Source organism: Sinohyriopsis cumingii, chromosome 1 (genome assembly GCF_028554795.1).
Source record: "Sinohyriopsis cumingii isolate HCF-2022 chromosome 1, ASM2855479v2, whole genome shotgun sequence".
NCBI classification, from domain to species: Eukaryota; Metazoa; Mollusca; class Bivalvia; order Unionida; family Unionidae; genus Sinohyriopsis; species Sinohyriopsis cumingii.
The window spans coordinates 189,109,466-189,181,554 of record NC_142961.1 but is presented as its reverse complement, the minus strand read 5'-3'; the positions used below and the strand labels follow the sequence as shown (position 1 = coordinate 189,181,554).

General features: G+C 36.4%; 1 protein-coding gene across 1 annotated transcript; it reads left to right on the top strand.

Moving 5' to 3' along the window:
* Positions 1 to 11,898: 11,898 nt before the first annotated feature.
* LOC149808560 (C-type lectin lectoxin-Lio3-like) lies at positions 11,899 to 67,093 on the top strand. Its single transcript, XM_089950895.1, has 3 exons — positions 11,899 to 12,162; positions 22,967 to 23,149; positions 66,716 to 67,093. The coding sequence occupies exons 1-3, from the start codon at positions 12,000 to 12,002 to the stop codon at positions 66,943 to 66,945; spliced, it is 576 nt and encodes a 191-aa protein (XP_089807021.1). The 5' UTR covers positions 11,899 to 11,999; the 3' UTR covers positions 66,946 to 67,093.
* Positions 67,094 to 72,089: the final 4,996 nt, after the last annotated feature.

Sequence of the window (72,089 nt, the reverse complement as noted above, 5' to 3'; positions counted from 1 at the left end):
TACATTTGCTTGTTAGCGTTGTGTCAATATACACTTGGTTGTTTTGCTGTCAACCTCTACGTTATTTTGTTTCGATCAATTATACAAAAGAACAAAAAACATAATCTCCTATTATAATGTATTCCATGATGGACCAAACGAAAAAGTAAAGATATTTCAAATGTATCGATATTTTTGTTCAATTTTATGTATCCGTTATACTACAGACGTTTCTAAAAGTTATGTGTTTTAATAAATCATCATCCAACAAATCTGTTTGTCTCAGATTCCTTTTCATCAGATATCTCGTCCCCTCGTGTTAAAATCTGAAATGAATAGTTATACAGGACCTCATCAGTCTAAATTTATTTGTGTATATTTTATCACCCAAAGTCAGTTGACAAAAGCAAACAAGAAACAAACAACAATAACAAAGCGAAGCAAGATGGGCTGTACATGCCGGCCAGTATAACTAGGTGGGGAGGGGGTAAGAACCCGGGAAAACCCGGAAAGAATCAAAGACCCACAGGAAGCTGCAGGCAGGTTTTCTCACCTTCCCACATCAACCAAGCTCGAGACTCGAACCCACGCAGACAGAGGTGACGGACAGTGATCCGTAACAGTGAGCGCTTTGGACAATGGTAAGAATATATTTAACAGATGAAAGGTACATACATTTTTACTATTAACTACCAGAATACGTCCTTAAAATATCCCGTCATTCTTAATTATTTAGACGAAGTTAATGAGTCATTTGCAGTCAGAACTATAGGTATACTAGGTTAATTGCCCGTCATAGGATGGAAGTTAAAACAATATTTTTTCTTTTTAAAATTTGGATGGGCAAGTTAAAAAGAAAGTTTGACCACAAAAATACCACAAAAAGGTATTTATAAAAGAAATGGGATGTCACCAAGAGTTTCAAAACCCACGAACTCTTAATTGACAGCCGTCACACACAGACAGACAAATGTGGGTGTTTATATATAAGATATTTCAAAAACGCGAAATTACTCTCATAGTGCCCTGGTTCTTTAACCTTCCATGGTGATCCGATTTCGAGGCCAGGCACGCACCAATGAAAGGCCGATACCAGAGGAGAAATTCAAGATTTTGGAAGTAACACAAAATTGCTTTGGCAATAAAGAAATTTATTCCATACCCATTTAACATGGCTGATCTGGTGTTGGATACAGCTGTTCGGTCTGTGATTCCATATCGCACGCCTAAAATTTCCGTATCGCACACCCGATCTGGAATTACTTTTGCAAATTTAAATATTAAATAATAGTATGCTTATAAAATATCCGTAATGATTTATTACAATACATTTTTTAAATAATTAACAAATGCCAACATACGTTTGAAATGCTTAGTAAAAATGGGCCATTTTGACGCTGAGATAATGGGAAAGTACCGTAAATAGCGACGGCCATTGTATGTGCATGTCACGGTATGTAGGTCGAGAAAGTAGAGTTAGTTGAAGTGGACAACAATATCTTAGATAAAATGTTGACAATGAATTTTCCGATGGAGCTGGTGTGCAAAGTGAATCAAAGAAATGAGAGATAGGCAGACTACTTTGTCGCTGAAATCTTGCATTGAAATTTTTAAAAAACCAAAGTATGAAAGACTCATGGAATCATGCCTAGATTCAAGGCATGATTAGAAATGACCCACGTTTAGATAACCATTACCCTATGTTTCATTCCCAAGAGACATTCCACAATGTAAATCACTGAAATAAAATCAATTTCAGCTTCAGAAGTTCCAAAATATGGTCTGCGGAATTATACCTTTATAAGAGCAAGTTTAAGTGGAGGACTTACAATTTACATATTAAAATTACATAGGAATCGAATGTGTTTGGTAAATGTGAGGATCGAACTGGCAACACAAAGGTAGACACAGAGATCTGCATCTGTTTTTCTAGTGACACAAATAGAAACAAATATTACATTTTGTAACAATGGGTTGAAACGTTTTCATTACTGAGTCACATGGAGCGAACCGTGTGTTTCTATTTTAAATTCTTGCGATTGTTCTAAGTAGAAAATAAAGAGAAAAAAGCAGAACAACATTCCAGTATTGTTCAGAATTTACTTGTAAATTATATCCCAAAACTGAATTTTAAAACAAATTCTTAAAGTATCACTTTTCAGTTAAGTGCTTCAAAAACAACTTCTTGTATTAAATGAAGAAAAAAGGTTTTAATTCAAAAGCTTTCTGTATAAACTTGAATGTATTTAATTACTGTTAGCCTGTAAAAGTTTCCCTGAAATTTGCTAGAATGTAGTGTCAATTTAGGAAGTAGAGTGTGAGAAAAGGGTCCTTACTGGTCCAAAAACTACGTTCCATTTGAGAAGTAAGGATAATATCGATTTGTCTCTGACTGCAAATTAAATCCATCCATGTCCCATACAACATTATTAAAACTTAAATCCCTCCATATGTCCCATACAACATTAGTAAAAATTCAAAACCAATCACCATATTTCCAATGCAGACAGACCGATGACCAGAGGCAGCGTTAGGAGTACGCCTGGCCTAGGGCTGACCAGGACCGCGCGGGGCCTAGGGCTGACCAGGACCGCGCGGGGCCAGAGTATTGGTATCTCGATTGGCATGCTACTGCAAACACTGATTATGTCTAGACCAGATCAACTTTCGCTATTTGGCGCACGAATTTAGTTTTTTCATTATTCATAAACAAAACTCCTGTTTGTGAACAACGTTTTTTTTAAAATCGAAATAATAACATGAGACCTTAGACCTGAAGCGCTGGGCCCCCTCAAGAGCGGGGCCTGGAACGTTCGCCCTACATGCCACCCCCAAACGCCGTTCATGCCGATGACGCAGCTCCACAATAGATATTTAGGCCTTAACACGGTTCTGTACATGGGAATGGGTTGTACAATATCTTTCATAAAACGCCTTATGCTTAATTCATTTTTTAAAGTATAAATTCTTTTTTAAATGTGTGAATTACAAGGGGATATGTAATAAATACAAAACCACATACGTTTTTGTTCCGAATCGGGGGAAAGAACTAGTTTGATATGGCGTAATAACATAGTCTCGGCCTGAACTAGTTTAGTTTTTTTGCCCACTCGAAACAAAACACATATTAAGTTGTCTTTACCAGTAAGTCAGTTATTTCCAGTTGTGACGCGGCCGGTATTTTAATTGTATTAGTCGAAGCTCCGTCAATTGAAGATGTACTGAGTGTTAATTAAAGCGTAACTATGCAGTATTATCATTTTCAGCCAGTTTTGTGTGAGCTGGGCACGCAGATAAGGTGAGAAATATCGAAATTATATGGTAGTGGGGGATTTGGCGTGTGTCAAATATGGATTATTTTAAGGAAAGTTTTATACATTGTGTTTCATCGTTACTTAACATCAAGGTGCAACACTTTATAATAAACTGATTCTCCTGACACTGAACAAACTAAAACTTGTATTTTAGAATGAATTAATAGAACAGACACCGGGGTCAGGGGTGGGGGTAGATTTAGCAGCAGTTTCATGAAGACAGGCTACAAGTATATTAAATAACAAGCAATATCCAAGCAAGTGAACTGAGCGTTAGACGCTTAGTTGCACGTCTTTGAAAACTCTCAGAGCTACATGAGTGTGATGTACTCTTTTAATGTCACAGGATAAGCAGCAGTTCCAATGGGTCATAGATGACCTGGATTCCTGCACATTTAGACAGTTATAGTTTCACGTTTTAAATAAACAGAAGGTTGAAATCTGGACACTTCTTTAAAGAATGCGCTCTAAATCGCTTATTGCTGAGTTCCATCAGTCGATACATTTATTTTGTAACTTATTTGATAGTACTTTATACATTTGCACTACAAGGAGTATACATATATTCATTCCTGTTTCAGAAAGCTGTGTTATATTAGTACACTCTTCACATTGGTGGTTTGTCTGCACCAACAATATTCCCCTAATACACATCGGGAATAAACTGTTAATATTCCTCTAATACACATCGGGAATAAACTGTTCATATTCCCGTAATACACATCGGGAATAAACTGTTAATATTGCTTTACATTAAGTAATATCTATCCCGAAGTTAAATTACCAGCAATGTCCGATTAAATTAAAAAGAATAAAATATTATTAAGTTTGAAAATGAGGTATGTTTAAGAAAATCAAATCTTAGATAGTCGTTGTTTTACAGCGGCCGGTAAACCTAGAATCTACCTTAAATCAGAGCAGTTTTGCATTTTTTCATTGCTCTTTTAGTACCTACATGTATATAAAAATGTCTATGTAAAAACGAATCAGTGATTTAAGATATATATATATATATATATATATATATATATATATTATTTTTCTAAACATAATTGATAAACGGCAAAAAATTAAAGATACATAATTTGCATTGCATAAATAGATATCTATTACCAACCTAACCTAATGGCCTAGTGGTCTAAAGCGGTCGCCTTTACCGATCACTGCCATCGCTTCTCTGTATGCGTGGGTTCGAGTCTCAGTTAGTGAAGGCAATACTGGATCTAAGCACTCAAGCAGCAGTGATGTTGGAATTGGATCAAGTTCACATGACTCGACAAAGCTGTCAGTAGATTTCTGATGGTTGGTGATTCTTACCGTTGGTTTTCCCGGGTTTTTTCTCCAGCAATTATACTGTTCGCCACGTATAGCCTATCTTGTGCTGAGAAATGGCATTAAACAAGAATTATTCTAACCTCACCTACCCCGATCATTATCTGTTCCATTAATGCATTTAGAAATATAAGTATGCTGCATGGTAGAAAAGTGAGTATCTTCGAAAATATTGATATTTAACGTAAAATAAAAATTAAATTCGAGTACAATCATACAATTGCGCAGTCTCTCACCGCACCCCTACCTCCACTCTCAGGTCATATATAATGGCTGAAAATGACAGTACGGCATAGTGACGCTTTAAACAAGCACATGGTTGTGCAACAAAAAAGCCGCTAATCACATAGCTGGAAATAACTCATTTACTGACAATGCATCATGTATAGTATCCAACACCATCTTCTATCCATCATGGAATGCTAGGGTACGAGGCTATGAAAATCAAAGACTCACCTTTTAACCATCACTATAGCTTCATTGCAGTCGTACACCTACCAATCAAGCGTTATAACTCATTTCCAGTAGGCGCTGGTCAGCGGAATATGGCCCGTGGAAGTTTGATTGTAAAGTTTGCCATATTATTTATATACACATTTACAGGTAAGTTGACAAAAACCTAGCCTGCATATCATGAAGCAGGTAGGTCATTTATTTATATAAACATTTACAGGTAAGTTGACAAAAATCTAGCCTGCATATCATGAAGCAGGTAAGACATTTATTTATATACACATTTACAGGTAAGCTGACAAAAATCTAGCCTGCATATCATGAAGTAGTTAAGTCATTTACATGCGGCATAATAGCCAGTACAACCAAAATCAAATGACAAGTGCGATACCTACCAAGATGAGCCTGACTTTGGGGTGGGGGGTGGGGTGGGTAATTTCCGTCTAGAAAAATATATTGCTGTGATTTATAGTAAATTAACACCATCTTCTATCCATTATATTATCTAACACCATCTTATATCCATTATATTATAAATTAACACCATCTTATATCCATAATATATAAATTAACACCATCTTGTATCCATTATATTATAAATTAACACCATCTTATATCCATAATATTATAAATTAACACCATCTTATATCCATTATATTATAAATTAACACCATCTTATATCCATAATATTATAAATTAACACCATCTTATATCCATTATATTATAAATTAACACGATCTTATATCCATAATATTATAAATTAACACGATCTTATATCCATTATATTATAAATTAACACGATCTTATATCCATAATATTATAAATTAACACGATCTTATATCCATTATATTATAAATTAACACAGTCTTATATCCATTATATTACAAATTAACACGATCTTATATCCATTATATTATAAATTAACACCATCTTATATCCATAATATTATCAATTAACACGATCCTATATCCATTATATTATAAATTAACACGATCTTATATCCATTATATTATAAATTAACACCATCTTATATAATAATAATAATAATAATAATAATCAGGACTTTGTATAGCGCCTAATCTTTAGAAGCTCTAAGCGCTTTACAACATTAGACAACACCTATAAGATAAAAAAAAACATATATAATGATATGATTACAAAACAAAACACCATGAAATTAGAAAACATAAAAACATGCTGAGAATATTTAAGGTAGGAAACATTATTAGGTCTTTAAGTTTGTTCTTGCAGTCGAAATAAGTGCGTTTTGAGAGCACTCTTGAATGAGATCACTGTGTCTTTGTGTCTAAGTTCAGTGGGCAATTCATTCCACGTTGCTTGGCCCTGGTATGCAAAAGAACGCTGTCCATATGACTTTGTTTTCATAGTGGAAATAATGAGTATACGATTGTCAGAAGAGGGGCGTAAGTATCTTGCTGGTGTGTACACATGGGTGAGGTCGGATACGTATGTTGGACTAGAAACGTAGCACAGAGAACAAATTTTGTGTTTGATTCTGGATCGAATGGATAGCCAGTGTAGGTACAGAGCGGCGGGGAGATGTGCAATGATTGTGGTACTCTAAGTATGATCCGAGCAGATGTGTTTTGAACTTTTAGAAATTTCTGGAGTAGATATTGAGATGAACTAGACAGAAATGAGTTACAATAGTCCAGTCTTGAAAGTACTAATGAACACACAAGTGTTCTAGTGGCATCAACTGAAAGATATTTGCGAATGGAGCTGATGCGTCTCAGCTCAAGATATGCAGTATTACATATGTTCATGACATGTTGGTGCAATGTGAGAGTACTGTCCAGAGTAACACCTAGGTTTCGTACTGACTACGTGAATTTAATGTTGGTGTTGCTGATATTTATTGTTTCACGTAAGGATGTGAATGAGAAAGTCTTTGTGTTGTGATCAGAATGGCCTCAGTTTTATCATCATTCTTCTGCAGCTTGTTACATGTCATCCATGATTTCACATCAGAAATGCACCTCTCTACACCTTGGATGGTAGCATCAACTTCAGTTGGGTGGCTAGATTGGTATATGTGGGTGTCATCAACGTACAATTGGTGAGACACAGGATGATGATCTAGGACACTTGAGAGCGGCTGAGTGTATAGAATGCAGAGAACAGGTCCAACAACAGACCCCTGTGGAACACCACAACATAGATCAACTGGGCTGGAGTGTATTCCATTTACAGACACAATTTGTGTCCTGTTGACCAAGTAGGACTTGAACCACAGTAAGGCAGTATCATGAATGCCAAACACATGCTGGAGACGGTGAAGTTATATATCATGGTCTATTGTGTCAAATGCTGCAGACAAATCAAGGAGGGTGAGGACTGTAATCTTTCCGCTATCCAACGCAGATAGAATGTCATTAACTACTTTTAAAAGAGTAGTTTCAGTACTGTGGCAAGGGCGATATGCAGATTGTACATTGCTAAAAGGACTGTTTGAATTCAGATGAGATACAAGCTGGGATATAACAACCTTTTCTAAGACTTTTTATATAAATGGGAGATTAGAAACTGGGCGGTAGTTCTTTAAATCGTTATAGTCTAGTGTTGGCTTCTTCAGCAGAGGCTTTAGAATGGCATTTTGAAAAATGATGGGAATTCCCCTGATAAGAGAGAGGTATTAATAACATTAGTTAGTAAAGGCAATATTGGATCTAAGCACTCAAGCAGCAGTGATCTTGGAATTGGATCAAGCTCACATGACTTTGGTGCACTCTTTGTCACGATTGTACGTACAAAATCCATAGAGACAGGTTCAAATGCTGCTAATGGTTGCCGCTCAAATTCTGTATCCCAACTGTATGGTGACGACGAGTCAATTGAAATTGTTGTGTCAAGCTTATCTCTAATGGTTTGTACTTTGTCACTGAGGAAATCTGCAAACATGTCCGGAAGGTCGACTGGAGAGAAGGTAGTTGGAAGTGGTGTACATTTGTTCCTTGACATTAGCTTGTTAGTAATCTCGAAGAGCTCTTTGCAGCTGGAACTTTCCATGATCTTAGTAGTGTAGTGGGCTGATTTCGCTGCATGGACTATATCTGTGACATTCTTCTTAGCGGCTTCATAGATTTGCTTCTGAATAGTGAGTCTGGTGGAAAGCCAAAGCCTCTCAGCTTTACGGCGGTCTCTTATAGCAGTGCGAAGCTGGTCCATAACACTGCTATACCCTGGAGAACACTTTTGAATTGATACTCTGCACTTGGTAGCTGGGGCATGTTTGTCGAGCAATGAACGCAGGCAGTTATCGAGTTGTTCTGCTGTAGGAGGTAAGCAAGTTGTTAGATTTGCTTGGATGTCATGCATTAGTTTGGTTATATTTATCATAAGGAAGTTTCTCTTAGTAGCAGATAAAGGTGGAGGGTTAGGGACTGATACGTCAAGATGGTATATAATGCAGTGGTGATCTGATGCAAGTTCATGGGATACCAGGGAGGACCGTAGAATGTTATCATCAGGTCTATGAAGAATCCAGTCTAAAATGTGACCATGTTTATGGGTGGGTTGGTTAACTGACTGTTTGAGGTTGAAAACAATAATAGAATCTATGAATTTTGATGTGTTTGGGTTTCCGGGACAGTCAAAGTGAAAGTTTAAAATCTCCAAGAATAATCAGGTTGCCACCTATCGAATTTCTATACTCCAGGAGATTCGAAAACTACTCCAAAAAGAGAGATTCAGTCAGCTTGTTTTTTCTACTAGGAGGAGGGCGGTATAGGCAGAAAAAATTGGACTGACCTTTGCTCCGGTGTGAGTGTGGCTTGGACTAGTTCAAACGATGTGTGGTCGAAAATGATTGTTGTGGTGTGGTTAAGACGTTTGATCATATATCCATAATATTATAAATTAACACGATCCTATATCCATTATATTATAAATTAACACCATCTTATATCCATAATATTATAAATTAACACCATCTTATATCCATTATATTATAAATTAACACCATCTTATATCCATAATATTATAAATTAACACCATCTTATATCCATAATATTATAAATTAACACCATCTTATATGCATTACATTATCTGGTAAAAACACAAATGATCATTAAAAGGCCAGTACTTTATAGAAGATGAATTTATTATACGTTTGTTAATTGTTATATAAGCTGTAATCTAAGAACCATAACTAAAGTGGGGTGATCAAGCTTACACTTTAGCTGATACTGAAAGACATCATGCCGACGATTAAGCTTACACTTTAGCTGATACTGAAAGACATCATGCCGACATCAGATAACCTGTTATTAAAAGTAGGAAGTGTTGATACTGAAACCTACAATTTTCTATCTACATTATTGATATACTAAGACAGGAAAGCTTCGAGTCGGACGGCAACATCAGGTCAAGATATTTATGAGAGGCTGCCAGTAAACCTAAAACACACTTATTTAACAAATGAGAAAATATTTTGCGTTTAGTGGGCTTGAGAAATTACGTAATGTTCAGATAGAAGACAAGTGCGTTCATGAAAATCGTAGGATGATTCGCAGTCTTACGAAAAAATCCATATATTGAACACATTCAAATACGCTAGTAAATTACTATGATAAAAAAACTGACATTTCTTGTTGTTGTTTCTTTTGCTTTTATAATCAGAATTTTTGTCTGAAAGTTGGATTTGACCCGAATATGTTTCACAACATTCAATTTGGCCACCGTGTTGGCATACATGACACGTGTCATGCATGTGATTCAAGGATCATAAATATAATTATACTTGTAATAGTCACCGGTAATTTGTGACAGATGTAGACCTTTTGTTAAGAAAGATAACGCTTGAACTATTTTATAATGAATGACGTAACAAGAGTTCTTGGTCATTTCTATACATTCCTTACTGATGGAAACTTCGGACACGCCTGTGCATTGAAATATAGTTGTTGTTGTAGGGTTTAACGCCATTTTTCAGCACACGATAGGCTATACATGGCGGCCAGTATTAATGGTGGAGGAAGAACCCGGGAAAACCCAGGAAAGAACCACAGACCCACGAGAAGCTACTGGCAAGCTTTCTCACATACCCACATTGGCCGAATCGGAGACTCGAACCCACGCAGACAGAGGTGAGATGGCAGTGATCCGTAACGGAAAGCGCTTTAGACCACTCGGCCACTCGGGGCCCCTTTGAACAAAAGTACCGTGGTACGTACTATTGGAAATATCGCGCACCTCTATATACTTGTACAGTTTAGTGTAGATAAATGGAACATGGTCCATGTGTATGGTACTGAAGGGTAGTGAGTGCAACTTTAACTTTAACCCTTTTTCATTTTAAAAATAAATAAATATGTTCTTTTTCAAATACAATGCGAATTTCATCCGCCGCTCGGACAATATACTAGTATAAGCAACTCATTCCTAGTAGGGATTCGGAGAAGGATGGGGTTGCACTACATGCTTTCTGTTAATAATATCTTCGCGAAATTATATGCTTGGGTACATGGTATTGTTACACGCACACGGGTATTTACTTGACCGAGCGGTTGTCAAACCCTGGCGCGATTCTCGTTTGAAGTCATAAGTTTACCCCGACTTTCCAAAGACTTCCATACAACCTCAGTTGTAAATCAGAAAGCCCGAGGTGTCCATTCTATACCTAAATTTTCCTCTAATTAATGCAAGACCACAGATAAACCAAACTGCCAACTATCTATCAACCGTACATCTGCGTGTTTTGGCTTCATTATGTTTCCGTACCACCAACCGTTCACGCCTTAGAACATATATGAGTACTCCCTAACAATGGGAACTATTTTAACTCCGCCACCTTAGGCCAGTCAATGTATGCTTTCCAGGCACATTTCGCCGATATAACTGCACCATATTCGCCCACATGGCGACATAAACGGTGTCTGTCAAGTCCCTTTTTATGTATGCCCTTGTGTAATTTACTGGTTTAATACCGTAAGTACTGTCCTTGCAGTCACGCTACCAATGTATACCACTAGATTTTAATATGTACTATTTTACGACAGGGACATTCATTCGGTTTTGGTCGGAATTCACTACTAGTGAACCAGGACATCATGGAAACACACTAACACTTCACTCCGTGACGTTTGCTCCTATTAATTAGCTCATTAGTTCGGGCCAGGAATATTTCCATGGCGCCGAATTCCAATAATCAAACAAGTAATCACACAAATCTAAGAATTGCTTAAAACAGGGCACTACAACCAAGTGCACATACTCTAAATTTACTACAGTATTACACATATCCATCCATCAAGTCGCGTCACGTTCCTCGAAAATGTCAGAAAGATTGAAAGGAGTTGGCACATGTTTACTGTCACGTTTAAAGGATTCTGGCCCCTGTTTAACTTAAAAATTTGTCATTCCACTGCATTATATTACTGGATTCACCTGCTTCGAATGGATATCTAGTTTTTCCTTCTTTGTTTCTTCTTTTCTATTTAAATTTTACCTCCTGAAAGCTTTGTCAAATAGAAATTTCAAATATTATGGAATAAAGGTAAGCTACCGTTATGTAAAAATTGGAAAAACTGGAAAAAGGCAAACTAAATCTGTTGCATGCCATTTGACTTTTTGTCCTTTTGTCAGACATGTGCAATTGCGTCAGCTTCGTATACATGAAACTCAAGGTAATCTTCAGACGCAAACAATCAGACCTGTTGCTCCTTATAAAGTATATCACATCAATTGTGTTCTCAGTTATATTCATATCGCGAGTGTAAACTTTCGTAAAGATCATTACGGCAAGGTGTGTGACGATAATTGTCGATTTTGATTTATTTAGTTCCAATATTCGCAGATTATGGGTCTAAATCTTCATTAACACTGGCCAGTAATGCTGTAACATTTGTGTACGAGTCGTCAGCAAGCGACAAGCTGCCACTGTCCGGCTTTATCACCACCATGGTAAAGGAGGATGTCAACCAGTGCGGTCTGGAGTGTCATATCAACTTATCGTGTACCGGCTTCTCCTTCACCGACGGCAGTAATGCATGCAGTATCTTAAAGATGGACATGACGGACTTTACCAAGATACAAGTACAACCCTCAACCAAGTATTACAGAGGTACGCTATTACGCTTAAAAACACCAGTTCCATCCTTCCAAAGTTCCCCAAATATATATACCTAAATAAATGTATTATAACTTCAACTGATATTGAATTTACTGTTTATTATTATTTAAGTTGTGCATATTCAACAATATTCATAGAATACATTGAACGCTAACAGCGCATTAATTTATGTATTTATTAGCTGTTACTATATTGATCCTCATACGTTTAAGTGTGCGCCTATCTTGAAGTTGGGTGAATTCGAGGTCGCGTGAGTGTCAGCAAAGTTTTGTACGTCATGTTTGAGAAATTGTTTTTAAAACAGAATGTTGGTAGGAATTAACAAATTAATGTTCATCTCAGATGAAAGGCGATGTTATAAATTTTATGCCCGATACAAAATATCCCACAAAAATTAAATATAGCAGGTTATTGTGTTATCTTTGTTCTGCAGGTTTCAGATAATGCCAATGTGATGTCATTATCACCAATAATATCTAGGAACACTGAATTTCCAAATTTTTAACCAAACTAAAATAATTTTGCACCGATAAACCAAATAAATTTAGATTTTAAGCGAATAGAAAATGCATAATAGACTATGCGAGCAATGCGTCATTCTCCAAAAGATCAGCAAAAGATTGTACTTTTCTGTGCACCACACATTCCCCAGTACCCTGCAGAAGATCAACTATCATGAAAATTGTTAGATACTGTGATTTCACTTTGGCTTTGCCAAAATACACGTTTTTGTCAGTATTAAATTTATTGTCATTACTAAATATTTGCCAGTACTAATTAAATTCCAATGTTGTATTAAACAGAAATGATATTTGTAGCGAATCTTTTTGGGGATATTAAAATTTGGTTTGTAACAAATACGAAATCCCCACAGAAATAAGTACACAAGAAATAATGTAAATTCATCCTGTTATTCCACAACAAGCTAAAGGTGAAAACTGTATCATAATATGGATGCATCAATTTTTTATAGATCGAATACTGAAAAAATAGACTGATTCACTCAAATTATTTGCATAATAGATAAGACAACTCATTCTATAATAACTACAATTTACAGCCACAAATAAATACTGCAAAAATTATACAAAGTCAGTGTCAGAGTTTACACAAAAAAATAGATATACATAACAGGCTATATTGATTATGGTAGAGATTGGGTGGGAATAATATATTACAAAATGACAGCGATATATTATATCAATGGTGAGAAATTCACAGATTGATTCACATAGTATTTTGAAATAAGTTATAGGTATAATAACCAATTCTGGGATTAGTTTACCAGAACAATGGAGTGTTTCAAACGTTAAAGAAAAGATTACAACACTGTTTCACTTAAATGCATCATACCGGTTTATCAAAGAGGTTATAAGGATGTTACCGAATACGTTTACCGAATATACTGATAAATTAATTGACTGAGGTATTATCTTGGAAGCTAAATGACTTAGATATGGCCAATCGCATGAGAAAAAAACTTGGAAAGCAATTATTTAATATTGTACAGGAAAATATGAAGATTAGACAACCCCATGTGGATAATGAAGTGAGCAACTAATAATTAAATGATAATAATTACGAGGTTGCAATTAGCAAATATAGTACATGTAGTAGCAGTGAAGACCATCAAGGATAATTCAGATAGAAAAATGTTTCAGCATATTATATCGAAATACCAATGTCACTCAGATGTATGCAGAACAATGAATTTACTTGTAATGAAAAAGAATATGAAGAAATTATGCATGATCCCGTGAAATGTTGACATTTCTATGGAGAATTATTTCGATGTAAAGATATAGTAACCACTCAGTCAATAATCAAAGACGGTACAATAACTATGAATAATACATTTGAAATTCTTGCGTGTGAGTGCACATCGGATGGGTAGTTGGGAGTTAGTTTGATGCGTTATCGCAACGGTAAACGTGCAGTGATTTCACCAAAGACCCGGTTTAAGAACATTTTATTTACGTATAACAGTCGTTTTGATATCAAACTTTGGAGGTTGCTACGTGGTAAAATATTGCTTGTGAGACACTAACTTATCTTGTAACATTACCATTTCTGGTGCAGCATCATTGATGATAGTTGAATTGGCTAATGTTAACTACCATGTAATAAAGAATAATGTAATGTTGTAAAACGTCGATTTATGTTAACAAACATTATAAGATATGTTTACACGTAAATATTATTTCATATTCATTCCGAATAATGTAGTCCACATTTGCTTACAATGAATGTTGGTCCTGGTACTCGACCATAACTTAAATGTGATATTGGAGCAATGTCTTATAATCAGCTTTGCCGATCATGCGGATCTGTTATTGTAGGCGCCTTCCAAGATTCGTAGGATTTATCATTGTAGAAACACACAACGATGAAGAAACACTAGACGATATGATTGTAGAAACACTCGACAATGTCCATCATAGGATACATAAGTCAATGAAATAATAGCTAGGATTGAAGCTGTTGCACTTTCTGATCCTAGTAAAATAAAAATGCCATAAACGTTTCCTGATGGCATTTACAATTCAGCAACGAGGAAAATCACACAACATCGTGGAATACCAAGCTTTAAGCGAAAAGTTGACGTCCTTCAGTTATTAAGAACCGTAAATGATCAGCAGCTTGTTGTGCAACAACTTTCCCCGGAAGAGCTTTGGCCGGTTACACCGACAACATTGACAGTACAACTGAAATAATTCGCGCGTGGGACCAAGATACCAAGAGACTCAATAAACTGACATACTTGCATTTTATTATGTCTTACAGTTCCACCGCGTTTGACAGTGAGAGAGCTTCGTGCAACAGGAGTTAAAGAAGATATGGTTCTTTGTGTACATTTGACCATGACATTTAATCGTAAATCATCAGACAGAGATGCATTAAACATTGCAACCCAGTATATTCGTAGTGGTCATTTATCATCCTAAACAGTAAAGACGCCAAGGCTATCAATGTTGAAATTGACAACGGTATTGAAAATATTCTCGAGATGTTGAGAAAAAATATACTAATGCAGATTCAGGATGGACCCTTGATAATTTAACTGCATACTTCTGGAAATCCACCGACAACCGATGTTTGCATAAGCGCTCGTGTCCGAGTTACTTCCCGGGAGAACTGCACATACCAGCCGCACAAATAGCAGTAATATCTCAATTTTGGTGACATAGAATTTCCGGTGCAGGTTACTAACTCGATGCTCAAAATGTTTGAACAACTTAACCCCAGTATTGACGTTAATGTTTTCACTTGAAACATTGACTTTTATGCGCTTACACTATCACCACATATAGAAAAATAATTTTAAAAAATCGCACAGACGGACCCAGATAAGTCTGTTGTTGCTGAGTGATATGAATAGTTCGTAGTCGCGATCTCAATATGCATGGATAAAGAATCTTTCCAGGTAACTTAACCAAGGTAGCAAGCACTACTGTAAAGTCGTTTCGTTCAGAAGTTGCCTGCATTTATTTACCACACGACATCTTCTTGACGACCATGACTTCTACTGTGGTGGAATCAGTGAAAAACCGCAGCGTACAATTATGCCTAAACTGGGTAAGAACATATTGAAATTAACCGCGGTGCAACGTAAGATGAATGTTCCGTATGTTATGATGTTATTTATGCAGACTTTGGATGTTTGAATGTTCCCGTTGGAGGTTCTAAATGCCAAAATTGCTTTTTCGGTAAGTGGATTGAAAATTTATGAAAGCGAATTCGTTTCTACCTTGTCCATGATTAGTGACCAATACAAACTTCGCAGCCTTGTTGCTGACCCGGTATTTCTTTCACCCAAAGTATTCGACGGCAGACTCGTGGCTGTTCACAGCAGGAAAGTCAAGCTGGTGTTAGCAAAGCCAGTCTATCTGGGGCTTCCGAGCTGTATTTGTCACACCTCTTTGCCAGGATCATGCTCTGCACAGACACCAATTAACTTCGTAAGCAATTTACCACTGACGATATTTATTTGGATATGGCATAGGACACACTTGTAATCAAATCTGACACAAGTAATTATTTAAAAAAGATCGTTCGCTCTTTAGCTAAACCAACGTAAAAGTTGTTGACAAGGTTAAAGATGAATGTGCTGGCAAGCCAGTTGATGAATACGTGGCACTGCGTTTCAAAATTTACTCGACTATGGAGCAGTAAGAACATTACAAAGATCTCAAGCATGACATGTATAAGAATGTTTGTGAGAGCGACGCGAATTTGAACAAACAGCAAAGAAACATCGTATAGATGTGTTTATATTTGCACCAAGTAAGTTGGTCAACGCTTGCATCAAGCGCAGAGCGGGTTTCTGCCCTGAGTGGTCCCGGAGTTCTAGCACTCCAAAGTCTTCTGCAGGCACCAAATGATACCGTGTTGGTTGTCCTGGGAAATCAACCAGGTCTGATATTGTAACATCGTTAATGGACCCTTCCTGGTCAGTATAATTATGGTGTGTGCCTTTCGGATCACTTGGTACATACGGCTATCGAATAAATTGTGCGGCTGTGCTTGTGAAATCATGTATATGAGTATGAGTTGGTGCTGCCGACTACTCATGGGGTGAGTTTTGTAATGTTTCATTAGGTTACCCAGGAACCGTATAATTTCTCCCCAAACATTTGCACCGCTAATCAAACCAACAAAGAAAAGTGTTGCATAGACCAAGGAAACTTTGGAACAATCAAAGCAAATCGAGGAAGCCACTGCCGCGATGATGGTAAAAGAAAGACAACCTAGTCAATCAGGCGCGCGCCGTCACAATTAGCACAAATTTTCTAAAAAGTAAAATGGTAGAGGACAAGTTGATTTTGGAAAGGCACCTGTAAATCTTCCACAACAAGAACCATCAGAGTACAAATCAAAGTAAAACATTCCAGTTCAAAAATTTAATTAACAGGCACGGCACCAATTTGTTTTTGGAATCCTGTACCGTTCGTTTTCCTACCTGGCATCAGTTAATAGATTATATGTTAGAGCTGGAAATATCCGCCGATACGAAACCGGGTTTCGTCAGCAAGGAATGGGATCTATGGGTATTCAAGAAGTGGACTGGATTTAAAAGTCTTTACAGTAACAATCCTATGTGAAATGATTTTCATAAAATTGCTGTTTTTTTTTTTTTTTTAGAATAATGGGTGAAGAAAAGACCAAAACATACTGGGATCAATTTAAGCGTACATATAAATATACTTTTATAGCATCTGTGAGTTTATTTTTACAAGTGAGCCTCAGCACTCAACACAAGGATGTGCCTTCGAGAAGAAAAACAATATTTTCCCCAAACATTGAAAAGACTTTGGTGGCCGTGCACACAAACGTGAACGACGTGGTGCGACAACAAATTCCATGACAAAAAAAAAACGGCAGGGATCAGATGTTTTTTGTTTTTTTAAACCAACACCGGGTAAATTAATTCGTGGATCGGTTGAAAACACTCGTGGGATCAGTTCCCACGGGCAACAACGCATCAGAAATCATCAATGAAGCCGCATCGATTTATCAGAGACTGCTCACCAGCGATATCGTGGACACGGGAGCGTTTCGCACGTTGATGCGAGAACTCATTGAAGACATTTATGATGCATACGACGAATGAAGTTCACACACCGATAAGTTCTAAGTTCTAAGCAATTTCCATTGAAATACTTTGTGTTTTATACAAAATCTACGTCGCCATGCAGCAGTCGTTGTAAATACAGCACAGAGGTTACCTTAATGGTTACACCCTCATCAACGACACCATAATGTTATATATATTTCTCTACACATATCATACAAGGGAATCACGCACACCTGAAATTGCTTGGCGTTGTGCGTGTGCATTATTGTTGGCCTAATATCCAGTCATGACAGCTTGGTGATCTTCCCGCGAATAACTCGTTCGTGGTTTCGTCGAATAGTGTTGCCACCAGGAAGAATAGTAACCTTTCTGCGCGTACGATATGGAATCTATAATTGTAGAGATTCAACGATGAATTTCGTTATACACAGATAGAGACTCTAGAATTTTTATACGCGCACATTAACCCTCCCTCATATCTCCCATTTCAATCGAGTCTGCACCGTATAAGGTTGACATCACACGGTCGCCGATAAGAAAAATTCTCGGCTCGCATAAAGAGATTCCCGTGGGCAAACGCATTTTAGGCAGGGGATACGATATCGCGTACGACACTGTCAGAATTGATTCAATGATTAAAAACAATTGAACCTGTTATAAAAGCGGATCTTCTGCAAACAGCATCCCACGCGTACATATTGTTTTGGGTTTTCACCTATTGAGTAACCATGTGATTTTTTATCGATCACTCCTGCGGCGTTTTTTTTTTCATGCATATTCTCAGGATGAGTACATTATCGATCTCCTTGGAGTGAACTTGTTGATATAAATGTACATCAGAGATTTACCAAATATTTAATATAATGGCAATTGTACGTGGACTTGTGATACACTTGCGTGTTGTTAACGCACGAAAACCTGTTTACATGACATATTACGGAACTGGTGTTGGTAATATTTTCGAGGGATTGCTTACAATTGCACCAAAATGCTTTCGGCCTTGTCTTTGCGCGCTGCACCGATGTAAAACACGTTGTCATGAGAATTGTTGTTAGCATTGAAAACGTAACTGTGAACCAGTTCAAAAGTTAGAATTGCGAGCCGTTCAATCGATTGAACATCGACTAAGACTATTGGTGATTCGACAACCAAAGGTTGAACCAAAGTCTATTGCACATCCATCAACAGAGGCAATACCAGAAACCGCTCAACAACGTCTGGCTGATTTAATGCTTGTAAATCGTCAGCAGATTACAATTAAGTATGGACTAGTACTGGACTTAATCGGCGAAAAAAATATTAGACGATTTCGGATATGTATAAATAATGAACGAATTTGAAGAAGTATCGGATCCCGCGTTGAACATGGAAGTGGATTTTAAGATTGATCGAAGCAAGACAAGATTTTCAGTATCATTCGTACCCGGCCAAGGAGCCTGATCAACAAACAAAAAACAAAGAATTACAAGTAAATGAAACATCTCGGCATTTTCTCCAGCGTGAAGCTTTCGTGGAAATCGATGGACAAACGGTAAGAAAAAGTTATTGCTTTTCCTAATTTCGACCCGGTAATAAGATTGGATTTGTTAACAATGGCATCAAAGCATATATAGTGATGATTATGCGAGATCAGCTGGCCCGTCTAAGATGTTTCACAAGGATGTAAACGAATATGGAAATCATTTCGTGTGTTTTCGGTGTCAACTTGCATATGTTAATTTCGTAGACCCATAACGCGATAGTTTTACTTACAGACTTGATTGTGGTAGCGCCGCTGTGTCACGTCAAGCTTAAATTACAACACTGGATTTGAAGCTTGTCGATGACAACTTAATGAGGGTTCATTATCATTTTCGTGTGCAATTCCTGTCAGTCAAATATTTAGGTTTTGCAGATATGTTCGCAAGTTTATTTTCGGAGCTAAACGCTACATCATATTAATACTAAAAACCTAACGATAATAATGCAATTTGGCTTGATGGTGATCTCGTTGATGTCACATGTATATTGTTGAAATTAACATTGTGGATTCCTTTGTTAATATCTTTAATAGCTGCAAAAGCACGTTTGTTGGCGTTTATGAGTTTCTTTAGGCAATCACCGCTGTCGTTTCACTTGCTCTTGTAGACTTGATAGAAAGCAGTGTTCAACAGTTCCATGGAGAATAACTACCCAATGCACCATGACGTGTTTGTGGCAATTCAAGCTATGGAACGAGATAATGGTGGGCAGCTAATTATTATAATAGCTTTCGACAATTTAAGAGTAGTTGAAGTTTATCTGCGGTTAACTGGTCATCATGAACCCACAGAAAAAAATTGTGTTTGAATTCAAACTCAATTATGTAACAAGTTCATATCACAAGCTGTTGTTATCTATTGACATGGCTCAAAACGTTGACATGGGTCTGCAGGTTTATCGCAAAGACGTCACTGGGTTGAATTCGATTTATTACTTTTTGTTGAACACCTGGACCTGTTTAAACAGTCTGTCGCTGACATACACTTTCATGTAAGTGTTACTCGTCCGCCTGTTGCTCCAATCCACACAATTACAATTTCAATTGCCGTGATTCTCTCAGATAAGCTGCTTTTATTAGAGGGCATAGGCGGAAAACTAGTAAAGTTCTCGCATACTAATAATCGATCCTGCTGCATGCTAAATTAATAATGTTCTATAACGAAGTTAAGGTTAATTTTAATCCAAAGCAGATTGTGACAGTAAAGAGCGCAATACAAAACCATTGCGTGAAAACGTTGAGGCCTTCTCCTACACAGTTAACTGGAATTGTCCACGTGTGATGGACCCAACTTGATCAGGTTAATACAACCAAACAAAACAAAGTTTCGATGACATGAAAGTTCTCCAAATCAGAGTTGAAGCAGCTGATAAAACCTGGCGTTCTTTGTTTCTCCGGTTCCTGCGGTTGCAAAAGCGGATGAGTTTGGGGCCATTGAAACATCGTCTGGAATGGCTTTGATAATGGCTGTTGGTGGAGGAAAACAACTAGAGGCCGCATGGCATCTCTTAAAGAATAAAGAAAGAAAACGCCTTCAATTACCAGGGACAAGTCGCAAAATACCATCAGGCCAAAGTCTTCGCTACTCGGTAGAAATCGCAAAAGGCCATTTGTCTATTGACCAGTCTTGATTTACTCGCAATGACAAAGTCAATAAAACATTTCCGATACATGTTCGTTTACGTCCTTGTGAAACATTTCAAAGTCACCTACCACTGTTTTATTCGACTCACTAAGTTGCAAACTCAGCTGAACGGGCCATTAAGTGGACATCTTAATGTTAAAACGCTGATTGCACTTGCAAGCGGGAGAGCTTGTGATCTTCCAGGATGAAACGGGAAAACTTAAAATGTCTAAACGTGGACAATCAGGATGTTTTTACAAATATGCGAGGCGTCATCGCAAAGAACCTGGTAGAAATCAATGAAATCATCAGGAATAAAAGACTATAGTGTATCGGTTGCGTCTATCAACGACTAGATCAATGTAAATACAAAACGGTATGTTAAAAAAAATCCTGCCAGAGAATGAACGGAGACTTTATTATGAATTCCAATTTCATTCCACTTGTTGGTGAATATTTGCGTCAGAATGATGTTTCGAGACCCTCATATACTGACAACTACAATCTTGCTAAGAGTAAATAATGTACCAACACCAACTCGATGCCAGGTTGGAATCGTTGCATTAGCACGCGAATATACTCATTAGGTGACTGCACAGCTTAGTATAAAAACGCCAAGAGATTGTTTCTACAACGAGGAAATCGAATTTATTGCTGAATCTACCACAGTTACGTTCCCCAACGAATATGTTAAATCATAATTGTCTGAACTGAGAAAAATAGACTGTTATTTAAAAAGAAGGCAGTTGCATGGGTAATAGGGTCTGAATGAAGACGAGAACGATTGTTTCAGATACCATTCAGTTGCATAATTCGTTTGCTTCTACGGGAACGCGGTGTTACGCTCCCAGAACTCACTCTAGCTGGTGATTTAAATCCTCGTTTGTTTGTAATTACATGACGGTTGTACTAGTTTTTAAAAAAAATAGTATTTGGTTAGATGATTTTGTATGTTTCATCGAATTAAGGCCAGCCTGTCAAGCAATTATTTTACGCGATTTCATTATTAATAGAAATATGATAGAACCTGAGTCTCATTAAAACTCCTACCGATGCAAGAAAATAATTGAATCGGAACAATAGCTGCGGGTTGAATCACATAGATAAATGAGCTACTCGTGAAATACGAACGTGTATGTCTTGTCGCCGATGCAGTTGTGGAATCTCCGCAGCAACAACCGATGGCCTTGGTGTGGCGGTAATAAAAACTACTACATTGACTAATACAGGTACGCAAATCGGAATTGTTGTTAGAGTCATGTCAGTAAACGGTGTGACTGGTGACGCTGTTAACATCATTTCAATACAATTACATTACGAATAAGTGTCAATTCGAAACTTCTCGTGGCAGCATAAAGTAGTCTCCGTACAATTAATAAACTCTACTCAATGCTTATCGAGGATACAATAATTAGCATTGCTGGCTTCGAAATGGTGCTGGTGGATATTGAAAACCAACTGTTTACTGATTTGCAGACAGTAAAAACCGAGTAAATGTTGTTACTATTCCATGGCTGTCGGATACTTAGTACCACTGATACGCTGTGAAATATTTACTTCGTAATACTTACTCAGGATATGCTCTAATTTGACTATTCCTTGGTGCCCCACTGGTAAACTATAAAATGTTTACTTCACAGAAAAAAAGATCATTAAAGTAAAGTGCATCTCACCAGGGCCCACCTTAGTCAACCAATGCCAATCACAGCAGCTAGCCTCAGTTCGCTGCAACGCACGTGGCAGCGTGTTGATATAGCAGATATTGGCTTGTTGTTGACATAATTATTTCTTATGTTTGTTTAATTCACTCACGTTTGACGATCAAGGTAAAAGTAGTAAAATCATGGGGTATAGAAAGAGTTGGCTTATCCCAGTTCTCAAAATCTAAAACGCTCAGAAAAACACTACTAGTTTTGATCCCAGATTGTGTAATGGGGTGTTTTGAGGTAGAGCATACTTGAGAAACATGAACAACAATAGTAACAACAACAACAACAACAAGAATAATAATGATAATAATAATAATAATAATAATAGCTTTTACTGTTGATCAACTTTCACCTTTTTCTTTCTGCAGCGGCATGCGACAGGCGTGACTATTCGTATGTGCGCTCTTTGCAGTTGTGCATTAAAGTCCATTTAGACCACATGAACATCTCTGACGCCAATAACACATGTGCTAATGAAGGTGGCTATTTAATGATGGTCGACACACAGCAGAAGAGAGCCTATCTACAAGAACTGCTCTTTGGAATCACCGGTAAAGATTACGCATTAAACTCATTTGAACAATAATGAAATGTAAGCGGCCGCCTTCCCCAACCCAAACAATGTCACACGATAAGCATAATGAAAAGAAGTTCATAAGAGAGACCTGTGTCTAATTAGTGTTATATAGCATGAAGCTACCTCCATATTTGAGACCCAGTATCACAAAATGAATACGGATATGTTCAGTAAAAAGACAAAGGCTTGGATTCAAACCGACAAAATTTATTTCCAAAAGAAAAGACAAAAAGAAAAACTACTTTGATACAATATGTCATGCTACAGTAGCTGAGCACGACTGTATCGCTCGTTTACTCTCTTCCTGACATTAGGACCAAAATTTAGCTATATCAACTTTGATATGCGTAGTAAATTATATACTGTCTCTATCCAATAATAGAATGTATCACAATTTTGGAGCCACGGTAGCTCAGCTGGGAGAGTGTCGGATTCATAATACAAAAATTCGAAGATTCGATACCCGTCAAGGCCAGCCAGGGTCGGGTGCCTTGGTATATCCTTGTGAAAAAATATAGCTCCCATCTGATCGACATGAAATAGCCAGTGATGTTTTAAAAGTGGCGAAGAAGCCTTCAAACAAACAACATATCAATGATTATCAATTTGGTCAATCGTGCGTTATTATCAACCGTAGATTTGAACGAATTGCTATCCACACGCCCAAAAGGCTGTTAGATTTGAACGAATTGCTATCCACATGCACAAAGGCTGTTTGATTTGAACGAATTGCTATCCACATGCACAAAGGCTGTTTGATTTGAACGAATTGCTATCCACACGCACAAAGGCTGTTTGATTTGAACCAATTGATATCCACACGCTGTTTGATTACATACTTTACTATTGAACTGTAATCTATCTAGAGCTATGTTTCATATTACATATTTACTATTTAACTGTAAGATATCTAAAAGTCATGTTTGATTACATTAACGTATCATCATCCGGCAGTCACAGTCACCAACCAGCACTAATATCACCACGTAAGCGAAACATCATGAATCGCTATTCATGGGAAATTTGAACATTTGACGTTTTAATTTCTCAAGAATGATCGTTCATGAAATGTTTCATAATGTAACCTTTATGGAAAAAAACCCACAAAAGCCAACGAACTACATTGTTGCATAACTATTGGTCCAAGCAATCTCAAAACACTAAAAATTTATTTTTAAAAAGGTCTCTGTGCATTTTCTTGTGCAACTTTTAGTTTAATATCTAACCCCATGTATGGGTCAACAAGTATGGGAAAAAGTAACCTTTCACCAATTGTCTAAAGTAACATTTCACCAATTGTCTAAAGTAACCTCTCACCAATTGTTTACAGTAACCTCTCACCAATTGTCTAAAGTAGCTTCTCACCAATTGTCTAAAGTAACCTCACACCAATTGTCTAAAGTAACTCCTCACCAATTGTCTAAAGTAACCTCTCACCAATTGTCTAAAGTAACCTCTCACCACTTGTCTAAAGTAACCTTTCACCAATTGTCTAAAGTAACCTTTCACCAATTTTCTAAAGTAACCTTTCACCAATTGTCTAAAGTAACATCTCACCAATTGTCTAAAGTAGCTTCTCACCAATTGTCCAAAGTAACCTCGCACCAATTGTCTAAAGTAACCTTTCACCAATTGTCTAAAGTAACCTCTCACCAATTGTCTAAAGTAACCTCTCACCAGTTGTCTAAAGTAACCTTTCACCAATTGTCTAAAGTAACCTTTCACCACTTGTCTAAAGTAACCTTTCACCAATTGTCTAAAGTAACCTATCACCAATTGTCTAAAGTAACCTCTCACCAATTATCTAAAGTAACCTCTCACCAATTGTCTAAAGTAACCTATCACCAATTGTCTAAAGTAGCTTCTCACCAATTGTCTAAAGTAACCTCGCACCAATTGTCTAAAGTAACCTTTCACCAATTGTCTAAAGTAACCTTTCACCAAATGTCTAAAGTAACATCCCACCAATTGTCTAAGGAACCTCTCACCAATTGTCTAAATTAACCTCTCACCAATTGTCTAAAGTAACCTCTCACCAGTTGTCTAAAGTAACCTTTCATCAATTGTCTAAAGTAACCTATCACCAATTGTCTAAAGTAACCTCTCACCAATTGTCTAAAGTAACCTTGCACCAATTGTCTAAAGTAACCTCTCACTAGTTGTCTAAAGTAACCTTTCACCAATTTTCTAAAGTAACCTTTCACCACTTGTCTAAAGTAACCTTTCAGCAATTTTCTAAAGTAACCTTTCACCACTTGTCTAATGTAACCTTTCACCAATTGTCTAAAGTAACCTTTCACCAATTGTCTAAAGTAACCTCTCACCAATTGTCTAAAGTAACCTTTCACCAATTGTCTAAAGTAACCTTTCACCACTTGTCTAAAGTAACCTTTCACCAATTGTCTAAAGTAACCTCTCACTAATTGTCTAAAGTAACCTTACACCAATTGTCTAAAGTAACCTCTCACCAATTGTCTAAAGTAACATCTCACCAATTGTCTAAAGTAACCTCTCACCAGTTGTCTAAAGTAACCTTTCACCAATTTTCTAAAGTAACCTTTCACCACTTGTCTAAAGTAACCTTTCAGCAATTGTCTAAAGTAACCTTTCACCACTTGTCTAAAGTAACCTTTCACCAATTGTCTAAAGTAACCTATCACCAATTGTCTAAAGTAACCTCTCACCAATTGTCTAAAGTAACCTTTCACCAATTGTCTAAAGTAACCTATCACCAATTGTCTAAAGTAACCTCTCACCAATTGTATAAAGTAACCTTTCACCAATTGTCTCAAGTAGCTTCTCACCAATCGTCTAAAGTAACCTCGCACCAATTGTATAAAGTAACCTTTCACCAATTGTCTAAAGTAACCTTTCACCACTTGTCTAAAGTAACCTCTCACCAATTGTCTAAAGTAACCTCTCACCAATTGTCTAAAGTAGCTTCTCATAATTGTCTAAAGTAACCTCGCACCAATTGTCTAAAGTAACCTTTCAGCAATTGTCTAAAGTAACCTTTCAGCAATTGTCTAAAGTAACCTTTCAGCAATTGTCTAAAGTAACCTTTCACCACTTGTCTAATGTAACCTTTCACCAATTGTCTAAAGTAACCTATCACCAATTGTCTAAAGTAACCTTTCACCACTTGTCTAAAGTAACCTCTCACCAATTGTCTAAAGTAACCTTTCACCGATTGTCTAAAGTAGCTTCTCACCAATTGTCTAAAGTAACCTCGCACCAATTGTCTAAAGTAACCTTTCACCAATTGTCTAAAGTAACCTTTCACCAATTGTCTAAAGTAACCTCTCACCAATTGTCTAAGTAACCTCTCACCAATTGTCTAAATTAATATCTCACCAATTGTCTAAAGTAACCTCTCACCAGTTGTCTAAAGTAACCTTTCGTCAATTGTCTAAAGTAACCTATCACCAATTGTCTAAAGTAACCTCTCACCAATTGTCTAAAGTAACCTCTCACCAATTGTCTAAAGTAACCTTGCTGCAATTGTCTAAAGTAACCTCTCACTAGTTGTCTAAAGTAACCTTTCACCAATTTTCTAAAGTAACCTTTCACCACTTGTCTAAAGTAACCTTTCAGCAATTGTCTAAAGTAACCTCTCACCAATTGTCTAAAGTAACCTTTCACCAATTGTCTAAAGTAACCTCTCACCAGTTGTCTAAAGTAAAACTTTCACCAATTGTCTAAAGTAACCTTTCACCAATTGTCTAAAGTAACCTATCACCAATTGTCTAAAGTAACCTCTCACCAATTGTCTAAAGTAACCTCTCACCAATTGTCTAAAGTAACCTCTCACCAATTGTCTAAAGTAACCTTTCACCAATTGTCTAAGGTAACCTCTCACCAATTGTCTAAAGTAACCTTTCACCAATTGTCTCAAGTAGCTTCTCACCAATTCTCTAAAGCAACCTCGCACCACTTGTCTAAAGTAACCTATCACCAATTGTCTAAAGTAACCTTTCACCAATTGTCTCAAGTAGCTTCTCACCAATTGTCTAAAGTAACCTCGCACCAATTGTCTAAAGTAACCTTTCACCAATTCTCTAAAGTAACCTTTCACCACTTGTCTAAAGTAACCTCTCACCAATTGTCTAAAGTAACCTTTCACCAATTGTATAAGGTAACCTCTCACCAATTGTCTAAAGTAGCTTCTCACCAATTGTCTAAAGTAACCTCGCACCAATTGTCTAAAGTAACCTTTCACCAATTGTCTAAAGTAACCTTTCACCAATTGTCTAAAGTAACCTCTCATCTAAGGTAACCTTTCACCAGTAACCTCTCACCAATTGTCTAAAGTAAGCTCTCACCAATTGTCTAAAGTAACCTTTCACCAATTGTCTAAAGTAACCTCTCACCAATTGTCTAAAGTAACCTTTCACCAATTGTCTAAAGTAACCTCTCACCAATTGTCTAAAGTAACCTCTCACCAATTGTCTAAAGTAACCTTTCACCAATTGTCTAAAGTAACCTCTCACCGATTGTCTAAAGTAACCTTTCACCAATTGTCTAAAGAAACCTCTCACCAATTGTCTAAAGTAACCTCTCACCAATTGTCTAAAGTAACCTCTCACCAATTGTCTAAAGTAACCTTTCACCACTTGTCTAAAGTAACCTTTCACCAATTTTCTAAAGTAACCTTTCACCACTTGTCTAATGTAACCTTTCACCAATTGTCTAAATTAACCTTTCACCAATTGTCTAAAGTAACCTCTCATCTAAGGTAACCTTTCACCAGTAACCTCTCACCAATTGTCTAAAGTAAGCTCTCACCAATTGTCTAAAGTAACCTTTCACCAATTGTCTAAAGTAACCTCTCACCAATTGTCTAAAGTAACCTTTCACCAATTGTCTAAAGTAACCTCTCACCAATTGTCTAAAGTAACCTCTCACCAATTGTCTAAAGTAACCTTTCACCAATTGTCTAAAGTAACCTCTCACCGATTGTCTAAAGTAACCTTTCACCAATTGTCTAAAGAAACCTCTCACCAATTGTCTAAAGTAACCTCTCACCAATTGTCTAAAGTAACCTCTCACCAATTGTCTAAAGTAACCTTTCACCACTTGTCTAAAGTAACCTTTCACCAATTTTCTAAAGTAACCTTTCACCACTTGTCTAATGTAACCTTTCACCAATTGTCTAAATTAACCTTTCACCAATTGTCTAAAGTAACTACTCACCAATTGTCTAAAGTAACCTTTCACCAATTGTCTAAAGTAACCTCTCACCAATTCTCTAAAGTAACCTCTCACCAATTGTCTAAAGTAACCTCTCACCAGTTGTCTAAAGTAACCTTTCACCAATTTTCTAAAGTAACCTTTCACCACTTGTCTAAAGTAACCTTTCAGCAATTGTCTAAAGTAACCTTTCACCACTTGTCTAATGTAACCTTTCACCAATTGTCTAAAGTAACCTATCACCAACTGTCTAAAGTAACCTTTCACCAATTGTCTAAATTAACCTCTCACCAATTGTCTAAAGTAACCTTTCACCAATTGCCTATAGTAACCTCTCACCTCTTGCCTAAAGTAACCTCTCACCAATTGTTTAAAGTAACCTTTCACCAATTGTCTAAAGTAACCTTTCACCAATTGTCTAAAGTAGCTTCTCACCAATTGTCTAAAGTAACCTTTCACCAATTGTCTAAAGTAACCTTTCACCAATTGTCTAAAGTAACCTCTCACCAATTGTCTAAGTAACCTCTCACTAATTGTCTAAAGCAACCTGTCACCAGCTGTCTAAAGTAACCTTTCATCAATTGTCTAAAGTAACCTATCACCAATTGTCTAAAGTAACCTCTCACCAATTGTCTAAAGTAACCTTTCACCAATTGTCTAAAGTAACCTTGCTGCAATTGTCTAAAGTAACCTCTCACTAGTTGTCTAAAGTAACCTTTCACAAATTTTCTAAAGTAACCTTTCACCACTTGTCTAAAGTAACCTTTCAGCAATTGTCTAAAGTAACCTTTCACCAATTGTCTAAAGTAACATTTCACCAATTGTCTAAAGTAACCTCTCACCAGTTGTCTAAAGTAAACCTTTCACCAATTGTCTAAAGTAACCTTTCACCAATTGTCTAAAGTAACCTATCACCAATTGTCCAAAGTAACCTCTCACCAATTGTCTAAAGTAACCTCTCACCAATTGTCTAAAGTAACCTCTCACAAATTGTCTAAAGTAACCTCTCACCAATTGTCTAAGGTAACCTCTCACCAATTCTCTAAAGTAGCTTCTCACCAATTGTCTAAAGTAACCTCGCACCAATTGTCTAAAGTAACCTTTCAGCAATTGTCTAAAGTAACCTATCACCAATTGTCTAAAGTAACCTTTCACCACTTGTCTAAAGTAACTTCTCACCAATTGTCTAAAGTAACCTCTCACCAGTTGTCTAAAGTAACCTTTCACCAATTGTCTAAAGTAACCTTTCACCACTTGTCTAAAGTAACCTTTCACCAATTGTCTAAAGTAACCTTTCACCAATTGTGTAAACTAACCTCTCACCAATTATCTAAAGTAACCTCTCACCAATTGTCTAACGTAACCTATCACCAATTGTCTAAAGTAACCTCTCACCAATTGTCTAAAGTAACCTTGCTGCAATTGTCTAAAGTAACCTCTCACTAGTTGTCTAAAGTAATCTTTCACCAATTTTCTAAAGTAACCTTTCACCACTTGTCTAAAGTAACCTTTCAGCAATTGTCTAAAGTAACCTCTCACCAATTGTCTAAAGTAACCTTTCACCAACTGTCTAAAGTAACCTCTCACCAGTTGTCTAAAGTAAACCTTTCACCAATTGTCTAAAGTAACCTTTCACCAATTGTCTAAAGTAACCTATCACCAATTGTCTAAAGTAACCTCTCACCAATTGTCTAAAGTAACCTCTCACCAATTGTCTAAAGTAACCTCTCACCAATTGTCTAAAGTAACCTTTCACCAATTGTCTAAGGTAACCTCTCACCAATTGTCTAAATTAACCTTTCACCAATTGTCTCAAGTAGCTTCTCACCAATTGTCTAAAGTAACCTCGCACCACTTGTCTAAAGTAACCTATCACCAATTGTCTAAAGTAACCTTTCACCAATTGTCTCAAGTAGCTTCTCACCAATTGTCTAAAGTAACCTCGCACCAATTGTCTAAAGTAACCTTTCACCAATTCTCTAAAGTAACCTATCACCAATTGTGTAAACTAACCTCTCACCAATTATCTAAAGTAACCTCTCACCAATTGTCTAAAGTAACCTATCACCAATTGTCTAAAGTAGCTTCTCACCAATTGTCTAAAGTAACCTCGCACCAATTGTCTAAAGTAACCTTTCACCAATTGTCTAAAGTAACCTTTCACCAAATGTCTAAAGTAACATCTCACCAATTGTCTAAGTAACCTCTCACCAATTGTCTAAATTAACCTCTCACCAATTGTCTAAAGAAACCTCTCACCAGTTGTCTAAAGTAACCTTTCATCAATTGTCTAAAGTAACCTATCACCAATTGTCTAAAGTAACCTCTCACCAATTGTCTAAAGTAACCTTGCACCAATTGTCTAAAGTAACCTCTCACTAGTTGTCTAAAGTAACCTTTCACCAATTTTCTAAAGTAACCTTTCACCACTTGTCTAAAGTAACCTTTCAGCAATTGTCTAAAGTAACCTTTCACCACTTCTCTAATATAACCTTTCACCAATTGTCTAAAGTAACCTTTCACCAATTGTCTAAAGTAACCTCTCACCACTTGTCTAAAGTAACCTTTCACCAATTGTCTAAAGTAACCTCTCACTAATTGTCTAAAGTAACCTTACACCAATTGTCTAGAGTAACCTCTCACCAATTGTCTAAAGTAACATCTCACCAATTGTCTAAAGTAACATCTCACCAGTTGTCTAAAGTAACCTTTCACCAATTTTCTAAAGTAACCTTTCACCACTTGTCTAAAGTAACCTTTCAGCAATTGTCTAAAGTAACCTTTCACCACTTGTCTAAAGTAACCTTTCACCAATTGTCTAAAGTAACCTATCACCAATTGTCTAAAGTAACCTGTCACCAATTGTCTAAAGTAACCTTTCAGCAATTGTCTAAAGTAACCTCTCACCAATTGTCTAAAGTAACCTCTCACCAATTGTCTAAAGTAACCTTTCACCAATTGTCTCAAGTAGCTTCTCACCAATTGTCTAAAGTAACCTCGCACCAATTGTCTAAAGTAACCTTTCAGCAATTGTCTAAAGTAACCTTTCACCAATTGTCTAAAGTAACCTTTCAGCAATTGTCTAAAGTAACCTTTCACCACTTGTCTAATGTAACCTTTCACCAATTGTCTAAAGTAACCTATCACCAATTGTCTAAAGTAACCTTTCACCACTTGTCTAAAGTAACCTCTCACCAATTGTCTAAAGTAACCTTTCACCGATTGTCTAAAGTAGCTTCTCACCAATTGTCTAAGGTAACCTCGCACCAATTGTCTAAAGTAACCTTTCACCAATTGTCTAAAGTAACCTTTCACCAATTGTCTAAAGTAACCTCTCACCAATTGTCTAAGTAACCTCTCACCAATTGTCTAAATTAATATCTCACCAATTGTCTAAAGTAACCTCTCACCAGTTGTCTAAAGTAACCTTTCATCAATTGTCTAAAGTAACCTATCACCAATTGTCTAAAGTAACCTCTCACCAATTGTCTAAAGTAACCTCTCACCAATTGTCTAAAGTAACCTTGCTGCAATTGTCTAAAGTAACCTCTCACTAGTTGTCTAAAGTAACCTTTCACCAATTTTCTAAAGTAACCTTTCACCACTTGTCTAAAGTAACCTTTCAGCAATTGTCTAAAGTAATCTCTCACCAATTGTCTAAAGTAACCTTTCACCAATTGTCTAAAGTAACCTCTCACCAGTTGTCTAAAGTAAAACTTTCACCAATTGTCTAAAGTAACCTTTCACCAATTGTCTAAAGTAACCTATCACCAATTCTCTAAAGTAACCTCTCACCAATTGTCTAAAGTAACCTTTCACCAATTGTCTCAAGTAGCTTCTCACCAATTCTCTAAAGCAACCTCGCACCACTTGTCTAAAGTAACCTATCACCAATTGTCTAAAGTAACCTTTCACCAATTGTCTCAAGTAGCTTCTCACCAATTGTCTAAAGTAACCTCGCACCAATTGTCTAAAGTAACCTTTCACCAATTCTCTAAAGTAACCTTTCACCACTTGTCTAAAGTAACCTCTCACCAATTGTCTAAAGTAACCTTTCACCAATTGTATAAGGTAACCTCTCACCAATTGTCTAAAGTAGCTTCTCACCAATTGTCTAAAGTAACCTCGCACCAATTGTCTAAAGTAACCTTTCACCAATTGTCTAAAGTAACCTTTCACCAATTGTCTAAAGTAACCTCTCATCTAAGGTAACCTTTCACCAGTAACCTCTCACCAATTGTCTAAAGTAAGCTCTCGCCAATTGTCTAAAGTAACCTTTCACCAATTGTCTAAAGTAACCTCTCACCAATTGTCTAAAGTAACCTTTCACCAATTGTCTAAAGTAACCTCTCACCAATTGTCTAAAGTAACCTCTCACCAATTGTCTAAAGTAACCTTTCACCAATTGTCTAAAGTAACCTCTCACCGATTGTCTAAAGTAACCTTTCACCAATTGTCTAAAGAAACCTCTCACCAATTGTCTAAAGTAACCTCTCACCAATTGTCTAAAGTAACCTCTCACCAATTGTCTAAAGTAACCTTTCTCCACTTGTCTAAAGTAACCTTTCACCAATTTTCTAAAGTAACCTTTCACCACTTGTCTAATGTAACCTTTCACCAATTGTCTAAATTAACCTTTCACCAATTGTCTAAAGTAACTACTCACCAATTGTCTAAAGTAACCTTTCACCAATTGTCTAAAGTAACCTCTCACCAATTCTCTAAAGTAACCTCTCACCAATTGTCTAAAGTAACCTCTCACCAGTTGTCTAAAGTAACCTTTCACCAATTTTCTAAAGTAACCTTTCACCACTTGTCTAAAGTAACCTTTCAGCAATTGTCTAAAGTAACCTTTCACCACTTGTCTAATGTAACCTTTCACCAATTGTCTAAAGTAACCTATCACCAATTGTCTAAAGTAACCTTTCACCAATTGTCTAAATTAACCTCTCACCAATTGTCTAAAGTAACCTTTCACCAATTGCCTATAGTAACCTCTCACCTCTTGCCTAAAGTAACCTCTCACCAATTGTTTAAAGTAACCTTTCACCAATTGTCTAAAGTAACCTTTCACCAATTGTCTAAAGTAGCTTCTCACCAATTGTGTAAAGTAACCTTTCACCAATTGTCTAAAGTAACCTTTCACCAATTGTCTAAAGTAACCTCTCACCAATTGTCTAAGTAACCTCTCACTAATTGTCTAAAGCAACCTGTCACCAGCTGTCTAAAGTAACCTTTCATCAATTGTCTAAAGTAACCTATCACCAATTGTCTAAAGTAACCTCTCACCAATTGTCTAAAGTAACCTTTCACCAATTGTCTAAAGTAACCTTGCTGCAATTGTCTAAAGTAACCTCTCACTAGTTGTCTAAAGTAACCTTTCACAAATTTTCTAAAGTAACCTTTCACCACTTGTCTAAAGTAACCTTTCAGCAATTGTCTAAAGTAACCTTTCACCAATTGTCTAAAGTAACATTTCACCAATTGTCTAAAGTAACCTCTCACCAGTTGTCTAAAGTAAACCTTTCACCAATTGTCTAAAGTAACCTTTCACCAATTGTCTAAAGTAACCTATCACCAATTGTCCAAAGTAACCTCTCACCAATTGTCTAAAGTAACCTCTCACCAATTGTCTAAAGTAACCTCTCACAAATTGTCTAAAGTAACCTCTCACCAATTGTCTAAGGTAACCTCTCACCAATTGTCTAAAGTAGCTTCTCACCAATTGTCTAAAGTAACCTCGCACCAATTGTCTAAAGTAACCTTTCAGCAATTGTCTAAAGTAACCTATCACCAATTGTCTAAAGTAACCTTTCACCACTTGTCTAAAGTAACTTCTCACCAATTGTCTAAAGTAACCTCTCACCAGTTGTCTAAAGTAACCTTTCACCAATTGTCTAAAGTAACCTTTCACCACTTGTCTAAAGTAACCTTTCACCAATTGTCTAAAGTAACCTTTCACCAATTGTGTAAACTAACCTCTCACCAATTATCTAAAGTAACCTCTCACCAATTGTCTAAAGTAACCTATCACCAATTGTCTAAAGTAACCTCTCACCAATTGTCTAAAGTAACCTTGCTGCAATTGTCTAAAGTAACCTCTCACTAGTTGTCTAAAGTAATCTTTCACCAATTTTCTAAAGTAACCTTTCACCACTTGTCTAAAGTAACCTTTCAGCAATTGTCTAAAGTAACCTCTCACCAATTGTCTAAAGTAACCTTTCACCAACTGTCTAAAGTAACCTCTCACCAGTTGTCTAAAGTAAACCTTTCACCAATTGTCTAAAGTAACCTTTCACCAATTGTCTAAAGTAACCTATCACCAATTGTCTAAAGTAACCTCTCACCAATTGTCTAAAGTAACCTCTCACCAATTGTCTAAAGTAACCTCTCACCAATTGTCTAAAGTAACCTTTCACCAATTGTCTAAGGTAACCTCTCACCAATTGTCTAAAGTAACCTTTCACCAATTGTCTCAAGTAGCTTCTCACCAATTGTCTAAAGTAACCTCGCACCACTTGTCTAAAGTAACCTATCACCAATTGTCTAAAGTAACCTTTCACCAATTGTCTCAAGTAGCTTCTCACCAATTGTCTAAAGTAACCTCGCACCAATTGTCTAAAGTAACCTTTCACCAATTCTCTAAAGTAACCTATCACCAATTGTGTAAACTAACCTCTCACCAATTATCTAAAGTAACCTCTCACCAATTGTCTAAAGTAACCTATCACCAATTGTCTAAAGTAGCTTCTCACCAATTGTCTAAAGTAACCTCGCACCAATTGTCTAAAGTAACCTTTCACCAATTGTCTAAAGTAACCTTTCACCAAATGTCTAAAGTAACATCTCACCAATTGTCTAAGTAACCTCTCACCAATTGTCTAAATTAACCTCTCACCAATTGTCTAAAGAAACCTCTCACCAGTTGTCTAAAGTAACCTTTCATCAATTGTCTAAAGTAACCTATCACCAATTGTCTAAAGTAACCTCTCACCAATTGTCTAAAGTAACCTTGCACCAATTGTCTAAAGTAACCTCTCACTAGTTGTCTAAAGTAACCTTTCACCAATTTTCTAAAGTAACCTTTCACCACTTGTCTAAAGTAACCTTTCAGCAATTGTCTAAAGTAACCTTTCACCACTTCTCTAATATAACCTTTCACCAAATGTCTAAAGTAACCTTTCACCAATTGTCTAAAGTAACCTCTCACCACTTGTCTAAAGTAACCTTTCACCAATTGTCTAAAGTAACCTCTCACTGATTGTCTAAAGTAACCTTACACCAATTGTCTAGAGTAACCTCTCACCAATTGTCTAAAGTAACATCTCACCAATTGTCTAAAGTAACATCTCACCAGTTGTCTAAAGTAACCTTTCACCAATTTTCTAAAGTAACCTTTCACCACTTGTCTAAAGTAACCTTTCAGCAATTGTCTAAAGTAACCTTTCACCACTTGTCTAAAGTAACCTTTCACCAATTGTCTAAAGTAACCTATCACCAATTGTCTAAAGTAACCTGTCACCAATTGTCTAAAGTAACCTTTCAGCAATTGTCTAAAGTAACCTATCACCAATTGTCTAAAGTAACCTCTCACCAATTGTCTAAAGTAACCTTTCACCAATTGTCTCAAGTAGCTTCTCACCAATTGTCTAAAGTAACCTCGCACCAATTGTCTAAAGTAACCTTTCAGCAATTGTCTAAAGTAACCTTTCACCAATTGTCTAAAGTAACCTTTCAGCAATTGTCTAAAGTAACCTTTCACCACTTGTCTAATGTAACCTTTCACCAATTGTCTAAAGTAACCTATCACCAATTGTCTAAAGTAACCTTTCACCACTTGTCTAAAGTAACCTCTCACCAATTGTCTAAAGTAACCTTTCACCGATTGTCTAAAGTAGCTTCTCACCAATTGTCTAAGGTAACCTCGCACCAATTGTCTAAAGTAACCTTTCACCAATTGTCTAAAGTAACCTTTCACCAATTGTCTAAAGTAACCTCTCACCAATTGTCTAAGTAACCTCTCACCAATTGTCTAAATTAATATCTCACCAATTGTCTAAAGTAACCTCTCACCAGTTGTCTAAAGTAACCTTTCATCAATTGTCTAAAGTAACCTATCACCAATTGTCTAAAGTAACCTCTCACCAATTGTCTAAAGTAACCTCTCACCAATTGTCTAAAGTAACCTTGCTGCAATTGTCTAAAGTAACCTCTCACTAGTTGTCTAAAGTAATCTTTCACCAATTTTCTAAAGTAACCTTTCACCACTTGTCTAAAGTAACCTTTCAGCAATTGTCTAAAGTAACCTCTCACCAATTGTCTAAAGTAACCTTTCACCAACTGTCTAAAGTAACCTCTCACAAGTTGTCTAAAGTAAACCTTTCACCAATTGTCTAAAGTAACCTTTCACCAATTGTCTAAAGTAACCTATCACCAATTGTCTAAAGTAACCTCTCACCAATTGTCTAAAGTAACCTCTCACCAATTGTCTAAAGTAACCTTTCACCAATTGTCTAAGGTAACCTCTCACCAATTGTCTAAAGTAACCTTTCACCAATTGTCTCAAGTAGCTTCTCACCAATTGTCTAAAGTAACCTCGCACCACTTGTCTAAAGTAACCTATCACCAATTGTCTAAAGTAACCTTTCACCAATTGTCTCAAGTAGCTTCTCACCAATTGTCTAAAGTAACCTCGCACCAATTGTCTAAAGTAACCTTTCACCAATTCTCTAAAGTAACCTTTCACCACTTGTCTAAAGTAACCTCTCACCAATTGTCTAAAGTAACCTTTCACCAATTGTCTAAGGTAACCTCTCACCAATTGTCTAAAGTAGCTTCTCACCAATTGTCTAAAGTAACCTCGCACCAATTGTCTAAAGTAACCTTTCACCAATTGTCTAAAGTAACCTTTCACCAATTGTCTAAAGTAACCTCTCATCTAAGGTAACCTTTCACCAGTAAACTCTCACCAATTGTCTAAAGTAAGCTCTCACCAATTGTCTAAAGTAACCTTTCACCAATTGTCTAAAGTAACCTCTCACCAATTGTCTAAAGTAACCTCTCACCAATTGTCTAAAGTAACCTTTCACCAATTGTCTAAAGTAACCTCTCACCAATTGTCTAAAGTAGCTTCTCACCAGATGTCTAAAGTAACCTTTCACCAATTGTCTAAAGTAGCTTCTCACCAATTGTCTAAAGTAACCTCTCACCGATTGTCTAAAGTAACCTTTCACCAATTGTCTAAAGTAACCTCTCACCAATTGTCTAAAGTAACCTTTCACCACTTGTCTAATGTAACCTCTCACCAATTGTCTAAAGTAACCTCTCACCAATTGTCTAAAGTAACCTTTCACCACTTGTCTAATGTAACCTTTCACCAATTGTCTAAATTAACCTTTCACCAATTTTCTAAAGTAACCTCTCACCAATTGTCTAAAGAAACCTTTCACCAGTTGTCTAAAGTAACGTTTCACCAATTTTCTAAAGTAACCTTTCACCACTTGTCTAAAGTAACCTTTCAGCAATTGTCTAAAGTAACCTTTCACCAATTGTCTAAAGTAACCTTGCAGCAATTGTCTAAAGTAACCTCTCACTAGTTGTCTAAAGTAACCTTTCACAAATTTTCTAAAGTAACCTTTCACCACTTGTCTAAAGTAACCTTTCAGCAATTGTCTAAAGTAACCTTTCACCAATTGTCTAAAGTAACATTTCACCAATTGTCTAAAGTAACCCTTCAGCAATTGTCTAAAGTAACCTATCACCAATTGTCTAAAGTAACCTTTCACCACTTGTCTAAAGTAACCTCTCACCAATTGTCTAAAGTAACCTCTCACCAGTTGTCTAAAGTAACCTTTCACCAATTGTCTAAAGTAACCTTTCACCACTTGTCTAAAGTTACCTTTCACCAATTGTCTAAAGTAACCTATCACCAATTGTCTAAAGTAACCTCTCACCAATTATCTAAAGTAACCTCTCACCAATTGTCTAAAGTAACTTATCACCAATTGTCTAAAGTAGCTTCTCATCAATTGTCTAAAGTAACCTCGCACCAATTGTCTAAAGTAACCTTTCACCAATTGTCTAAAGTAACCTTTCACCAATTGTCTCAAGTAACCTTTCACCAAATGTCTAAAGTAACATCTCACCAATTGTCTAAGTAACCTCTCACCAATTGTCTAAATTAACCTCTCACCAATTGTCTAAAGTAACCTCTCACCAGTTGTCTAAAGTAACCTTTCATCAATTCTCTAAAGTAACCTATCACCTATTGTCTAAAGTAACCTGTCACCAATTGTCTAAAGTAACCTTGCACCAATTGTCTAAAGTAACCTCTCACTAGTTGTCTAAAGTAACCTTTCACCAATTTTCTAAAGTAACCTTTCACCACTTGTCTAAAGTAACCTTTCACCAATTGTCTAAAGTAACCTTTCACCACTTGTCTAATGTAACCTTTCACCAATTGTCTAAAGTAACCTTTCACCAATTGTCTAAAGTAACCTCTCATCTAAGGTAACCTTTCACCAGTAACCTCTCACCAATTGTCTAAAGTAAGCTCTCGCCAATTGTCTAAAGTAACCTTTCACCAATTGTCTAAAGTAACCTCTCACCAATTGTCTAAAGTAACCTTTCACCAATTGTCTAAAGTAACCTCTCACCAATTGTCTAAAGTAACCTCTCACCAATTGTCTAAAGTAACCTTTCACCAATTGTCTAAAGTAACCTCTCACCGATTGTCTAAAGTAACCTTTCACCAATTGTCTAAAGAAACCTCTCACCAATTGTCTAAAGTAACCTCTCACCAATTGTCTAAAGTAACCTCTCACCAATTGTCTAAAGTAACCTTTCACCACTTGTCTAAAGTAACCTTTCACCAATTTTCTAAAGTAACCTTTCACCACTTGTCTAATGTAACCTTTCACCAATTGTCTAAATTAACCTTTCACCAATTGTCTAAAGTAACTACTCACCAATTGTCTAAAGTAACCTTTCACCAATTGTCTAAAGTAACCTCTCACCAATTCTCTAAAGTAACCTCTCACCAATTGTCTAAAGTAACCTCTCACCAGTTGTCTAAAGTAACCTTTCACCAATTTTCTAAAGTAACCTTTCACCACTTGTCTAAAGTAACCTTTCAGCAATTGTCTAAAGTAACCTTTCACCACTTGTCTAATGTAACCTTTCACCAATTGTCTAAAGTAACCTATCACCAATTGTCTAAAGTAACCTTTCACCAATTGTCTAAATTAACCTCTCACCAATTGTCTAAAGTAACCTTTCACCAATTGCCTATAGTAACCTCTCACCTCTTGCCTAAAGTAACCTCTCACCAATTGTTTAAAGTAACCTTTCACCAATTGTCTAAAGTAACCTTTCACCAATTGTCTAAAGTAGCTTCTCACCAATTGTCTAAAGTAACCTTTCACCAATTGTCTAAAGTAACCTTTCACCAATTGTCTAAAGTAACCTCTCACCAATTGTCTAAGTAACCTCTCACTAATTGTCTAAAGCAACCTGTCACCAGCTGTCTAAAGTAACCTTTCATCAATTGTCTAAAGTAACCTATCACCAATTGTCTAAAGTAACCTCTCACCAATTGTCTAAAGTAACCTTTCACCAATTGTCTAAAGTAACCTTGCTGCAATTGTCTAAAGTAACCTCTCACTAGTTGTCTAAAGTAACCTTTCACAAATTTTCTAAAGTAACCTTTCACCACTTGTCTAAAGTAACCTTTCAGCAATTGTCTAAAGTAACCTTTCACCAATTGTCTAAAGTAACATTTCACCAATTGTCTAAAGTAACCTCTCACCAGTTGTCTAAAGTAAACCTTTCACCAATTGTCTAAAGTAACCTTTCACCAATTGTCTAAAGTAACCTATCACCAATTGTCCAAAGTAACCTCTCACCAATTGTCTAAAGTAACCTCTCACCAATTGTCTAAAGTAACCTCTCACAAATTGTCTAAAGTAACCTCTCACCAATTGTCTAAGGTAACCTCTCACCAATTGTCTAAAGTAGCTTCTCACCAATTGTCTAAAGTAACCTCGCACCAATTGTCTAAAGTAACCTTTCAGCAATTGTCTAAAGTAACCTATCACCAATTGTCTAAAGTAACCTTTCACCACTTGTCTAAAGTAACTTCTCACCAATTGTCTAAAGTAACCTCTCACCAGTTGTCTAATGTAACCTTTCACCAATTGTCTAAAGTAACCTTTCACCACTTGTCTAAAGTAACCTTTCACCAATTGTCTAAAGTAACCTTTCACCAATTGTGTAAACTAACCTCTCACCAATTATCTAAAGTAACCTCTCACCAATTGTCTAAAGTAACCTATCACCAATTGTCTAAAGTAACCTCTCACCAATTGTCTAAAGTAACCTTGCTGCAATTGTCTAAAGTAACCTCTCACTAGTTGTCTAAAGTAATCTTTCACCAATTTTCTAAAGTAACCTTTCACCACTTGTCTAAAGTAACCTTTCAGCAATTGTCTAAAGTAACCTCTCACCAATTGTCTAAAGTAACCTTTCACCAACTGTCTAAAGTAACCTCTCACCAGTTGTCTAAGGTAAACCTTTCACCAATTGTCTAAAGTAACCTTTCACCAATTGTCTAAAGTAACCTATCACCAATTGTCTAAAGTAACCTCTCACCAATTGTCTAAAGTAACCTCTCACCAATTGTCTAAAGTAACCTCTCACCAATTGTCTAAAGTAACCTTTCACCAATTGTCTAAGGTAACCTCTCACCAATTGTCTAAAGTAACCTTTCACCAATTGTCTCAAGTAGCTTCTCACCAATTGTCTAAAGTAACCTCGCACCACTTGTCTAAAGTAACCTATCACCAATTGTCTAAAGTAACCTTTCACCAATTGTCTCAAGTAGCTTCTCACCAATTGTCTAAAGTAACCTCGCACCAATTGTCTAAAGTAACCTTTCACCAATTCTCTAAAGTAACCTATCACCAATTGTGTAAACTAACCTCTCACCAATTATCTAAAGTAACCTCTCACCAATTGTCTAAAGTAACCTATCACCAATTGTCTAAAGTAGCTTCTCACCAATTGTCTAAAGTAACCTCGCACCAATTGTCTAAAGTAACCTTTCACCAATTGTCTAAAGTAACCTTTCACCAAATGTCTAAAGTAACATCTCACCAATTGTCTAAGTAACCTCTCACCAATTGTCTAAATTAACCTCTCACCAATTGTCTAAAGAAACCTCTCACCAGTTGTCTAAAGTAACCTTTCATCAATTGTCTAAAGTAACCTATCACCAATTGTCTAAAGTAACCTCTCACCAATTGTCTAAAGTAACCTTGCACCAATTGTCTAAAGTAACCTCTCACTAGTTGTCTAAAGTAACCTTTCACCAATTTTCTAAAGTAACCTTTCACCACTTGTCTAAAGTAACCTTTCAGCAATTGTCTAAAGTAACCTTTCACCACTTCTCTAATATAACCTTTCACCAATTGTCTAAAGTAACCTTTCACCAATTGTCTAAAGTAACCTCTCACCACTTGTCTAAAGTAACCTTTCACCAATTGTCTAAAGTAACCTCTCACTAATTGTCTAAAATAACCTTACACCAATTGTCTAGAGTAACCTCTCACCAATTGTCTAAAGTAACATCTCACCAATTGTCTAAAGTAACATCTCACCAGTTGTCTAAAGTAACCTTTCACCAATTTTCTAAAGTAACCTTTCACCACTTGTCTAAAGTAACCTTTCAGCAATTGTCTAAAGTAACCTTTCACCACTTGTCTAAAGTAACCTTTCACCAATTGTCTAAAGTAACCTATCACCAATTGTCTAAAGTAACCTGTCACCAATTGTCTAAAGTAACCTTTCAGCAATTGTCTAAAGTAACCTATCACCAATTGTCTAAAGTAACCTCTCACCAATTGTCTAAAGTAACCTTTCACCAATTGTCTCAAGTAGCTTCTCACCAATTGTCTAAAGTAACCTCGCACCAATTGTCTAAAGTAACCTTTCAGCAATTGTCTAAAGTAACCTTTCACCAATTGTCTAAAGTAACCTTTCAGCAATTGTCTAAAGTAACCTTTCACCACTTGTCTAATGTAACCTTTCACCAATTGTCTAAAGTAACCTATCACCAATTGTCTAAAGTAACCTTTCACCACTTGTCTAAAGTAACCTCTCACCAATTGTCTAAAGTAACCTTTCACCGATTGTCTAAAGTAGCTTCTCACCAATTGTCTAAGGTAACCTCGCACCAATTGTCTAAAGTAACCTTTCACCAATTGTCTAAAGTAACCTTTCACCAATTGTCTAAAGTAACCTCTCACCAATTGTCTAAGTAACCTCTCACCAATTGTCTAAATTAATATCTCACCAATTGTCTAAAGTAACCTCTCACCAGTTGTCTAAAGTAACCTTTCATCAATTGTCTAAAGTAACCTATCACCAATTGTCTAAAGTAACCTCTCACCAATTGTCTAAAGTAACCTCTCACCAATTGTCTAAAGTAACCTTGCTGCAATTGTCTAAAGTAACCTCTCACTAGTTGTCTAAAGTAATCTTTCACCAATTTTCTAAAGTAACCTTTCACCACTTGTCTAAAGTAACCTTTCAGCAATTGTCTAAAGTAACCTCTCACCAATTGTCTAAAGTAACCTTTCACCAACTGTCTAAAGTAACCTCTCACAAGTTGTCTAAAGTAAACCTTTCACCAATTGTCTAAAGTAACCTTTCACCAATTGTCTAAAGTAACCTATCACCAATTGTCTAAAGTAACCTCTCACCAATTGTCTAAAGTAACCTCTCACCAATTGTCTAAAGTAACCTCTCACCAATTGTCTAAAGTAACCTTTCACCAATTGTCTAAGGTAACCTCTCACCAATTGTCTAAAGTAACCTTTCACCAATTGTCTCAAGTAGCTTCTCACCAATTGTCTAAAGTAACCTCGCACCACTTGTCTAAAGTAACCTATCACCAATTGTCTAAAGTAACCTTTCACCAATTGTCTCAAGTAGCTTCTCACCAATTGTCTAAAGTAACCTCGCACCAATTGTCTAAAGTAACCTTTCACCAATTCTCTAAAGTAACCTTTCACCACTTGTCTAAAGTAACCTCTCACCAATTGTCTAAAGTAACCTTTCACCAATTGTCTAAGGTAACCTCTCACCAATTGTCTAAAGTAGCTTCTCACCAATTGTCTAAAGTAACCTCGCACCAATTGTCTAAAGTAACCTTTCACCAATTGTCTAAAGTAACCTTTCACCAATTGTCTAAAGTAACCTCTCATCTAAGGTAACCTTTCACCAGTAAACTCTCACCAATTGTCTAAAGTAAGCTCTCACCAATTGTCTAAAGTAACCTTTCACCAATTGTCTAAAGTAACCTCTCACCAGTTGTCTAAAGTAACCTCTCACCAATTGTCTAAAGTAACCTTTCACCAATTGTCTAAAGTAACCTCTCACCAATTGTCTAAAGTAGCTTCTCACCAGATGTCTAAAGTAACCTTTCACCAATTGTCTAAAGTAGCTTCTCACCAATTGTCTAAAGTAACCTCTCACCGATTGTCTAAAGTAACCTTTCACCAATTGTCTAAAGTAACCTCTCACCAATTGTCTAAAGTAACCTTTCACCACTTGTCTAATGTAACCTCTCACCAATTGTCTAAAGTAACCTCTCACCAATTGTCTAAAGTAACCTTTCACCACTTGTCTAATGTAACCTTTCACCAATTGTCTAAATTAACCTTTCACCAATTTTCTAAAGTAACCTCTCACCAATTGTCTAAAGAAACCTTTCACCAGTTGTCTAAAGTAACGTTTCACCAATTTTCTAAAGTAACCTTTCACCACTTGTCTAAAGTAACCTTTCAGCAATTGTCTAAAGTAACCTTTCACCAATTGTCTAAAGTAACCTTGCAGCAATTGTCTAAAGTAACCTCTCACTAGTTGTCTAAAGTAACCTTTCACAAATTTTCTAAAGTAACCTTTCACCACTTGTCTAAAGTAACCTTTCAGCAATTGTCTAAAGTAACCTTTCACCAATTGTCTAAAGTAACATTTCACCAATTGTCTAAAGTAACCCTTCAGCAATTGTCTAAAGTAACCTATCACCAATTGTCTAAAGTAACCTTTCACCACTTGTCTAAAGTAACCTCTCACCAATTGTCTAAAGTAACCTCTCACCAGTTGTCTAAAGTAACCTTTCACCAATTGTCTAAAGTAACCTTTCACCACTTGTCTAAAGTTACCTTTCACCAATTGTCTAAAGTAACCTATCACCAATTGTCTAAAGTAACCTCTCACCAATTATCTAAAGTAACCTCTCACCAATTGTCTAAAGTAACTTATCACCAATTGTCTAAAGTAGCTTCTCATCAATTGTCTAAAGTAACCTCGCACCAATTGTCTAAAGTAACCTTTCACCAATTGTCTAAAGTAACCTTTCACCAATTGTCTCAAGTAACCTTTCACCAAATGTCTAAAGTAACATCTCACCAATTGTCTAAGTAACCTCTCACCAATTGTCTAAATTAACCTCTCACCAATTGTCTAAAGTAACCTCTCACCAGTTGTCTAAAGTAACCTTTCATCAATTCTCTAAAGTAACCTATCACCTATTGTCTAAAGTAACCTGTCACCAATTGTCTAAAGTAACCTTGCACCAATTGTCTAAAGTAACCTCTCACTAGTTGTCTAAAGTAACCTTTCACCAATTTTCTAAAGTAACCTTTCACCACTTGTCTAAAGTAACCTTTCACCAATTGTCTAAAGTAACCTTTCACCACTTGTCTAATGTAACCTTTCACCAATTGTCTAAAGTAACCTTTCACCAATTGTCTAAAGTAACCTCGCACCAATTGTCTAAAGTAACCTTTCACCAATTGTCTAAAGTAACCTCTCACCAATTGTCTAAAGTAACCTTTCACCACTTGTCTAAAGTAACCTTTCACCAATTGTCTAAAGTAACCTCTCACTAATTGTCTAAAGTAACCTTTCAGCAATTGTCTAAAGTAACCTCTCACCAATTGTCTAAAGTAACATCTCAACAATTGTCTAAAGTAACCTCTCACCAGTTGTCTAAAGTAACCTTTCACCAATTTCTAAAGTAACCTTTCACCACTTGTCTAAAGTAACCTTTCAGCAATTGTCTAAAGTAACCTTTCACCACTTGTCTAAAGTAACCTTTCACCAATTGTCTAAAGTAACCTATCACCAATTGTCTAAAGTAACCTGTCACCAATTGTCTAAAGTAACCTTTCAGCAATTGTCTAAAGTAACCTATCACCAATTGTCTAAAGTAACCTCTCACCAATTGTCTAAAGTAACCTTTCACCAATTGTCTCAAGTAGCTTCTCACCAATTGTCTAAAGTAACCTCGCACCAATTGTCTAAAGTAGCTTCTCACCAATTGTCTAAAGTAACCTCGCACCAATTGTCTAAAGTAACCTTTCAGCAATTGTCTAACGTAACCTTTCACCAATTGTCTAAAGTAACCTTTCAGCAATTGTCTAAAGTAACCTTTCACCACTTGTCTAATGTAACCTTTCACCAATTGTCTAAAGTAACCTATCACCAATTGTCTAAAGTAACCTTTCACCACTTGTCTAAAGTAACCTCTCACCAATTGTCTAAAGTAACGTTTCACCAATTGTCTAACGTAACCTCTCATCTAAGGTAACCTTTCACCAGTAACCTCTCACCAATTGTCTAAAGTAAGCTCTCACCAATTGTCTAAAGTAACCTTTCACCAATTGTCTAAAGTAACCTCTCACCAATTGTCTAAAGTAACCTCTCACCGATTGTCTAAAGTAACCTTTCACCAATTGTCTAAAGTAACCTCTCACCAATTGTCTAAAGTAGCTTCTCACCAGTTGTCTAAAGTAACCTTTCACCAATTGTCTAAAGTAGCTTCTCACCAATTGTCTAAAGTAACCTCTCACCGATTGTCTAAAGTAACCTTTCACCAATTGTCTAAAGTAACCTCTCACCAATTGTCTAAAGTAACCTTTCACCACTTGTCTAATGTAACCTCTCACCAATTGTCTAAAGTAACCTCTCACCAATTGTCTAAAGTAACCTTTCACCACTTGTCTAAAGCAACCTTTCACCAATTTTCTAAAGCAACCTTTCACCACTTGTCTAATGTAACCTTTCACCAATTGTCTAAATTAACCTTTCACCAATTGTCTAAAGTAACCTCTCACCAATTGTCTAAAGTAACCTTTCACCAATTGTCTAAAGTAACCTTTCACCAATTGTCTAAAGTAACCTCTCACCAGTTGTCTAAAGTAACCTTTCACCAATTTTCTAAAGTAACCTTTCACCACTTGTCTAAAGTAACCTTTCAGCAATTGTCTAAAGCAACCTTTCACCAATTGTCTAAAGTAACCTTGCTGCAATTGTCTAAAGTAACCTCTCACTAGTTGTCTAAAGTAACCTTTCACAAATTTTCTAAAGTAACCTTTCACCACTTGTCTAAAGTAACCTTTCAGCAATTGTCTAAAGTAACCTTTCACCAATTGTCTAAAGTAACATTTCACCAATTGTCTAAAGTAACCTCTCACCAGTTGTCTAAAGTAAACCTTTCACCAACTGTCTAAAGTAACCTTTCACCAATTGTCTAAAGTAACCTATCACCAATTGTCCAAAGTAACCTCTCACCAATTGTCTAAAGTAACCTCTCACCAATTGTCTAAGGTAACCTCTCACCAATTGTCTAAAGTAGCTTCTCACCAATTGTCTAAAGTAACCTCGCACCAATTGTCTAAAGTAACCTTTCAGCAATTGTCTCAAGTAACCTATCACCAATTGTCTAAAGTAACCTCTCACCAATTGTCTAAAGTAACCTATCACCAATTGTCTAAAGTAGCTTCTCATCAATTGTCTAAAGTAACCTCGCACCAATTGTCTAAAGTAACTTTTCACCAATTGTCTCAAGTAACCTTTCACCAAATGTCTAAAGTAATATCTCACCAATTGTCTAAGTAACCTCTCACCAATTGTCTAAATTAACCTCTCACCAATTGTCTAAAGTAACCTCTCACCAGTTGTCTAAATTAATATCTCACCAATTGTCTAAAGTAACCTCTCACCAGTTGTCTAAAGTAACCTTTCATCAATTGTCTAAAGTAACCTATCACCAATTGTCTAAAGTAACCTCTCACCAATTGTCTAAAGTAACCTCTCACCAATTGTCTAAAGTAACCTTGCTGCAATTGTCTAAAGTAACCTCTCACTAGTTGTCTAAAGTAATCTTTCACCAATTTTCTAAAGTAACCTTTCACCACTTGTCTAAAGTAACCTTTCAGCAATTGTCTAAAGTAACCTCTCACCAATTGTCTAAAGTAACCTTTCACCAACTGTCTAAAGTAACCTCTCACAAGTTGTCTAAAGTAAACCTTTCACCAATTGTCTAAAGTAACCTTTCACCAATTGTCTAAAGTAACCTATCACCAATTGTCTAAAGTAACCTCTCACCAATTGTCTAAAGTAACCTCTCACCAATTGTCTAAAGTAACCTCTCACCAATTGTCTAAAGTAACCTTTCACCAATTGTCTAAGGTAACCTCTCACCAATTGTCTAAAGTAACCTTTCACCAATTGTCTCAAGTAGCTTCTCACCAATTGTCTAAAGTAACCTCGCACCACTTGTCTAAAGTAACCTATCACCAATTGTCTAAAGTAACCTTTCACCAATTGTCTCAAGTAGCTTCTCACCAATTGTCTAAAGTAACCTCGCACCAATTGTCTAAAGTAACCTTTCACCAATTCTCTAAAGTAACCTTTCACCACTTGTCTAAAGTAACCTCTCACCAATTGTCTAAAGTAACCTTTCACCAATTGTCTAAGGTAACCTCTCAGGAATTGTCTAAAGTAGCTTCTCACCAATTGTCTAAAGTAACCTCGCACCAATTCTCTAAAGTAACCTTTCACCAATTGTCTAAAGTAACCTTTCACCAATTGTCTAAAGTAACCTCTCATCTAAGGTAACCTTTCACCAGTAAACTCTCACCAATTGTCCAAAGTAAGCTCTCACCAATTGTCTAAAGAAACCTTTCACCAATTGTCTAAAGTAACCTCTCACCAATTGTCTAAAGTAACCTCTCACCAATTGTCTAAAGTAACCTTTCACCAATTGTCTAAAGTAACCTCTCACCAATTGTCTAAAGTAGCTTCTCACCAGATGTCTAAAGTAACCTTTCACCAATTGTCTAAAGTAGCTTCTCACCAATTGTCTAAAGTAACCTCTCACCGATTGTCTAAAGTAACCTTTCACCAATTGTCTAAAGTAACCTCTCACCAATTGTCTAAAGTAACCTTTCACCACTTGTCTAATGTAACCTCTCACCAATTGTCTAAAGTAACCTCTCACCAATTGTCTAAAGTAACCTTTCACCACTTGTCTAATGTAACCTTTCACCAATTGTCTAAATTAACCTTTCACCAATTTTCTAAAGTAACCTCTCACCAATTGTCTAAAGAAACCTTTCACCAGTTGTCTAAAGTAACGTTTCACCAATTTTCTAAAGTAACCTTTCACCACTTGTCTAAAGTAACCTTTCAGCAATTGTCTAAAGTAACCTTTCACCAATTGTCTAAAGTAACCTTGCAGCAATTGTCTAAAGTAACCTCTCACTAGTTGTCTAAAGTAACCTTTCACAAATTTTCTAAAGATACCTTTCACCACTTGTCTAAAGTAACCTTTCAGCAATTGTCTAAAGTAACCTTTCACCAATTGTCTAAAGTAACATTTCACCAATTGTCTAAAGTAACCTCTCACCAGTTGTCTAAAGTAAACCTTTCACCAATTGTCTAAAGTAACCTTTCACCAATTGTCTAAAGTAACCTATCACCAATTGTCCAAAGTAACCTCTCACCAATTGTCTAAAGTAACCTCTCACCAATTGTCTAAAGTAACCTCTCACCAATTGTCTAAAGTTACCTCTCACCAATTGTCTAAGGTAACCTCTCACCAATTGTCTAAAGTAGCTTCTCACCAATTGTCTAAAGTAACCTCGCACCAATTGTCTAAAGTAACCCTTCAGCAATTGTCTAAAGTAACCTATCACCAATTGTCTAAAGTAACCTTTCACCACTTGTCTAAAGTAACCTCTCACCAATTGTCTAAAGTAACCTCTCACCAGTTGTCTAAAGTAACCTTTCACCAATTGTCTAAAGTAACCTTTCACCACTTGTCTAAAGTTACCTTTCACCAATTGTCTAAAGTAACCTATCACCAATTGTCTAAAGTAACCTCTCACCAATTATCTAAAGTAACCTCTCACCAATTGTCTAAAGTAACTTATCACCAATTGTCTAAAGTAGCTTCTCATCAATTGTCTAAAGTAACCTCGCACCAATTGTCTAAAGTAACCTTTCACCAATTGTCTAAAGTAACCTTTCACCAATTGTCTCAAGTAACCTTTCACCAAATGTCTAAAGTAACATCTCACCAATTGTCTAAGTAACCTCTCACCAATTGTCTAAATTAACCTCTCACCAATTGTCTAAAGTAACCTCTCACCAGTTGTCTAAAGTAACCTTTCATCAATTCTCTAAAGTAACCTATCACCCATTGTCTAAAGTAACCTGTCACCAATTGTCTAAAGTAACCTTGCACCACTTGTCTAAAGTAACCTTTCACCAATTGTCTAAAGTAACCTTTCACCACTTGTCTAATGTAACCTTTCACCAATTGTCTAAAGTAACCTTTCACCAATTGTCTAAAGTAACCTCGCACCAATTGTCTAAAGTAACCTTTCACCAATTGTCTAAAGTAACCTCTCACCAATTGTCTAAAGTAACCTTTCACCACTTGTCTAAAGTAACCTTTCACCAATTGTCTAAAGTAACCTCTCACTAATTGTCTAATGTAACCTGACACCAATTGTCTAAAGTAACCTCTCACCAATTGTCTAAAGTAACATCTCAACAATTGTCTAAAGTAACCTCTCACCAGTTGTCTAAAGTAACCTTTCACCAATTTCTAAAGTAACCTTTCACCACTTGTCTAAAGTAACCTTTCAGCAATTTTCTAAAGTAACCTTTCACCACTTGTCTAAAGTAACCTTTCACCAATTGTCTAAAGTAACCTATCACCAATTGTCTAAAGTAACCTGTCACCAATTGTCTAAAGTAACCTTTCAGCAATTGTCTAAAGTAACCTATCACCAATTGTCTAAAGTAACCTCTCACCAATTGTCTAAAGTAACCTTTCACCAATTGTCTCAAGTAGCTTCTCACCAATTGTCTAAAGTAACCTCGCACCAATTGTCTAAAGTAGCTTCTCACCAATTGTCTAAAGTAACCTCGCACCAATTGTCTAAAGTAACCTTTCAGCAATTGTCTAACGTAACCTTTCACCAATTGTCTAAAGTAACCTTTCAGCAATTGTCTAAAGTAACCTTTCACCACTTGTCTAATGTAACCTTTCACCAATTGTCTAAAGTAACCTATCACCAATTGTCTAAAGTAACCTTTCACCACTTGTCTAAAGTAACCTCTCACCAATTGTCTAAAGTAACGTTTCACCAATTGTCTAACGTAACCTCTCATCTAAGGTAACCTTTCACCAGTAACCTCTCACCAATTGTCTAAAGTAAGCTCTCACCAATTTTCTAAAGTAACCTTTCACCAATTGTCTAAAGTAACCTCTCACCAATTGTCTAAAGTAACCTCTCACCGATTGTCTAAAGTAACCTTTCACCAATTGTCTAAAGTAACCTCTCACCAATTGTCTAAAGTAGCTTCTCACCAGTTGTCTAAAGTAACCTTTCACCAATTGTCTAAAGTAGCTTCTCACCAATTGTCTAAAGTAACCTCTCACCGATTGTCTAAAGTAACCTTTCACCAATTGTCTAAAGTAACCTCTCACCAATTGTCTAAAGTAACCTTTCACCACTTGTCTAATGTAACCTCTCACCAATTGTCTAAAGTAACCTCTCACCAATTGTCTAAAGTAACCTTTCACCACTTGTCTAAAGCAACCTTTCACCAATTTTCTAAAGTAACCTTTCACCACTTGTCTAATGTAACCTTTCACCAATTGTCTAAATTAACCTTTCACCAATTGTCTAAAGTAACCTCTCACCAATTGTCTAAAGTAACCTTTCACCAATTGTCTAAAGTAACCTTTCACCAATTGTCTAAAGTAACCTCTCACCAGTTGTCTAAAGTAACCTTTCACCAATTTTCTAAAGTAACCTTTCACCACTTGTCTAAAGTAACCTTTCAGCAATTGTCTAAAGTAACCTTTCACCAATTGTCTAAAGTAACCTTGCTGCAATTGTCTAAAGTAACCTCTCACTAGTTGTCTAAAGTAACCTTTCACAAATTTTCTAAAGTAACCTTTCACCACTTGTCTAAAGTAACCTTTCAGCAATTGTCTAAAGTAACCTTTCACCAATTGTCTAAAGTAACATTTCACCAATTGTCTAAAGTAACCTCTCACCAGTTGTCTAAAGTAAACCTTTCACCAACTGTCTAAAGTAACCTTTCACCAATTGTCTAAAGTAACCTATCACCAATTGTCCAAAGTAACCTCTCACCAATTGTCTAAAGTAACCTCTCACCAATTGTCTAAGGTAACCTCTCACCAATTGTCTAAAGTAGCTTCTCACCAATTGTCTAAAGTAACCTCGCACCAATTGTCCAAAGTAACCTTTCAGCAATTGTCTCAAGTAACCTATCACCAATTGTCTAAAGTAACCTCTCACCAATTGTCTAAAGTAACCTATCACCAATTGTCTAAAGTAGCTTCTCATCAATTGTCTAAAGTAACCTCGCACCAATTGTCTAAAGTAACTTTTCACCAATTGTCTTAAGTAACCTTTCACCAAATGTCTAAAGTAACATCTCACCAATTGTCTAAGTAACCTCTCACCAATTGTCTAAATTAACCTCTCACCAATTGTCTAAAGTAACCTCTCACCAGTTGTCTAAAGTAACCTTTCATCAATTGTCTAAAGTAACCTATCACCTATTGTCTAAAGTAACCTCTCACCAATTGTCTAAAGTAACCTTTCACCACTTGTCTAAAGTAACCTTTCAGCAATTGTCTAAAGTAACCTTTCACCACTTGTCTAATGTAACCTTTCACCAATTGTCTAAAGTAACCTTTCACCAATTGTTTAAAGTAACCTCTCACCAATTGTCTAAAGTAACCTTTCACCAATTGTCTAAAGTAACCTCTCACCAATTGTCTAAAGTAACCTTTCACCACTTGTCTAAAGTAACCTTTCACCAATTGTCTAAAGTAACCTCTCACTAATTGTCTAAAGTAACCTGAAACCAATTGTCTAAAGTAACCTCTCACCAATTGTCTAAAGTAACATCTCACCAATTGTCTAAAGTAACCTTTCACCAATTTCTAAAGTAACCTTTCACCACTTGTCTAAAGTAACCTTTCAGCAATTGTCTAAAGTAACCTTTCACCACTTGTCTAAAGTAACCTTTCACCAATTGTCTAAAGTAACCTATCACCAATTGTCTAAAGTAACCTCTCACCAATTGTCTAAAGTAACCTTTCAGCAATTGTCTAAAGTAACCTATCACCAATTGTCTAAAGTAACCTCTCACCAATTGTCTAAAGTAACCTTTCACCAATTGTCTCAAGTAGCTTCTCACCAATTGTCTAAAGTAACCTCGCACCAATTGTCTAAAGTAACCTTTCACCAATTGTCTAAAGTAACCTTTCACCACTTGTCTAAAGTAACCTCTCATCAATTGTCTAAAGTAACCTCTCACCAATTGTCTAAAGTAGCTTCTCACCAATTGTCTAAAGTAACCTCGCACCAATTGTCTAAAGTAACCTTTCAGCAATTGTCTAACGTAACCTTTCACCAATTGTCTAAAGTAACCTTTCAGCAATTGTCTAAAGTAACCTTTCACCACTTGTCTAATGTAACCTTTCGCCAATTGTCTAAAGTAACCTATCACCAATTGTCTAAAGTAACCTTTCACCACTTGTCTAAAGTAACCTCTCACCAATTGTCTAAAGTAACTTTTCACCGATTGTCTAAAGTAGCTTCTCACCAATTGTCTAAAGTAACCTCGCACCAATTGTCTAAAGTAACCTTTCACCAATTGTCTAAAGTAACCTTTCACCAATTGTCTAAAGAAACCTCTCACCAATTGTCTAAGTAACCTCTCACCAATTGTCTAAATTAATAACTCACCAATTGTCTAAAGTAACCTCTCACCAGTTGTCTAAAGTAACCTTTCATCAATTGTCTAAAGTAACCTATCACCAATTGTCTAAAGTAACCTCTCACCAATTGTCTAAAGTAACCTCACACCAATTGTCTAAAGTAACCTTGCTGTTATTGTCTAAAGTAACCTCTCACAAGTTGTCTAAAGTAACCTTTCACCAATTTTCTAAAGTAACCTTTCACCACTTGTCTAAAGTAACCTTTCAGCAATTGTCTAAGGTAGCCTCTCACCAATTGTCTAAAGTAACCTTTCACCAATTGTCTAAAGTAACCTCTCACCAGTTGTCTATTGTAAACGTTTTACCAATTGTCTAAAGTAACCTTTCACCAATTGTCTAAAGTAACCTATCACCAATTGTCTAAAGTAACCTCTCACCAATTGTCTAAAGTAACCTCTCACCAATTGTCTAAAATAACCTCTCACCAATTGTCTAAAGTAACCTTTCACCAATAGTCTAAGGTAACCTCTCACCAATTGTCTAAAGTAACCTTTCACCAATTGTCTCAAGTAGCTTCTCACCAATTGTCTAAAGTAACCTCGCACCACTTGTCTAAAGTAACATATCACCAATTGTCTAAAGTAACCTTTCACCAATTGTCTCAAGTAGCTTCTCACCAATTGTCTAAAGTAACCTCGCACCAATTGTCTAAAGTAACCTTTCACCAATTCTCCAAAGTAACCTTTCACCACTTGTCTAAAGTAACCTCTCACCAATTGTCTAAAGTAACCTTTCACCAATTGTCTAAGGTAACCTCTCACCAATTGTCTAAAGTAGCTTCTCACCAATTGTCTAAAGTAACCTCGCACCAATTGTCTAAAGTAACCTTTCACCAATTGTATAAAGTAACCTCTCATCTAAGGTAACCTTTCACCAGTAACCTCTCACCAATTGTCTAAAGCAAGCTCTCACCAATTGTCTAAAGTAGCTTCTCACCAATTGTCTAAAGTAACCTTTCACCAATTGTCTAAAGTAACCTTTCACCAATTGTCTAAAGTAACCTCTCATCTAAGGTAACCTTTCACCTGTAACCTCTCACCAATTGTCTAAAGTAAGCTCTCACCAATTGTCTAAAGTAACCTTTCACCAATTGTCTAAAGTAACCTCTCACCAATTGTCTAAAGTAACCTTTCACCACTTGTCTAAAGTAACTTTTCACCAATTGTCTAAAGTAACCTTTCACCACTTGTCTAAAGTAAGCTTTCACCAATTGTCTAAAGTAACCTCTCACTAATTGTCTAAAGTAACCTCTCACCAATTGTCTAAAGTAACCTTTCACCACTTGTCTAAAGTAACCTTTCACCAATTGTCTAAAGTAACCTTTCACCACTTGTCTAAAGTAACCTTTCACTAATTGTCTAAAGTAACCTTTCACCAATTGTCTAAATTAACCTTTCACAATTTGGCCAAAGTAACCTTTCACCAATTGTCTAAAGTAACCTATCACCAATTGTCTAAAGTAACCTCTCACCGATTGTCTAAAGTAACCTTTCACCAATTGTCTAAAGTAACCTCTCACCAATTGTCTAAAGTAACCTTTCACCACTTGTCTAATGTAACCTCTCACCAATTGTCTAAAGTAACCTCTCACCAATTGTCTAAAGTAACCTTTCACCACCTGTCTAAAGTAACCTTTCACCAATTTTCTAAAGTAACCTTTGACCACTTGTCTAATGTAACCTTTCACCAATTGTCTAAATTAACCATTCACCAATTGTCTAAAGTAACCTCTCACCAATTGTCTAAAGTAACCTTTCACCAATTGTCTAAAGTAACCTCTCACCAATTGTCTAAAGTAACCTGTCACAAATTGTCTAAAGTAACCTCTCACCAGTTGTCTAAAGTAACCTTTCACCAATTTTCTAAAGTAACCTTTCACCACTTGTCTAAAGTAACCTTTCAGCAATTGTCTAAAGTAACCTTTCACCAATTTTCTAAAGTAACCTTTCACCAATTGTCTAAAGTAACCTATCACCAATTATCTAAAGTAACCTTTCACCAATTGTCTAAATTAACCTCTCACCAATTGTCTAAAGTAACCTTTCACCAATTGTCTATAGTAACCTCTCACCTCTTGCCTAAAGTAACCTCTCACCAATTGTCTAAAGTAACCTTTCACCAATTGTCTAAAGTAACCTTTCACCAATTGTCTAAAGTAGCTTCTCACCAATTGTCTAAAGTAACCTTTCACCAATTGTCTAAAGTAACCTTTCACCAATTGTCCAAAGTAACCTCTCACCAATTGTCTAAGTAACCTCTCACTAATTGTCTAAAGCAACCTCTCACCAGTTGTCTAACGTAACCTTTCATCAATTGTCTAAAGTAACCTATCACCAATTGTCTAAAGTAACCTCTCACCAATTGTCTAAAGTAACCTTTCACCAATTGTCTAAAGTAACCTTGCTGCAATTGTCTAAAGTAACCTCTCACTAGTTGTCTAAAGTAAACTTTCACAAATTTTCTAAAGTAACCTCTCACCAATTGTCTAAGTAACCTCTCACTAATTGTCTAAAGCAACCTCTCACCAGTTGTCTAAAGTAACCTTTCACCAATTGTCTCAAGTAGCTTCTCACCAATTGTCTAAAGTAACCTCGCACCAATTGTCTAAAGTAACCTTTCAGCAATTGTCTAAAGTAACCTTTCACCAATTGTCTAAAGTAACCTTTCAGCAATTGTCTAAAGTAACCTTTCACCACTTGTCTAATGTAACCTTTCACCAATTGTCTAAAGTAACCTATCACCAATTGTCTAAAGTAACCTTTCACCACTTGTCTAAAGTAACCTCTCACCAATTGTCTAAAGTAACCTTTCACCGATTGTCTAAAGTAGCTTTTCACCAATTGTCTAAGGTAACTTCGCACCAATTGTCTAAAGTAACCTTTCACCAATTGTCTAAAGTAACCTTTCACCAATTGTCTAAAGTAACCTCTCACCAATTGTCTAAGTAACCTCTCACCAATTGTCTAAATTAATATCTCAACAATTGTCTAAAGTAACCTCTCACCAGTTGTCTAAAGTAACCTTTCATCAATTGTCTAAAGTAACCTATCACCAATTCTCTAAAGTAACCTCTCACCAATTGTCTAAAGTAACCTCTCACCAACTGTCTAAAGTAACCTTGCTGCAATTGTCTAAAGTAACCTCTCACTAGTTGTCTAAAGTAATCTTTCACCAATTTTCTAAAGTAACCTTTCACCACTTGTCTAAAGTAACCTTTCAGCAATTGTCTAAAGTAACCTCTCACCAATTGTCTAAAGTAACCTTTCACCAACTGTCTAAAGTAACCTCTCACCAGTTGTCTAAAGTAAACCTTTCACCAATTGTCTAAAGTAACCTTTCACCAATTGACTAAAGTAACCTATCACCAATTGTCTAAAGTAACCTCTCACCAATTGTCTAAAGTAACCTCTCACCAATTGTCTAAGGTAACCTCTCACCAATTGTCTAAGGTAGCTTCTCACCAATTGTCTAAAGTAACCCCGCACCAATTGTCAAATGTAACCTTTCAGCAATTGTCTAAAGTAACCTCTCACCAATTGTCTAAAGTAACCTTTCACCACTTGTCTAAAGTAACCTCTCACCAATTGTCTAAAGTAACCTCTCACCAGTTGTCTAAAGTAACCTTTCACCAATTGTCTAAAGTAACCTTTCACCACTTGTCTAAAGTAACCTTTCACCAATTGTCTAAAGTAACCTCTCACCAGTTGTCTAAAGTAACCTTTCACCAATTGTCTAAAGTAACCTTTCACCACTTTTCTAAAGTTACCTTTCACCAATTGTCTAAAGTAACCTATCACCAATTGTCTAAAGTAACCTCTCACCAATTATCTAAAGTAACCTCTCACCAATTGTCTAAAGTAACCTATCACCAATTGTCTAAAGTAGCTTCTCACCAATTGTCTAAAGTAACCTCGCACCAATTGTCTAAAGTAACCTCTCACCAATTGTCTAAAGTAACCTTTCACCAAATGTCTAAAGTTACATCTCACCAATTGTCTAAGTAACCTCTCACCAATTGTCTAAATTAACCTCTCACCAATTGTCTAAAGTAACCTCTCACCAATTGTCTAAAGTAACCTTTCATCAATTGTCTAAAGTAAACTTTCACCAATTGTCTAAAGTAACCTCTCACCAATTGTCTAAAGTAACCTTGCACCAATTGTCTAAAGTAAGCTCTCACTAGTTGTCTAAAGTAACCTTTCACCAATTTTCTAAAGTAACCTTTCACCACTTGTCTAAAGTAACCTTTCAGCAATTGTCTAAAGTAACCTTTCACCACTTGTCTAATGTAACCTTTCACCAATTGTCTAAAGTAACCTTTCACCAATTATCTAAAGTAACCTCTCACCAATTGTCTAAAGTAACCTTTCACCAATTGTCTAAAGTAACCTCTCACCAATTGTCTAAAGTAACCTTTCACCACTTGTCTAAAGTAACCTTTCACCAATTGTCTAAAGTAACCTCTGACTAATTGTCTAAAGTAACCTTACACAAATTGTCTAAAGTAACCTCTCACCAATTGTCTAAAGTAACATCTCACCAATTGTCTAAAGTAACCTCTCACCAGTTGTCTAAAGTAACCTTTCACCAATTTTCTAAAGTAACCTTTCACCACTTGTCTAAAGTAACCTTTCAGCAATTGTCTAAAGTTACCTTTCAATACTTGTCTAAAGTAACCTTTCACCAATTGTCTAAAGTAACCTATCACCAATTGTCTAAAGTAACCTCTCACCAATTGTCTAAAGTAACCTTTCACCAATTGTCTAAAGTAACCTATCACCAATTGTCTAAAGTAACCTCTCACCAATTGTCTAAAGTAACCTTTCACCAATTGCCTCAAGTAGCTTCTCACCAATTGTCTAATGTAACCTCGCACCAATTGTCTAAAGTAACCTTTCACCAATTGTCTAAAGTAACCTTTCACCACTTGTCTAAAGTAACCTCTCACCAATTGTCTAAAGTAACCTCTCACCAATTGTCTAAAGTAGCTTCTCACCAATTGTCTAAAGTAACCTCGCACCAATTGTCTAAAGTAACCTTTCAGCAATTGTCTAAAGTAACCTTTCACCAATTGTCTAAAGTAACCTTTCAGCAATTGTCTAAAGTAACCTTTCACCACTTGTCTAATTTAACCTTTCACCAATTGTCTAAAGTAACCTATCACCAATTGTCTAAAGTAACCTTTCACCACTTGTCTAAAGTAACCTCTCACCAATTGTCTAAAGTAACCTTTCACCGATTGTCTAAAGTAGCTTCTCACCAATTGTCTAAAGTAACCTCGAACCAATTGTCTAAAGTAACCTTTCACCAATTGTCTAAAGTAACCTTTCACCAATTGTCTAAAGTAACCTCTCACCAATTGTCTAAGTAACCTCTCACTAATTGTCTAAAGCAACCTCTCACCAGTTGTCTAAAGTAACCTTTCATCAATTGTCTAAAGTAACCTCTCACCAATTGTCTAAAGTAACCTTTCACCAATTGTCTAAAGTAACCTTGAGGCAATTGTCTAAAGTAACCTCTCACTAGTTGTCTAAAGTAACCGTTCACAAATTTTCTAAAGTAACCTTTCACCACTTGTCTAAAGTAACCTTTCAGCAATTGTCTAAAGTAACCTTTCACCAATTGTCTAAAGTAACATTTCACCAATTGTCTAAAGTAACCTCTCACCAGTTGTCTAAAGTAAACCTTTCACCAATTGTCTAAAGTAACCTTTCACCAATTGTCTAAAGTAAACTATCACCAATTGTCCAAAGTAACCTCTCACCAATTGTCTAAAGTAACCTCTCACCAATTGTCTAAAGTAACCTCTCACCAATTGTCTAAGGTAACCTCTCACCAATTGTCTAAAGTAGCTTCTCACCAATTGTCTAAAGTAACCTCGCACCAATTGTCTAAAGTAACCTTTCAGCAATTGTCTAAAGTAACCTATCACCAATTGTCTAAAGTAACCTTTCACCACTTGTCTAAAGTAACCTCTCACCAATTGTCTAAAGTAACCTCTCACCAATTGTCTAAAGTAACCTTTCACCAATTGTCTAAAGTAACCTTTCACCACTTGTCTAAAGTAACCTTTCACCAATTGTCTAAAGTAACCTCTCACCAGTTGTCTAAAGTAACCTTTCACCAATTGTCTAAAGTAACCTTTCACCACTTGTCTAAAGTAACCTTTCACCAATTGTCTAAAGTAACCTATCACCAATTGTCTAAAGTACCCTCTCACCAATTATCTAAAGTAACCTCTCACCAATTGTCTAAAGTAACCTATCACCAATTGTCTAAAGTAGCTTCTCACCAATTGTCTAAAGTAACCTCGCACCAATTGTCTAAAGTAACCTTTCACCAATTGTCTAAAGTAACCTTTCACCAAATGTCTAAAGTAACATCTCACCAATTGTCTAAGTAACCTCTCACCAATTGTCTAAATTAACCTCTCACCAATTGTCTAAAGTAACCTCTCACCAGTTGTCTAAAGTAACCTTTCACCAATTGTCTAAAGTAACCTATCACCAATTGTCTAAAGTAACCTCTCACCAATTGTCTAAAGTAACCTTGCACCAATTGTCTAAAGTAACCTCTCACTAGTTGTCTAAAGTAACCTTTCACCAATTGTCTAAAGTAACCTTTCACCACTTGTCTAAAGTAACCTTTCAGCAATTGTCTAAAGTAACCTTTCACCACTTGTCTAATGTAACCTTTCACCAATTGTCTAAAGTAACCTTTCACCAATTGTCTAAAGTAACCTCTCACCACTTGTCTAAAGTAACCTTTCACCAATTGTCTAAAGTAACCTCTCACCAATTGTCTAAAGTAACCTTTCACCACTTGTCTAAAGTAACCTTTCACCAATTGTCTAAAGTAACCTCTCATCTAAGGTAACCTTTCACCAGTAACCTCTCACCAATTGTCTAAAGTAACCTCTCACCGATTGTCTAAAGTAACCTTTCACCAATTGTCTAAAGTAACCTCTCACCAATTGTCTAAAGTAACCTTTCACCACTTGTCTAATGTAACCTCTCACCAATTGTCTAAAGTAACCTCTCACCAATTGTCTAAAGTAACCTTTCACCACTTGTCTAAAGTAACCTTTCACCAATTTTCTAAAGTAACCTTTCACCACTTGTCTAATGTAACCTTTCACCAATTGTCTAAATTAACCTTTCACCAATTGTCTAAAGTAACCTCTCACCAATTGTCTAAAGTAACCTTTCACCAATTGTCTAAAGTAACCTCTCACCAATTGTCTAAAGTAACCTCTCACCAATTGTCTAAAGTAACCTCTCACCAGTTGTCTAAAGTAACCTTTCACCAATTTTCTAAAGTAACCTTTCACCACTTGTCTAAAGTAACCTTTCAGCAATTGTCTAAAGTAACCTTTCACCACTTGTCTAATGTAACCTTTCACCAATTGTCTAAAGTAACCTATCACCAATTGTCTAAAGTAACCTTTCACCAATTGTCTAAATTAACCTCTCACCAATTGTCTAAAGTAACCTTTCACCAATTGTCTATAGTAACCTCTCACCTCTTGCCTAAAGTAACCTCTCACCAATTGTCTAAAGTAACCTTTCACCAATTGTCTAAAGTAACCTTTCACCAATTGTCTAAAGTAGCTTCTCACCAATTGTCTAAAGTAACCTTTCACCAATTGTCTAAAGTAACCTTTCACCAATTGTCTAAAGTAACCTCTCACCAATTGTCTAAGTAACCTCTCACTAATTGTCTAAAGCAACCTCTCACCAGTTGTCTAAAGTAACCTTTCATCAATTGTCTAAAGTAACCTATCACCAATTGTCTAAAGTAACCTCTCACCAATTGTCTAAAGTAACCTTTCACCACTTGTCTAAAGTAACCTTGCTGCAATTGTCTAAAGTAACCTCTCACTAGTTGTCTAAAGTAACCTTTCACAAATTTTCTAAAGTAACCTTTCACCACTTGTCTAAAGTAACCTTTCAGCAATTGTCTAAAGTAACCTTTCACCAATTGTCTAAAGTAACATTTCACCAATTGTCTAAAGTAACCTCTCACCAGTTGTCTAAAGTAAACCTTTCACCAATTGTCTAAAGTAACCTTTCACCAATTGTCTAAAGTAACCTATCACCAATTGTCCAAAGTAACCTCTCACCAATTGTCTAAAGTAACCTCTCACCAATTGTCTAAAGTAACCTCTCACCAGTTGTCTTAAGTAACCTCTCACCAATTGTCTAAGGTAACCTCTCACCAATTGTCTAAAGTAGCTTCTCACCAATTGTCTAAAGTAACCTCGCTCCAATTGTCTAAAGTAACCTTTCATCAATTGTCTAAAGTAACCTATCACCAATTGTCTAAAGTAACCTTTCACCACTTGTCTAAAGTAACCTCTCACCAATTGTCTAAAGTAACCTATCACCAATTGTCTAAAGTAACCTATCACCAATTGTCTAAAGTAACCTCTCACCAATTGTCTAAAGTAACCTTTCACCAATTGTCTCAAGTAGCTTCTCACCAATTGTCTAAAGTAACCTCGCACCAATTGTCTAAAGTAACCTTTCACCAATTGTCTAAAGTAACCTTTCACCAATTGTCTAAAGTAACCTTTCACCACTTGTCTAAAGTAACCTCTCACCAATTGTCTAAAGTAACCTTTCACCAATTGTCTAAGGTAACCTCTCACCAATTGTCTAAAGTAGCTTCTCACCAATTGTCTAAAGTAACCTCGTACCAATTGTCTAAAGTAACCTTTCACCATTTGTCTAAAGTAACCTTTCACCAATTGTCTAAAGTAACCTCTCATCTAAGGTAACCTTTCACCAATTATCTAAAGTAACCTCTCACCAATTGTCTAAAATAAGCTCTCACCAATTGTCTAAAGTAACCTTTCAGCAATTGTCTAAAGTAACCTCTCACCAATTGTCTAAAGTAACCTCTCACCAATTGTCTAAAGTAACCTCTCACCAATTGTCTAAAGTAACCTCTCACCAATTGTCTAAGGTAACCTCTCACCAATTGTCTAAAGTAACCTCTCACCAATTGTCTAAAGTAACCTGTCACAATTTGGCTAAAGTAACGTTTCACCAATTGTCTAAAGTAACCTCTCACCAATTGTCTAAGGTAACCTCTCACCAATTGTCTAAAGTAACCTTTCACCAATTGTCTAAAGTAACCTTTCACCAATTGTCCATAAAACAAAATCTAAATGATTATTTAGAGGTTCACAAAATTCGTACGGACTGAATAGTATACATTTTTCTTATAAAGTGAATGAAACAAAATGTATTGTATTGAGTTAATTTTGTATGAGACAATTTATTAGATCAAAGCAACTTCTAGTCGCAAAAGAAAGTCTTCCAAGCCGATTTACAGGCAATTGCAAATGGCTAAAGATTTAACAAGGTCTCTTGTATTTTTGTCGACTTGATGATTATTTCGATGAAATGATGTTGCTAATAATAGCATTGTTTTTTTACATACTCACTGAATCATATGCTTGACCTGGCTTTAGATACTAAATCCGTGTTTCCGGATGGCGTTAGAACTACGTATTTGTCTACTTTGACGACCGCGCGTGTATATTTTTAGACGCAATAAATCGAACTTTTATAAAAGAAAGAGTATGTAATAAATTCCAAACTAGATTCATGTTTTGTTCTGAGTCGGGAGAAAGAATTCGTTTTGTTTTGTTTTTTAAATGGTTTATGAATTCGTCTCGGCCTGATGGCCTCGATGTATCCCTGCGTCATATCAAACTCGTTCTTTCCACAGACTCAGAACAAAACACGTGTTCAGGTTTGTGTATGTAAGCATTGTTTTGTTTTGAATATTTGAATTTAGATCAGGGGTTGTAACTACGCCCCTTTTACTTTGAATCACACCCTGAACGCCAAGATATGCTTAGATCATACTCCTTACAGTAGAATACCTCTGCTTTCATCTCAGATAATATCACTGCCATCACAACTTGAAGTCTGCCTGAAACTTCCAGAGAGGTTTTTTCTGGATGTAACCTTGCAATGGAAACGATTTTCCAGAAGTAACCGATGAAATGGACAATGTAATGCTTTAGACTGAGGATCCAGCGCTGCTATAGTAAATTTGTTGAACATTTCGTAAAACAGATCTTCGCTATAATAACAGAAATTACGTTTCAAAACGAGACTGACCCCAGGGTCAAACGGCTTGTGCGGGCAGTGGCGTTGTTTGAAACTTAGATGACAAGTGACCATCACATATTGTCATCGACCATTATAGAACATTATGATGTTCTATAATGGTCGTTATTATTCTCTAACATCCTCATTCAGCTAAAAATGTCAACATACCACATACAGTAATATTTATAAGAGATAAATATTTGCTTACAAGATTATTAAAACAAATACATCAAGCAAACATAACATAATTCCTTGAGAAAACTGAATTACATACGATTTATATAATCTTATCTTTGTTGTTGTTGTTGTTATAGGGTTTAACACCATTTTTCAGAACACGATAGGCTTATACATGGCGGCCAGTATTAATGGTTGAGGAAGAACTCGTTAAAACCCCGGAAAGAACCACAGACCCACGAGAAGCTACTGGCAAGCTTTCTCACATACCCACATTGGCCGAATCGGAGACTCGAACCCACGCAGACAGAGGTGAGATGGTAGTGATCCGTAACGGAGAGCGCTTTAGACCACTCGGCCCCCACTCGGGGCCCCTCTTATCATTGATATTACGAATCCAACTACCCTACGATCATAATAACATTGCCAGTGATAAATTAAACGAGTGTCAACTAGAGACAGTGGTCTTCAAGTATTTAAATTTATTTCACTCGTCGACTAAGCAATGGTAGGAATCCTTTGTCGAATATGCCTGTACATCTTGCCTCCCCTTACCACCCCCTTATTTGCTATTCTAGTGGTACAGCGTTTCAACGAGAAGGAAAATGACAAAATATTCATTTCGTGCATCTTCTGTTACTTCATTTTTTGTCAACGTGAATGATCTCCAGATATCATCAGGAAAATGTTCAAACAATCTTTGGCTAAAAGTATTAATTACGTTCAATTCCTTCAAACACTCCGAAATAGTTATTGATCGTTGCTTCCATTATCTTCAATACTAAGACAGATACGGAGTCCCTGAATAGACTATTGACTTTCCACTTCAACTGTCGTACTTCATAATTTAAATTTCAGACCTGTATGAAAGCTCAGAATGTAGTTTAGACTTAATACTTCAAACATCCGACTTGTACATAAGCATTATCGTGACTCCATGCTTCCGAGTTCATGCTGCTGACTTCAAAATTTAGAGTCCGAAGTATGAATTTCGAACTCTGAGATACGAAGCCTGACGTCAAAAGTCTGTAATTCTAAGTCTGAAGCATGTGGAGTGTCCACAGTTCTTCTACACAACTCTGAAGCATATGGAGTGATCACATTGCCTCCGCACAAGTCTGAAGCGTGGAGTGATCACGGTGCATCCGCACAAGTCTGAAGCATATGGAGTAATCACAAAGTTTCCGCACCAGTCTGAAGCGTGGAGTGATCACAGTGCATCCGCATAAGTCTGAAGTAAATTTTCGAATATTTTAGCATAGGAGTTTAGCACAGTATTCCCGCTGGAATCTAAAGTGACACTCTCTATAACATTTCTATTGTTTTCAATATTTGTAATTTTCAAAATAGTACAATAAAACACAAATTATATTAAGTTGACATACATTTGTATTTTTCAAGACTTTACCTTCATCTGCAAATTAATGTTTTCATGCACAGTGATTCATCGAAGGTTCTTTCGGCCTCGCGGCCACGTGGCCGCGCGCGATCGTGTGTGTGTGTGTGTGTGTGTGTGTGTGTGTGAGTGTGAAACCCTTCGACCTACACTTAGACAATGAGCCAGCTATTACAAGAGAAAAGAATACCACAGCTACCGAGATGGTACAATAAGTCTTAGTTGCATTTGACTTTATCCGTGCACCTCGGAACAAGAATCAATTACGGAACACAATGAATGTCTTCAGCTGGCAGGTCTAACATACATATGTCTGCGCGTACGTGTGTGTGTGTGTATGTGTGTGTGTGTGTGTGTGTGTTTCATGCAGTCGTGTTTCTTCTCTTCCTATTACTCTTGCTCTTTGATTTCTACTCCTTCGTTTCCTCATTTTTCTTTTTGTGTTCTTCTCTTCTTCGTATTTGTTATGCTTTATTATTATTATTATTATTATTATTATTTACAAGTCATGCGATGTGACTTTTTTAACCTGGTCTCTTCTTATCTTGAGGTCAAGTCACTATACATGACCTAAGATCTCTTGTAATTGCACAGTAGTTTTGCTGTCCTGGAGAATTTCGCTCTCTGCAGTAGGTTTGGATTCGACGCTATTTCTTGCTTTCTCAGACAATCTCTGAGTTTACGAGGTATTCAAATTCTCTAAATACCTCGACGATCTCTCTTTCTGTTTTCCATAGCTTTCTAAGTTTTCTGGCCAGACTTTGTTTCTTATATTCCTTGCATTCGATGTGGGAGTCACTTGATTCTGCTCTGTCTCACGTGATGTAGCCAGTGCTGATCAGTCTGTCTGATGGCTATTTCACAAAGGAATATCGTCTTCCTGTTTTCAACCACTTTTTCTAACTTATGATGGTACAACTTGTATGCGCACTTCATAACATATTTCTTATTTCCGTGACAATTTCAACATGCAACAGAGGCTAAGGAAGGGGTTTTTGGTGTGGGTTGCGTGCGGGGGGGGGGGGGGGGGGGAGGGGGGCTGGGGTACTTGCTTCCATAACTCAGTGATATGGTTATTTACACTCTTGCATATTCTGCACAACGATGATACATCTTGTATCGTACACTTATGTTCACCTTGTTGACGATGAGTGCCTATTACTGCGCTGCCGTTAGCAGTCATTATGTTTCTGTCCTTCACACCTCAATGTCAAGTCATCTACAAGCTTCATCACCAGCCTGCCAGGCCCGGCCCTAGGGCAAGGCGAACGAGGCAACCGCCTTGGGTCCCGCGCTTTCAGGCAATGAAATTTTTTTGCTAGGGGCCCCGCGTTCATCGCTTGCTGTCTTGGGCCCTGCACATCCTAGGGCCGGGCCTGACGCGTTTTGTTCTGATTCTCGTTTAAACTGTTCATGCATTACTTTTTCCGTCATTGAAATGTTCATTATTATTATTATTATTATTAGACAATCCGGCGTTTTTTATTGACGGTGGGAAAGTGGCTGGGCAGTGGTACTGGCGGGCTACAATGGAGTTGATAGATGTTTCCAACGGAGGATTGCTGTGGAAGGAAGGACAGCCGGACGGATCTGGACCTGATTATGATTGCCTCATCATCACCAAGATGTTCGCAGGCCTCGGCTTCGATGACGTTTACTGTGGTGATCTTCATCCCTTTATATGCCAGATAAAATAAGCAAGTCATTGTGTCTAGAATGGGTCAGGCTCCTATTCAGCTTATGTATCTAGTTATATATCTAATTAGTAGTAAAGTTTGTCAAACCATTGCGGATTATAAAGGGATTATCAGGGACCCAAAATAAGCCCTAATGTACCGTTTTCAAGTTGGAAAAGTATCTTGTGGCGGGGGGGGGGGGGGTTATAACCTAAGCTATTTTTTTTTTTAACCAAAACCACCCAGGTGACCTATATATAGGTCGACAGTACATACTGATCTGACGATACATCCGGTTTATGTACAAATTGCAGTAAATGTATACATGTCTTTATGTATAAAAATGAGCATAGAGTCGCCCAGGAAAAGCGTGAACAGCTTTTATGTACTAAATGCGCGTGCAGATATGTACTTAAAATATTGCCAGCATGACACATTGTTTTATACCCATATTACTTTAATATACTTATATAGTACGTACTTCTTCAAAAATCAACTGCAATGTAAAGAGAGTGAAATTTGGTGTGCAAACTGTTATCCACTTAGATCCCCTTTGTCCAAAACTTGAGTCTCGTCCATGTTTCAAAACAGTGGCTCGTCCGATCCGTGTAGCCCTATTATTTTGGGTACGTTCGCCCGTCATCAGTGGCTCGTCCAATCCCTGTAGCCATATTATTTTGGGTACGTTCGCCCGTCATTCTTAGCCATTTAGGTAATTTTTCAGTCCCAACGATTACAAACCCCAATTTTAAGAAAAGTTAAACGTTTTTCAAAATAATTAAAATATTTCACAATTTACCCTCGAAAATTTATTTGAAGCAGATCATATTTTGCTACGGTGATTTTTGTGGGCTTTTATTCTAATTAAAGTGGTAATTCCCTGACAGACTCTGTGTCAACTTACTTTAATAATAGTTGAATTTAACATGCATTTTAGTCCGATCAGTGTTCCATTCAGATTTTTCGTTCGACAAAAATAAAGTAACTGTTATAATTGAAAAGACGATTTGTTTTAATTTGTTATGTGATTTTTACGTTTCTATTTTTGGGGTTTTGGTAAACAAGACAACTATGTAGTTAGTTCATCTCAACATCGCAAATAATATTCGAGTCTGTAAATTGGTGAACGTTTAAGTCAGCGTCTAGTTACACTCTGCGTCATAGTCGTTAAACAAGCGACTCTATCCGGCGATCTACTATCAAATTTTGGATATTATCCCTACGCCGACCAGCTTTGAGGACACTTATGTATATTAAAAGTAACAAAATAGTTCCAAACTCTTGCTACGGTCATTCTAATGTATGCGTTGTTTATAATTTAAACTAAATAAAATTCTTCGTAAAAAAATGCGTGAAAACATGTCTTTTTGCCAAACGCAATATTGTTCATGCTTTCAAAAGCACGTAAAATATTTAGTTTCGGAGGTGCGTAGATTTACATGCTGTCAAGCTCTTCAATTTCGGAAGCAAGTAAATATTGCATGCAGACCGCAATCCCATAATGCTAAGATAGAAGTGATCGGATTTGAGAAAACACCGAAACTGATGAAGTGTGCGTCTCATTAATGTAGCTAAAATTATCTAATTAAGTTTCGCTCACGAATGATTTCAACGCTTTTTATTAGCATACATAGTTACACCACCCATTTAATACCCTCGGAAAAAGTGTGGTCTGTGAAAATGTAATACGCAATGTTGGATCTGGAGTCCTAATTTCATAAAGAGTCCTAATTTCATAAAGGACTGAGCGGTTATAGGAGTCCTCGTGTGTCACAAGCAAACAACATGGACTCGTATTGTTGCTTACAATTTACCTGCAAATCATGAATGTACTATAGGCCTATTGGATTATATTGTACATGTATAATTTGTAGGTACACAGTATGTAACGATACGAGCCCCTCTGAGATAAACAAACATCGTCTACTCATCAAGCAATACGTAAAGTGAAAATTTAAAATAATGTCATAAACTAGATGACTCAGACGTCGTTGGTATAATTAAGCTACTAGACAGGGATGGGAGAGGTACGTGTGGTGACGTAACAATCAACTTATCTAATTACGTCACAGCAAACAAGACTAGTCACTGAAACTGGATTTCAAAACATCAAACCAATTTTATAAACATAGCAACCATCTGTATTGTAATTGAAATTACAATGTAGGTGCTAATTTCCTTCATCTCACAACGTATGACCAAACTATACATATTTCGTTCTCGCAAATAGAACTTGACCATTATGGCTCTTCGGTAAAATTGATCTTTAAAAGATACTACAAATGAAAGTGAATTCCATCAATCTGTATACCCCTTGTGTTTCGCTAACAATTTTTATTGATTCGTGAAATGGCAGATAACTATTACTCTCTATCTTTCTTTCCCTATGTTGCACCTCATTCATATGAAGCTACCACTCACATTCGGAACACCATCGTCTATTTCCGATGCGAATCGAACAACGTTGACTCTGTGAAAGAGGCTCAGAGTTAATGAGGAAAAAAGCTTACGTCTGTCTGAATATTGTTATCTTATCCTACACTGGCTCGTTAGAAATAAAACTGATTGTATTGGTAAATGGATAGAGGACATTGTAACATGGACCCCACCCCATTACATATAGGAATTAATCACTTCTGTTTTGAAAAGAATGTGGACATATGCATGTCTCCCAACTTACAGAATGTTATCTAACCACAGCATTTTTACGCGGTAAAATAGCTCACGTTATCTAATGTTTCTTACTATGTGATGCAATTCCAACTCTAAACAAAATGTGTCTATGTCTACTTACTGTATTGCTCCAAATCAAATAGTGCAGATGTCCGGTCACAAATACATTAAAGTAAATTTGAAATTTCTGCATCCAATAATTTTATCTCCTCACACGAATATTAAACAACTGGAATGCTTAGTAGTGGAATCGACAGTGGAAACATTGTAAACATTCTGACTTGACTAACCTAAACCGAGTCAACCTTTCCCACCTACCGATTTTAACAATCAAAAGCATCAAGGATGTAAAAACTGCACACAACTTAGTCATTTCATTCATCAATTTACTGTTTACTGAATTGGACTGTTCTAGAAAATAACAAAGGACATTGAGCAGTCTGTCTACTTGCTTATATCGAGAACTACCGTTAGGTTTGATACGTCAATAGGTAAATAGTATTAGGGAACCATTGTAACAGTCAGGTTAGAAATTATGCATTGATGACTGAAATGACCAGTTTTACGCACTCTTTTATAGCGTTGAGACTTTTCGTTTTTACAATAGGTGTTGGAGGTGGGAGTGACGCAAACAAAACATTATAACTATGTAACATCAAACAGAAATTTCCATGATATCTGGTGATGCTGTTTGTGTCAAATGTTCCATTGACTTGGAAAGATAGTTGCTCTTTAAATTGTAATTTGTAACAAAAATCTACTTTAAATGTTACTGGTTATAGAACTAAGCATTATTACTTCAAGTAGCAACTGGGACTATTTGTTACGCAAAATAAATGAAAGGTACAGCTTCTGAGTCAGTATGGAAAAAAAAATTTCTCTCGCAAATTATTTCCATTAGCATAAAAACTATGTGATAAACAGAATCTTACATGGTTAATGATTTAATACTGAATTTATGAAACTCGTCGAATAATGTCCATGACCCATTTGAGATCTTCCAGGTAAAACATTATACGACTTGAAAATAACACTCTACGACGTTTCAACAATTAATAAAATCCTGCATATTTAATTTTTAATGTTAATCATGCAATTTAAAAGTTGAAGAAGTCATCCGGCTTCAGTTATCTGCAATTATTGCCTGCGTTGATGGTAGTGATGACACGACATATATTAATTGTGACGTTAGAAAGTTTCTTTTAAGCAGCAACAACCCCGGGCTTGAGGGCAGTTTAAAATGACGATTATTCACATCTGAGGTTTCTATAGCATGAATGGAAAAAGCCGAGAACGTGGTCTACCTATTTGTCCATTCGGAATATCCTCTGCCTTATCTATGTTAAATTGCTCAACAAAGAAATGTTTTACTGTCCGTGCTTTTTCGTTTATTTTCCATGCTTTTTTCTGTTTGAGCATCAGTTACATGGTAATAGGGTTTGATACTGATTTTTCATATCAAAAAATGGCTTCCTTTCATATCTTAACAAATCAAATTGTCATACGCAATTAAAATTACATCGACTATGTATGGAAATCATAAATATCTGGTAACTTCATAAAATTTTCCTTTCTAATGACAGACAATGATTTTAATCACCAAAATAATGTAATATACCTTTATTTATTTATTTATTTATTTATTTATTTATTCGTCCACAGCAAAATCTTCATTTGTAGTTCGTACTCTTCGTGGCTTTAAAATTGCACCGAGACAAGTGAAGTTTACGTTATAGTTTTAGAATGTACGCATAAATGTGTGATATTAAAATGAAAACAAAATTTAAAACATAAATCGTTTGTATCAATTCTATTTCTTTTCATTTTTTTAATTGTTAGTACTACATATGTAGCATAATGACTGGACAAAACGTTATTATAACTTGTTGATAGTTCTTACATTACAAAATTGATGTATTGTTTATATATCAGACAGAATAATGTAATTGTGATATTAAATGAAATATAAGTAATACGTTAATGCGAGTAATATGAAAATTGTCTCAAAACAGAAAATGAAGGTATCTAAATTGAAAATAGAGAAAGAGCGAGGGGTTCTGTATCAAAAAGGAAAACATATATCTAAAATGAGAAAGAAAGAGAAAGAAAACGGCAAAAGGAAAGAAACATAAGTTTGCAGAAATGATCTTGTATTTACGCATTTTTTGTTGGTTTCATGAGTATGAATCTGAATTTATTTCAAAATCAATGTATTATCAATTGATTAAAAATATTCCTGTTTCAAATAAAAAGTTTAAAAGCAGTATCAGTACGATATGATCGTATTTTCCCCCGTGTTCTTCAGGTTATGTTTGTCCTGTGTTGTGCTCAATTCATACGCATTGTGTTACTTCAGGTTATGTTTGTCCTGTGTTGTACTAAATTTATACGCATTGTGTTACTTCAGGTTATGTTTGTCCTGTGTTGTACTCAATTTATACGCATTGTGTTACTTCAGGTTATGTTTGTCCTGTGTTGTACTCAATTTATAC

What these genes read in the sequence shown, in the direction of transcription:
- LOC149808560 (XM_089950895.1), top strand. Translation starts at nt 12,000, where the DNA reads ATGGTAAAGGAGGATGTCAACCAGTGCGGTCTGGAGTGTCATATCAAC. An exon ending in CTCAACCAAGTATTACAGAG is followed by an intron (nt 12,163 to 22,966) that starts GTACGCTATTAC and finishes TTCTTTCTGCAG; the next exon opens with CGGCATGCGACAGGCGTGAC. An exon ending in ACTGCTCTTTGGAATCACCG is followed by an intron (nt 23,150 to 66,715) that starts GTAAAGATTACG and finishes TATTATTATTAG; the next exon opens with ACAATCCGGCGTTTTTTATT.